Consider the following 72,089-nt stretch of genomic DNA (forward strand, 5'->3'; position numbering starts at 1 on the left):
GAAACTTGATCAACTTCATTATATTACAGTAAGTCATGTTAAGTTTCTAATGGAATGTGATGATACACAGTACCGTCATCATGTGCCATGTTACACGGCTCTTATATTCTATCTAATCCCCAAACGTATTAGGAACATATCATCTTGATAGTTCTATCTCTCCAGGATATTCTGGTAAGGTGACAAATCAAAATCGTGCCATTAACCGCAGCAAATAGAAGAGAGTATTAACTGTGGATTTATAGTGAAATATCCGACAGAGAAATCGAAACAGTTGGCCGCATTAAATCAAAGAAGATCCTAATCGCCGAAGATCTTATTATGTAAGATTTTCTTTAAATCCCTTAAATTCTGAAAATCAATTCTAACCACGTCATCGGTTAAAACAATTCCATATTCACTCATTTCATTCTTTTGGGATAGCTTCATTCGTGCGATTCACATGATCGAATCCTTTTTATCCATAGCTTCCAATAATGATAAAACTCTATTATTATCTCATATTCGTCATAAAAACATTCCTATTGTTATTTATGACAACCTCTACCAAATTTCGGGGACGAAATTTCTTTAACGAGTGGGTACTGTAACGACCCGGAAATTTCGACCAAATTTAAACCTTAAACTTTATATGTTTCCGACACGATAAGCAAAATCTGTAATGTTGAGTCTAAAAAAAAAAATTTAAAATATATATTCGAATAATCAGATATCCTTCGGCCGTTCTCGACGATTCACGAACAATTGTTTGTAAATAAATAGGCATACCTATACTTTGAAGTTATAAAATATAATATAAATATTAGAATTTAAAAATATAAAGATAAGATATAAAATAATTTAATATAATTTAAAAGGATGCTATATATGAGTATTATAATGTTGTATTAAGTATTCAATAAAAGTTATTATATAACATACAGTTATATTACATAATCAATAACATGTAATTCTATTATATTAAATTTGATTATAAAATGGTGTTATTAATATTATTACTTTAAATATATAATTGTTGTATTGTTACTAATATTATTACTATCATTACTAATACTAGAATTATTATAATTAGTATTATTATTATTATTATTAGTATTATTATTGTATTTCTAATATATAAAGATGAAATTGGATATATATATATATATATATATATATATATATATATATATATATATATATATATATATATATAATTTTGTTATATTTGTTATTATAAATAAAATTCTGTTTACTCTTTGACAAATATGACATACATGTGTATATGCATCGACCTTTATCCATCATTATCAACCACTCAGTATCCTAAAGTTATTTACTACTGCTCATGATTAACTTTGGCATTGAATTTTTAGCACCATCGAATCTTTACATGTGATAAAAGTTTTACTATAACTTAATTAATTGATATAAGATACTGTACGTTTTGTTTGTTTCCACCATTAAACTCGTTTATATACACATGAGTCCTAACATATATCCATCCATCACCAAATGCAACCAACAAATTCACAATTTATATGCTCATACTGGTTGTCTTCTGATTACCCTTCGGTCGACACCCACTACCTGCAAAACTAAACGAAACCATCACCAAACCATTTCAGGCTGTTGCTACTTCTCTTTATCTGTTTCCTCGCTGTAAATCACCAACAAACGCCATGGTATGCTTCTGTTTCTGCCCGTTTGTTTCCTGCTGCTGTGACAGCCTTCACCGCCACCACAACACCCTCAACAGCTGAATATCTCCTAAGTTGCTGCTACTGTATCAAACATAACCCAAAAATCCAAAACACCCACACCTATATTTTTTTTTTTGTTCAATTAAACTCGCTCAAGAATCCCGATATAGACACATCATTAAATCATCTACGCTGCTTATATGTTTGTCTGTTTTGGTAGAGTAAAACGCAAACCCAAATCAGCCCAACAACAGAAAAATCTACTGCCATGTTAATTCTGTTTCAGTTATGAACCTTTGAAACCTACCCACAATATCTCTCATCTTCTTCCTCTTTTCGGTTCACAGATACTAACCACACCAATTTACGAGCCATTATCATTATTTGCAGCTGCTATTCGATGTCTGTTTATAGCCGAGAACAACAACACCATTTATCATCTTCATCAAATCCACCACTACCTCTCTTTTGTTCTTCTTTCTTGCTAGTTCTATTTCCTACTCGATAGACATCTTAAAACTACCATTAAGAAAACCCTATCTTTCTGTTTGAAGCTGCTATATCCTTTATTCTATTCGGCCAACAGAAAAAGAAATAGAAAAGTCGACACCCTAATTGGAAGGATGATGACAAATAAAATAATAAAGAGCTGTAAAGGGATGAGCTGTAAAGATGAAACTAGGCGTGTATGTTTTGTCTCTGCTCGAACTATCTTTTTTTTATCTGTCGGCTGTGAACTCCCTTTTATGAACCGAAACCCTTGATGGGCTTTAACTTGAAAACACTAATATGATTTTTGGTTTGGGCCGTGTGTGTTTGTTTGGTTTCTTGGGCCGTGACCTTGTTGGACTAAGTATTGGATCGGGTTCTAGTTAGTTTTTCACTTGGGCAGAATCATAATTAGAAACTGATATGATTGTGATTAAGTCATGTGGACGAGGTTGTGAACAAGTTAATGTTGATTAGATGATAACATGATGAAGGAGACTAACTAATATTAGATAATTCGATGAGGAAGATGAAACCGTGACAAGATGTAATCGTGATTATGATTATAGAGGATGATATAGATAATTGATGATGTTAATGAAAATGATGATGACAAATGTGAAATCATTATGAGAAAGAAGATGAGTACAGAAATAATGTAAAAATTAACTTAAGGTATAAAATATAACAGAGAGGTAATGAACGAATGGTTAAAGGTGTTTATTGGTGAACGGGAGTTCGTGGGTTCGAGTCCGTGCTAGGGCAGTTAAATCTCTTTTTAAAGCTTATCCTTGTGAGGTAGTTTTCTTCTTCTTAATATTATTATTATTAGAAATATCATTAGAAATATTATTCGCAGTATCACTATTATTAATATTATAATTTTATTAAAATTATCAATTTATATAAAAATTATCAATTCAAGTATTATTATTATTATCATTAATGTTAGTATTATTAACATTTTATAATTATTATTATTATTATTATTATTATTATTATTTTTATTAAATTTATCATTATTATTATTATCAATACTGTAGTATTACTATAACTAACATTTTAACAAAGAAATAATATTTTTATAAAAATATATTTAATACATAAAACATAACCTATATTGATATTTTTATATTAAGTATTTAAATTAATTATAGTTAATTAATTAATGAAACACATAATTCAATAACATTATAAATATATCACTAATAATAATATATATAATTTGTTCGACTAAAATATGTGTGTTAATATATATATATAATTGATATAGGTTCGTGAATCCGAGGCCAACCCTATAGTTGATCAAAGATGTTATATGTATTTTTACTACAAAATACATTAGGTGAGTATATAGTCCCACTTTTAAACTCTAAATATTTCTGGATGAGAATACATGTATTTTATGTTTTACATTATGGACACAAGTAACTGAAAAATATATTCTACGTTGAGTTGTACCACTGGCATACTTCCCTGTAGCTTGGTAACTAATATTTACAGCGGTATTGTAAACGCGAATCCTGTTGATAGATCTATCGGGCCTGACAACCCCAACCGGACTGGACGACCAGTATTCAACGGTTGCACAGTACTTCGTTTCGTGACTACACTTGGTACAGTGTAGTAAGATTTCATATTAAAGGGAATATGCGACGTGATTAATTGTTAAGTATGGTTACCAAGTGCTCAACCACTTAGAATATTTTTATTAAAATGTTTACATATGAAATCTTGTGGTCCATAGTTATAACGCTGCTAGCATCAAACCTATATATCTCACCAACTTTATGTTGACTTTTTAAAGCATGTTTATTCTCAGGTACGAATTAAGTCTTCCGCTGTGCATTAGCTCATACTAAGGACCTTACTTGGAGTCGATCATCGCAATGGAACCAAATGTTGAAGATTTCGTCTAGATGAATAAGGACGGGTTTTTACAATTGAGCTCATTTAAAACCATGAGCGTTTATGCTGCAATATTAGGCAGACAAAACAGAGAGGAGTTCATGAAAATCATAGTCATGAAATTTGATAGAGATCGTCATTCTTTATAACAAGAATGATGAATTAGAGTTTTATCGACATTAAATAATATGGATAAAGTAATTCGATTATAGAAAGAGTATAAACGAAGCTATCGTAAAAGAGTAAATGAGAAAATTAAATGTTCGCCTTAACTTTTGACGTAGTTACGATTGATTTCCGGATTTCAAGGAATTAAAGAAATCTTCGAAATCTTTATAAGATTTGATTTTCCGGTAATTACGGAAATTAGGATTTTCTTTAATTAAATGCGGTGAATTGCCTCGATTGCTGTGTCTGGAATTTTTGCTATAAATTAGCTTCTTCCGTTTCATTATCTTCACCACTTATATACTTTCTTTCTCAATTCATACTTCCAAAAGTTTTGTTAATATGCTCAATCTAGTTCTTGTCTTTGACATTATATTGGTTATCGCCACAATCATCCTTCTTTTCCAACTCCCACCAGAGGAGTCTGTTTACTTCTACTATGCTCTAGGATTTATTGTGTTTTTAGTTCTCCCGTGTCTTTATATTGCTATACGCATTGATATACACGGTTTGTAATTTCAGTGTTGTTATCGGGATTTATATTTTCCCTTATATGTCGAAGCTTCATGCTTTTATAAAGCAAGTAACGGTCCAGAATTCGTAGGTATGAAGTTTCGAATGATCATGATATTCAAAGCAGAAGGAAAGGTAATAGCACGATTTGATTTGTCATATTACCAGAATATCCGGAAAAGACCGAATTATCAAGAAAAATATTTTCTTGATATGTTTAGAGTTTAAATAGATAAGAGTCGTGTAACATGGCAAATGATGATTATAAAGTCTATGAATCATCATCTTCCATTAAAAATTTAGCATGACTTACTGTAATATAATCACGTTGGCCTGACGTCATTATATTATACTAACTCATGCTTCAATTCCCAACACTACTTCAAATCATTCATAATTTAAACTTGAACTTTACAGAATATAGAAACTAAAACACTTTCCTTTATGATGTGATAAAGATATCGCAAAGAGATAATTAATTGCTGACAAGAATCGTTATAAAGATATCTTCAGAAATATAGAGGATATTTATAACGAAAGATACAGTGATATCTCAGAATTTCTTAGTTCCAATGACGAGGAAAATTCTTTTGTTTCCTCTGCATTTAGTGCTACCATATCTTAATCATTGGTTATCAATCCGAGATGGTTTCAAGAAATTTTATTTTTTAGATGATTAAACGCTGATTGTAATCGTCAACGGATCTAATGGTTAACGAATAGGCGTTGTTGATGATAATTTCGGTGGTTTGATGTGATAATTCATCATAGAATATGAATGAATATAATTCATGAATGTAGTGATCTTTAGGAAGATAACACCTGCTAAAGCTTTACTTGAATTCTGGTATGTTAATTTCAGAATGTGTAATTAAATTTGTATGAAAATGATTGTGTATCACAGTGAAGGCAGTGAGTATAATTAATGATTTATGAATCGAAATTGAAGAATGTACAATGTATTTATGTGAGATGTAAATATTTCTCGGGTATTACCTACCCGTTAAAATATTTTCACAATTAACAGTTTTTACAATCTTTATGAAGATATACGTTCATATATGTATTCTTCAGATATAATCATGGATTTAATGAGTTATTATATATTAAACTCATTTGATTTGCGGTTTGGAACGAGAGTAAATAATCTCCAAAATCTTAGAGATTTCATAATTGTTGCGAAATATTTCGCTAATGAAGTTATGAATCAGTACATTCATCGTTATACTTGATTTATTATGAAATGGAGTTTATTATGCTGAAGCAGTGATTAACAATTGTTAAGTCATTAGCGAAGGGTGTACATCATAGCATATTAGTGATATGAATTAACCAAGTAGTACATACTAGTTGAGATTCTCACGTAATTGCTTAGTACGACAAGATTTATTATTGTTCCAAATCATATATATATAAGGTATACATATATAATTCTTCACGAAGAATGAGTCAATACATCTTAACTCTTTATTGCTAATATTCCTTGGTATCTATGGGGCGTATCATGTTGATGTTTGAGGTACTGAGTGTGTTGTTGAAGCGGGGGATGCGAATGTTGTTGTTGATGAAGCTGATGCTGTTAGTGGTGATGTTGATGGTACTGATGGTACTGGTGGTGATGCTGGTTATGCTGCTGGTGCTGCTGCAGGTTTTCGTAGGTTTCGCACCAGATTTTCCAGAGCCACTACTCGAGCGCGAAGCTCGTTGACTTCTTCTATTATTCTGGGATGATTGGTGGTTGGAACAAGGGGGTGAATAAGATCTAGAATCTTCGATATTATATATTCGTGACGGGATACCCTGGAAAGAAGAGAGAAAATGGTGTTTCGGACTGGTTCGCCGGTAAGCGCTTTAGGTTCTTCGCCAAGAGGTGAATTCGGTTGGTGGAAGGGATCACCTTCTTCTTGTCTCCATTGATTGAGTCGGCTATGAACCCATCCCTAATTCATCCAGAATAGATGATGGCTGATTGGTTCGTTTGTTCCGGTTACGCTGCCGTGGGAGCTTGAAGAGTTTGAGAAATTCATATTATATGTTTGGAATAGGGTTTGATATGAAATGGGTATTGGAATGATATATTCGTCTCCTTGAATACGTATTTATAGCAAAAAGATTTTCGTAATTTACGGAGGAAATTTAGGATAAGTGGTAGACAAAGTTTATAGACATGATAATATATGATAAGATATGATGTGACATCCATTTATGTAATAATGGTGGTATGACGTGTTGAGATTTGCAACCAAATATTGATTAAAGAATTTCAATTCGTATACTGTGATAACCCAATAATATTTTCCGGTTCGCAAACCGATGCATAAAGGCATAAGATACGTGAGTGTTTGAAGTAGTAGCAGGAGCTTGTGGACGAACCGTTATCTTCAATAACATATAGAAGTTTGATAAACTTGATAGGTCATAAGTTTGAAAAAAAAAATAAGTGGAATAAAGATGAATATGATATAAACGAAACACTTTATTTTATTAAGAACAAGGCTTTAAACAAGCCTTCTTATTACACGATTCGGGGATAGAAATAGTTTAAGGCCTAGCCTTTGCATAGATAGAAAATAACTAGGAAATATTAAGATTGAAGTAGTCTTCATATTTCTTCTTCTCATCCTCAACCTCCTTCATAAACTTCTCAAACTTGTCGTTCTTCTCCTTTTGTTCCTCATAAAGATACTCGATGTTATCATAAAGATTGGAAACATCATTGTTGATTACATGGTACTTGTGGTCCCTCATAGAAAGTTGATTATTCACGCGGTTTTCCTCCATATTCAATCTAAAGTCAACATCTTCTCTTAGGTAGGAGAGATATTGCTTCCCCCATCGGGCATTTCTTGTAAGGGTGCAAACCAAAGTCCACATCGGTCATGGGATAAAACAAATGTATGTATATAATCTCTTTCTTTAGCTCAGCATTTTCCTCCATGAGCTTCTTGATCGCTAGGTCTTTTTCCTTCATTTGAGCATCGATCCTTGCAATATGGCAAATAAGGTCATCGGTAGTTTTTCGCAGATTCATGAGCTCGTACTTGGCATCAACTTCATCGTAGGAAGGAGATCGGGATCTTTTCTTTGACGGCCCAGTTTCTTCAAGACATTTCCTCTTGTCTTTATTCCTTGGGGTTGGATAGTATTCAGGAGACCCATGTAACTTTAGAGTAGTATTTGGGCAATAATTTGGTGAGGGAGGACCACCAAAGTCATAAGGTGGACTTTGGACTGGTCTTTCTGTGGAAGACCTTTCAGTATCTTTTTCGGTTGGCTTGAAAAGATTTATTTTGGTCGTTTGATGATAATTAGACATCCTAACATTAGGAAGGATATTTTGATTAGAATCTTTAAGCATAATCGTTAAGATTATGGGGCAATCCTAAGTGCTTTAATTCTAAGGCAGGAAAGGTTATAGTTTCCTAGATTGCTAAGGCACCCTAGCTAACAAGTAAGGCACACATAAAAATGCGATCCTGGTTCTCTATAATAGCCTGGTTATGCTCTGATACCAATCTGTAACGTCCTCCCAATAGGGTCTGGAAGGAACGTCACTAATATCAAAACATACCAACATATTATAATAAATGAGAACAATACTAAATGATGAATTTAACTTTAATGAGTACGCAGCGGAAAATGAAATATCATTACAATGACAGGAATAACAATATCGTAAATGTTCACATGCAGAAGTAATAAATGCGATATCTCTTGATCCTATGTTCAAGTAGCATCACATAAGCAGTAAGTATAAGAGCTTGAATCAAACAGCACCTGAGACAAAACATGCTAAAGTGTCAACCAAAAAGGCTGAGTGAAGTTCATAGGTTTAACAAAAAGTTTGTCGTTGTTTTAGACCACAAGATTTAGTTTGTAAAGTTGATCTCCCGCAGGATCAAAAAGTTATGCCAATGCGTGATATTTAGACTAAAGGTTCAAGTTTGCCCCATGACAAGTTGTGTCTGTCCTTGTCGGTTTAATTTCATTATTAAATAATACAATGACTTGGTCAAATGTATCGGGGACATTACTCCCGATAGGCCTACCCCCAATAATTAAGCATGCCGCAGCAATTAAAAATATCACTGTAGGGACTTAGTCGGACATAGCCGGGTATAGCATAGTTTAACAGTTTGGTACTTGTGTCTAAAGTGTAAAAAGTAAAAACAGCATGTGTCTCATCCCAAGTAAAAGTAAGTAAGTTTGCTAGCAATTAAAGAGGGGCTATGAATTCACCTTAGTAAGTAGAGAGAGAGTTATTCCTCGGAATAAAGAGTTGAACGAGTGAGCAGGAAAATCAACCTATTGACATTTAAGAGTAGTTAAGTGTTTTGCCCATGTTTAAGTTTAAGTATGTGTTTAAGTATAGTTTGTTTTACTAAGTTTCTATTCCTAGTAAGTTACTATTTTTATAAAGTTTCCATTTTTAGAAAGTTTCTTATTTTATTAAGTTTCTATGACTAGAGAGTTTCTACTTTTATCAGTGTTTTCCATTTTAGGATACTTGTCGTATTAGATAAGCTTCCAATCACCCCTTTCCCTTCGAATGGCTAATTTAGATCTAGGGGCTTGAGCCATAGGACCCTTTAAATCGGAAATCCAAACCCTCTGCCTAGAATCTCATAGAAACCATTCGTCAAGAAAGTTCGAAGATCTATACATCTCTAATACATATCCCAAAATGTTTTTATGTTACAATATAAGTAGTAGGTTATAGGTGCTAGTAATAGTAATAGTGTATACATGTTATTTATTTTATTTTTAATTGCATATAATTTATAACATTATTTACATATTTCGGTAAAAATAATAACCGAAGTAAAAAGTAAAAAGTAAAAAGTGAAAAGTAAAAAAATAAAAAGTAAGAAAAGAATACTTACTAGTAGTAATTCTTCAAAGAGAGAATGAGAGAAATTTTGGTGTGAGTTTGAATGAGAAATGAGGGGTATTTATACTTGAAAAAATTAGGTAAAAAGAACAAAATAATTAAAAGAAAAAGAAATATTTAATTCTTAATGGGATTTTAAAATTAAAAAGTATTAAATTTTAGGTCATGGGATAATGCACAAAATAAAATAATAAAAGTAGTTTTTCTATTAAAATTTTTAATTAAAAAGTAATTTATTTATTTATTTTTTATTTATTTTAAGGATTTTTTTTATGTAAATAAACAAATTTATTTAATGTTTTTCTAATAATATTTGTCAATAATATTTTATTTTTATTTTTTTTATTTTTGTTTTAATTAATTAATAAATACAAATTTTGCATAAAAATAATAAATAATTCGGTATTTTGTATTTTTAATAATAATTATGATTTTAATTATTAAACTATAGTTTTAGTAAGTTTGTAAATATTATTACATTTATATATAATTGGATTTATTATATAGTTAAATATATAATACATTAACTAAATAATAAAAGTGATACAAAGTTTATATACTTAGTTAAATTATGTCAAATTATATAAATTAATAATATATTATTTATTTAAGCGTACATTGTTGACTAAAAATTACTATTCGGTCAATATTTAATTGTATATAACAACCCTTAATACATATAGTCAGACATATAACCCTAGGGTTAATTCAGTAATTTAGAAGTCGAAAAGTGAGGGTTGTTACAACAAGGCTCGTCGGTTTATTCGAAGATTGATTTACGTTCTGGGTATCATCAAATGCGGGTGAAGGAAGATGATATTCTGAAGACTGCTTTTAGAACACGATATGGTCATTATGAGTTTATGGTTATGCCGTTTGGGTTAACTAACGAACCAGCTGTGTTTATGAACCTCATGAACCGAGTGTGTTGGCCATACCTCGACAAGTTTGTCATTGTTTTCATCGATGACATACTTATTTACTCAAAGAATGATCAAGAGCATGAAGAACATTTGAGAAAAGTGCTAGAGTTGTTGAGGAAGGAAAAATTGTACGCTAAGTTTTCAAAGTGTGCATTTTGGTTGGAAGAAGTTCAATTCCTCGGGCATGTAGTGAACAAGGAAGGCATTCAGGTTGATCCGGCAAAGATTGAAACCGTTAAAAACTGGGAAACCGCAAAAACTCCGAAGCATATACGCCAATTTTTAGGATTGGCTGGTTACTACAGAAGATTCATCCAAGATTTTTCCAAAATAGCAAAACCCTTGACTGCATTAACGCATAAAGGGAAGAAATTTGAATGGAAGGATGAACAAAATAAAGAATTTCAGTTATTGAAGAAAAAGCTAACTACGGCACCTATATTGTCATTGCCTGAAGGGAATGATGATTTTTTGATTTATTGTGACGCATCAAAGTAAGGTCTCGGTTGTGTATTAATGTAACGAATGAAGGTAATTGCTTATGCGTCTAGACAATTGAAGATTCACGAGCAAAATTCTACGACTCATGATTTGGAATTGGGTGTTGTTATTTTTGCATTAAAGAATTGGAGACACTACTTGTATGGGGTCAAAAGTATTATATATACCGATCACAAAAGTCTCAAACATATATTTGATCAGAAACAACTGAACATGAGGCAGCGCAGGTGAATTGAATTGTTGAATGATTACGACTTTGAGATTCGTTACCACCCAGGGAAGGCGAATGTGGTAGCCGATGCTTTGAGTAGAAAGGACAGGGAACCTATCCGAGTAAAAGCTATGAATATAATTATTCATACTAACCTTACTACTCAAGTAAAAGAGGCACAACAGGAGGTTATAAAAGGGGGAAATTTGAAGAATGAAATACCCAAAGGATCGGAGAAACATCTTAATATTCGGGAAGATGGAACTTGGTATAGAGATGAAAGAATTTGGGTACCAAAGTTTGGAAATGTGAGAGAAATGGTACTTGGGGAAGCACATAAAACTAGATATTCAATACATCCCGGAGCGGGGAAGATGTACAAAGATCTCAAGAAACACTTTTGGTGGCCGGGTATGAAAGTCGATATTGCAACATACGTAGGAGAATGTTTGACTTGTTCTAAAGTCAAAGCTGAACATCAGAAACCATCAGGTCTACTTCAACAACCAGAAATCCTAGAATGGAAATGAGAAAACATTACCATGGATTTCATCACTAAATTGCCAAGGACTGCAAGAGGTTATGATACTATTTGGGTAATAGTCGATCACCAAATCAGCACACTTTCTGCCAATGAGAGAAGATGACAAAATGGAGAAGTTAGCGTGATTATAATTGAAGGAAGTTGTTTCCAGACATGGAATACCAATCTCTATTATCTCTGATAGGGATGACAGATTTGTTTCAAGGTTTTGGCAGACATTACAGCAAGCGTTGGGAAATCGTCTAGACATGAGTACTGCCTATCATCCACAAACTGATAGGCAGAGTGAAAGGACGATACAAACACTTGAAGACATGCTACGAGTATGTGTTATTGATTTTGGAAACAATTGGGATCGACATCTACTGTGACGATCGCTCCAAATCCATATGGACAATACGTCATTCATTGATTTCATTGCGAGGTATTTGACCTCTATATGATACGTTTTGTAAACATTGCATTCTTTTGAAAAGGCACACCATAAATGAATATTTAAATCAAAGGTTTTCAACATCTGATGATTTCTACATATAGACAATCACTGTAAATAATAGTTTATAATAGTACTTCCGTTGACAGTACAGTCAAAATAAGATACATGGTGATGATTTGGTGAATGCAACGTTTCCTTGAAAAATATGCCATGTATGACTCCATGCACATAGCTTGTCTAACATATAAGCAAACAGCGGAAGACTTCTAGAAACCTGAGAATAAACATGCTTCAAGTGTCAACACAAAGGTTGGTGAGTTCATAGTTTTAATATTACACATAATCCGTATATCAATGTGGATTACAAAAGTTCAGTTGTTTTATTCAAAACGTTTATCAATAGGTTTTACATAAAAGGTGGATCACAAGATTTCAGTTGTTTCATCCGAAACGTTTATCAATCGGTTCTACAAAATTGAGCACCCTGGTAACTAAACTTTAACGTTTATATAATTTGTACCCTTTGTATAATCATCTTAATAATACACGCAAACCAACGTGTACGCTTCTCAAATAGCATACGTCCGTTAAAAGGCTAGCGCTCTAGCTCGGACGGGGATATCAAGCCCTATGGATCCATATACTACTACTCGCGCCCACCAGTTCTTATAACCGGCAGTTACTAGTTACCAAAGCTAAGGGATTTTCGGTTCAAACTCAGTGTAGAATTTAGTATGTACTTGTATCCATTGCGTTTAAAATAAAGTGCATATATTCTCAGCCCAAAAATATAGATTGCAAAAGCAATTAAAAAGGAAGCATATGAAACTCACATATATAAATATTGTATATCGGTTAATAAAACATTTGCATGTATTCTCAGCCCAAAAATGTAGAGAGTAAAAGGGATCTTATGAAACTCACAGTTAAATATTGATATACAATATTGTAGGAAAGCACGTAGACGCATCGGAGATGATAAACACGAGGTTTGATTCACAAAAAAAAAATACCCCCGAACATTACCCATAACCTCCTTGGCAATAACCCATAATTTCCTTAGCTCTAGCTTGCTCGAAAACTCATTTTGAAAATTACTTGGACAGCACTCCGTCGTAATATTTTTTGTACATTATTATTTTTGTATCGCAAAAATAATAACACTAATAATAATAAAAAAATAATAAGATTAATAATAATCTTATTAATAATAATAATAATAATAATAATAAATAATAAATAATATTACGGAGTATATATATATTTGTGTATGTGTGTGATTTAAATCGAGCGAAAACACTGAAATTTATAGATGTGGCCTGAAATCTGGAGTCATGCGACTCGCATGGAAATGGCCTTCTGGCCATGCGACTCGCATGAGGACCAGGGACAGCTCACATTGTTTTGGCCTCTAGTTTATCGACATATTTTAATATAATATTTATAATATATAATAATTTATATAATTAATTATATATTATATTAAATTCACGTGCATAGTTGATTTGTAATTTTAGTTTCGATAAGTCGTACGTCATCACTCGACTTATGTCCCGGTTCCGGTTTTTCGAACGTCCTATCGTATACTGAGAAAACTTGTACTTTACGTTTCGTGAATCGTACCTTTGTCAAAATATAGTCTTAAATCATCCATAAACTATACCACTCAAGGTATAACTTATACATTTAAGTGTTTTGGTCATTTACTTCATATCAAAAATGGTTTACTGTAGCAATTCACTGTAGCAAAGTCAATTTCACTGTAGCAAATAGTGATTTTCGAAAACACTGTAGCATTTTGGGTACTGTAGCAATTTGAAAATACTGTAGCAAATTAGTGTTTTACTGGTTCATCTTAAATGCTTTAGTTAACTTATCTAAATATCAATCGAATTAATAAACGAATGTTACTATCGTTTACTAAATAACTTGAAATTATATATATGTATATATCTTTTTAATATATAAATCAGTTTTTAAATACACATTGAAAGTTATATATAATTAAATTTTAATAATAAATATTTCAACTTATCATATATATTCAAATAGATATTTAAACCAATAAGTTTAATGTACGGTATCAAACAATTAATACATTGTTACCTTTTCAAGTTATAGTATATATGTATCTATTTACATATAATTGTTCGCGAATCGTCGAAAACAACCGAAGGGTATTTAAATATATAAAAGTAGTTCAAAAATTTTGAGATTCAGTTTTACAGACTTTGCTTATCGTGTCGGAAATGTTAATCATACAAAGATTAAGTTTAAATTTAGTCGAAATTTCTGGGTCATCACATCTACCGTTAGCAGAATTTTCCTACAACAACAGTTACCATTCGAGTATTGAGATGGCGCCGTTTGAAGCACTTTATGGTAGAAAGTGTAGATCTCTGATTTTTTGGAGTGAAGTGGGGGATAGACAAATTACGGGTCCAGAAATTATTCAAGAAACGACCGAGAAAATCATTCAAATTCAACAACGGTTGAAAACCACACAAAATCGACAAAAGAGCTACGCGGACATTAGAAGAAAAGATTTAGAATTTGAAATTGGTGACATGGTCATGCTTAAGGTATCACCTTGGAAAGGTGTTGTTCGTTTTGGAAAACAGGGAAAACTAAACCCGAGATACATTGGGCCATTCAAGATTATTGATCGTGTCGGACCGGTAGCTTATCGACTTGATTTACCACAACAATTAGCTGGCGTACATAATACTTTTCACGTCTCGAATCTGAAGAAATGCGTAGCTAAAGAAGATCTCACAATTCCATTAGACGAAATTAAAATCAACGAAAAACTACAATTCGTAGAAGAACCCGTCGAGATAATGGATCGTGAGGTTAAAAGACTCAAGAAAAATAGGATACCGATTGTTAAAATTCGATGGAATGCTCGTAGAGGACCCGAGTTCACCTGGGAGCGTGAAGATCAGATGAAGAAGAAATACCCGCACCTATTTCCAGAAGATGCGTCAACACCTCCAACTGCTTAAAAATTTCGGGACGAAATTTATTTAACGGGTAGGTACTGTAGTGACCCGAACTTTTCCATGTTATATATTAAATGAAAACTATATTTCCATGATTAAATGTTTCCAACATGTTAAGCAATCAAACTTGTTAAGATTGATTAATTGAAATAAGTTTATGTAGACATTGGACCACCCAAGTTGACCGGCGATTCACGAACGTTAAAAACTTGTAACAACTATATGATATATATATATATATATATATATATATATATATATATATATATATATATATATATATATATATATATATATAGTTAACATGAGATTTTGATAAGTAAATATCTTACGAAGTATATTAACAATGAGTTATATACATAAAAACGAGACTAGTGAATTCAGAAACTCTAAACGATATATATAACGATTATCGTTATAACAACGTCTTACTAAATACATATGAATCATATTAAGATATTGATACACTATGTTTAACATAATAAAATGATAAATAAATATATCATTAAGTGTGTTAATATGTAAGACCCAAATATTTATTATACATAATGTATTTATGGTGTAAGATGCGTGTATGAAGGGTACGTGTTGCTTGCTCGAACGCCGAAGGAAACTGGACGTTGTCTGAAGTGACAAGGTGTGTACGTATCTTTTCAACCCCAAATAAATTGGTGTTGATGTTTCAAAGCCTTACCATTGGAAAGGAAATCTTATTACGTTTCCAACGATATTTTATTCATCGAAAACGGAGCTACGGTTAAAAATTTATGGCCAAAACAAGTTTCTGAAAACTGACCTGTAGGTTGGAGCGGCGCTCCACCTTTCGGAGCGGCGCGCCGAACCCGTCTGATGCAATTTTCAGCCTTTTTTAAAGGTTTAAATGAAGGGTACTTTGGTCTTTTCACTTGGGGTCGGTTTGGGGTCATCAAAGCTGATCTAGAACTCCATTGGAGCTCATTTCTCACCCACACAAACACTCTCATCCACATATAGAGAGAGAGGAAGAGTTCTAGAGTGAGAGAGCTTGAATTGGAGAAGAAGGAGCTTGAATTGATCAAAGTCTCGGGTTTTAAAGTTGTTCACCTCGTTCCTAGCTACATTTTAGTTGTTGTGGTAAGTTCTAACTCCGAATTTCATTGTTTGATTTGATATTCAAAGTTAGGGTTTGAACTTAAATTGTTAAGAAACCCATTTAAACTCATGAAGTGAGTTTAGTGATGCTAGTAATCGGGTTTATTGTTAGTGTTGGTGGATTTCGGGTTGGTGAACAAATTGGCCTTGATTAGGACTTGTAATTGGTTTTAATCACTAGGTTTAGTGATTATGGAAGTGTTGGAACACTTTTAGGTATGTTTGGTTGACTAATTTTGACTAGAGTCAAAATTAGGGTTTGGTGATGATTATGACCCAATTGTTGATTTAATAAGGTTTATAAACTTAAAATGGATTAAGTTGAAGTATAAAACCGGGTTAAATATGTTTTGGTGTCAAAACTTGTAATTGGTGAGATTTTGACTTTATGGGTCAAAATTAGGGTTTATGGGCGATTTTGAGAACGATAGGTGTTTAACACTTGTGTTCGGGTTTAATTGGCATATTAGGACCATTCTCACATGTGTTAGTGATAATTAGTTAGTTTGGGCACAGTTGTGCTTGAAAGTGCATTTGGGTCGAAATTGCACTAAGTGTTGTTTTGGGTTGGTTTGTAAATCCACTCTAAGTGTGTTGATGTATTTGTGAAAATGGAATAGGTACTTTCCATTGACGAGTTGCGGATTATTCGGTGGCATTCTTCAAGGCGACAAGGTGAGTGTTAATATCCTATATGCATATGTATGTGTAGGATGGGTGCGGGTCTGGTGAAGTGGTTCTAGATTATAGAGCTCACTTCACATATAGGTGGATTTGATGGAATTGTGTATAGGTTCAATTAGCACGGTTGTGCATTTTGGTTGACCACCTTTGGCGAGGTGCACACTTTGTGTGTACGTTATCACATGGGCGTGTGATGTGGATTATATAACCCCAATGGCGAAGGGTTAATATTGTGAGTGGAGTAATTATACATGTATGTATATGGTATATTTATTTGTAAGCTATGGTGTGACCTACGGAGCCGGGAATGCCATAGTGTGTGTGTGAATGTGCTATGATGTGAACCATGGTGCCGGTAGCATCATAGTGCATGTTTGAGATGTGAACCATAGAGCCGGTAGCATCGGAGTGTGAACCACGGAGCCGGTAGCACTATAAAATGAGGTGTGAACCACGGAGCCGGTAGCACCAAAGTGTGAACCACGGAGCCGGTAGCACTATAAAAGAGTATGACTCAAATGCGTAGTGACGTGAACCACGGAGCCGGTAGCGTCATAGCATTGCGTACGGTGTGAACCACGGAGCTGGTAGCACTATGACGCGTTTGTGGTTAACCATATAGTTGTTTATGTATATGTTGTGATGTATCGTATTATGTTGTTGGATATTGTTAGCATGTTAAATATTGAATACGTATAATGTTGTATTGTTGTGATGTAGCTAACCCTCCGGGTGTAGCTTATTGGCATTGTTCACATCGTTGCTGGTGAACTTATATTTTATTGATATATCTTTAGCTCGTTGCTTAGTGATCTTACGGTATGCTTAGACTAGCTTGCCTTTATGCTTGGATGCTCCGGTATGCGGTATTTGGTTTTGTGTGGCGTGTCCATTTTATGCATACATATGTATGTAGTATATTCTCACTCACTAAGCGTTAGCTTACCCTCTCGTTGTTTACCTTTTTATAGATTTGCATGGATTCGGTGGCTTGGGTAAGTGTGAGACTAGTGGACTCGCGTAGTTGCTTTAGAAGGCTTGCTTTTGGATTGATTAGGATTGGGCAGCGTATCCCCAATCGCCATGCTCGGCTTTATTTTGTGTTAAAAGTCGTGTGGTCGAAAACTTGAAATTGGTACTTAAAGGGTAATTTGGGCATATGTGGGCCCGGTGTCGTAAAACCCTTTTTATTAATGGAACGTGTTAGTTTTATCTATTACAATATGTTGTGAAAACCGTTTAGTCTAAATGTGTCGGGAAGTGGTCAAACATTTTCGCATTTGGGACTTTTTGGGACAGCAGCCTGTCTAGGCCCTTTTGCGCGCCGCGCGGGGTCATGGCGCGCCGCGCCATGTGCTGCACAAAGAAATTTTTTTTTTATTCCACGTAATTGGTTGGTTAACGGGTTGGGTTGTTACAAGTGGTATCAGAGCATGGTCTAAGGGATTTAGGTGACTTGAGATAGGTACCTAGACTTAGACTTTTGTGTGTGCTTAATTTGTTGCGGGACTTATAGGATTACGGGTTGGAATAGGTTATAGTTAGTGCCTTGTTTGTAGGTGGACTAACGTTTATATTAGTAATGTGGATATTATTAATATACTTTTGTGTTGTGATAATAATTCTCGCGTGTGTTTATATCGCGTAGAATTTTGTTTGTGTTTGTTTATATCATCAAGCGAGGCGGTCGTTGTACTAACAAGTTGATACGGCGTGTATGCGTAATAAGGACTTGCAAACCTTATTACGGGTGCAAATCATGTCTAACAAGTGATGTACGACGAGTGTTTAGCAAGATGGGACGGTGTTGTGCGTGTGGTCTATACGTTCGTGATCTAATCGTTTGCATCCCTTAGAATGAAAACGGAAAATGGATGCGGAACGAGTGAGCCTATTCACGAAGGGAAGGATGATTTAACGTTAAAGATTGAGGCCGTGTTTGAGCAATATGTCTCAGTTTTCACCGGCAAAGTTAGGGAAGTAACTAAGGAGTTGGTCGAAGGACAAATGACGGAAATGGTCCGAGACCAAGTGACTAAAGTTGTAAAGGAAGAGTTTGAAAAGAGGTTTCCCAAACCTCGAGGTAGTGATGATGAAGATGTACATGCAAGGTTAGGATTACATGGTGCTCATGGTAAGAGGGCACGAAGTACGCTTGAAGGCGTCGGGAATGTGAAGAAGAAGAGTAAGAAGGGTTACAAGCTCACGTGCTTTAAGTGTGGGGAACGGGGTCATTTGGCACAAAATTGTACGGTAGTGCCTTTAGGCTCAATCAGGTGTTTCATTTGTCGGATGGAGGGACACTGAAAGTCAGAGTGTTCCGAATCGCATGACGATCGGGTTAGGAGGTTAGAGCGCGAATACATGATGGGTAGTTGTGATGACCCTGTCCTTATCCACCTGGACGAAGTCATCAACATTTGGTCCCATTGCGATGATCGACTCCAATTAATGTCCTTTAAATGAGCAAATGCACAGCGAAAGACTTATTTCGTACCTGAGAATAAACATGCTTAAAAGTGTCAACCAAAAGGTTGGTGAGTTCATAGGTTTATCTTAATAATCAGTTCAATATATTAATAGACCACAAGATTTCGGTTTATAAATGTATGTACACTCGCAAGTGTATAAAAGTATTCTATAAATTGTAGGCACCCGATAACAAGCCTTAACGTTCATGTTTTACCCTCTGAAGTACACCAGATCAGGTGTGTTTAAAATAACCTCGAAGTACTAAAGCATCCCATAGTCTGGATGGGGTTTGTCAGGCCCAATAGATCTATCTTTAGGATTCGTGCCTACCGTACATAGACAAGTAGTTTAATGTTACCAAGCTAAGGGTATATTTCTGATTTAAACTCACATAGAATTAGTTTTAGTACTTGTGCCTATTTCGTAAAACATTTATAAAACAGCGCATGTATTCTCAGTCCCAAAAATGTAAAGAGTAAAAGGGAATCAAATGAACTCACTCATATAATTATTGTAAAACAGTTAATAAAGCATTTGCATGTATTCTCAGCCAAAAAATGTAAAGAGTAAAAGGGAGCAAATGAAACTCACGCATATAAATATTGTAAAACAGTTAATAAAGTATTTGCATGTATTCTCAGCCCAAAAATGTAATGAGTAAAAAGGGAGCAAATGAAACTCACCATACTGTATTTTGTAGTAAAAATACATATGATGTCATTTAACAAGTGTAGGGTTAACCTCGGATTCACGAACCTATATCAGTTATGTATATTAATACATATAATAACAATTAAACAAGTTTTTATACATATAATAAATAATGTATTACTTATTTAACTTATCAATATATTCGTTGTTTCAAATGTTATATATTTAGATATATGTTATATTAATTTTTAACTTATATATTTGTTTTTAATATTTGAAGTAATTAATTAATATATATTATTAATGTAAATTAAAAAGGTAAATCATTAATATTAATATGTTAAATTTTTGTTAAAATAATTTCAATAGTATTAATAAAAATTATAAAGATAAATATAATGATATTAGTATTAATATTAATAATTTCAATAAGGATTATAGTGCTAATATGAATGATAATAGTTTTTGATAATAATATAATTTTAGTAATAATGATAATTTTAACAATAATGATAAAAAAAAAAAATTAATGAAAATGATAATAATAACTATAAGAATAGTAGTTTTACTAATGTTAATAATAATACAAATTTTAATATTGATAATACTAATAACGATAATGATACCAATAATAGTAATGATAAAATAATAATAATAATTTTAATAATAACAACAACAACTAATAATAATAATAATAATAAAAAATAATAATAATGAAAAAAAAAATGAAAATATAAATGTGTATACCCTTTTAGAAGCTTTTCTAAAATAATTTGCCCATGACGGGGCTCGATCCCGTGACCTCTCCTTTGACCCACAATACTCTTAACCACTCTTCTGTTTCCTGCTTTTCTTAAATAGCCCGTCACCCATTTATACTTATTATGTTATCAGCTGGCCCAACAGATTAAATATGGCGGCCCAATTATGTAAGTCCACTACCTTAGAATCTAAATGGCCCAATCCGCAGTTTAATAGCCCCATTAGCTAAACCCATCTATTTGCATTCCATAATCAAACGTTTGGCCCAATCTCCATCGAAATAAATAAGAGTTTCGGTACCCTGACACTTTTACAATGATTTAATGGCCGACACAAACAAAAAAAAAATTTATGTGCAGCTGTAATTGTGGCATCATCGTGATCTCAAAACCCACTTGCATCGTATACTTACTTTTCTTTTATCACCGTCATTATCATATCAAATATCATCATCATCATTATTTAGTTCGCTTATCTTCTTCTTCGTTTCAATCAGACATAAACAGGATCATAAACACAGCAGTGGCAAACGAAATAGATAGTAGAAAATGAATGAAACAAAAACAAAACAAATAGCGGTTGTGGCAGCAGGTTTCGAGGGTTTTGGTTTTGAGCCTTCGACAACAGGAACAGGAGGTGTGTAGCAGCAATCGTAATAGTAACAAGTCATTCGATTGCATTTATATATGGTTTCTGTGATAGGTTTCAAACTGAACAACAGGAGTTTATGGTGTGGTTTTGGAAACAGGAATACAAGTAGCTGTAAGATGGGTATCCGTTTAGAAAATCAGAAGTGGCGACAAGAAAACTGAATACCATGATCGAGTATAGCTGCAATTTGTGGTTGTTGTGGTTTCACGATTAAGAGAGATAGAGAGAGAGAGAGAGAGAGAGAGATAAATGGTAGAGAGAGAGGGAAAAGAGAGATGGTGGTCTTCGTGGGTTTAAATGGAGATTTGTTGATCGAATGACCAAGGAACCGAAACTGTAGTAGCAGCGAAGGAACAGTGAGGTTGGTGGGTTTTGGTGATGTCATTCGAACGAGAAGAAGAAACAACAAGTAAGAAGCGTAGTAGCAGCATAAGGTTGATGGTTGGTGATTGGAGGTTGTTTGGGTTGTATCGAAACAGTTGAAACAATCAAGTTGTAGGTTCGAAATAAAATGGTTCTAATAAGTGCATTCGTGTGATGTTGTGTTAATGCTCGAATCATAAAGCAGGAGCTCTTCAACTTGGCTCGTTGTTGGCGACGAACCAAACCAGAAATAGTAACTCATAGTGATCGGATGGTGATAGTTTGGTGTGTTGGGTTGTTGGTGCTAAGTAGAAGTAAAAGTTGAATCGGCAGCAGGTTTTTGCGATGGTTTCGAACAACAAGACAAGAGACCGTAGTAGTTTTTGATGGTTTTTCTTAGGTCTACTTGGGTTCTTGGTGAGAAACGGAATAGAAAAGGAGTAAGTTAGATAGCAGTAGTAGATAATTGAATGTGTTGGATTGAATGTCTAAAGTGATACTAAGATCCTTAAATGAAGGTATGACATGGCCCTATCCGAGTTCGAGTTATTGAAAACGGATATGGTAAGATCCATATTGAAGATTTGGTACGTGATATAGAGTTTATTAAAGTTAGACCCTTAAGGAAATAAATTGTGATAAGAGACTTGATTTGATAGAAAATGGATGGATATATTCTTGTTGAATAAAATAAGAAGTTCCAGTGAATATGAATGATGCATGTGTGTTTGTATATACAAGTGGAGAGCAATACACTTTGATTGATTTCCTTCATTCACGGAGAAAGCAATAATCATAATAATTTAATAATAAATATCTATGTCAATTGAATCCTAACATACAATCATACTTAATATACAATCATAGCACAGTAATAATTTACATCTCGTGACAAATTTTTAGATGTATACTACCGACACTATATTTGGGATATTATATCATGTCCCATTGTAAATTAGTGGCGGATAAAAATCTTCGGAAAAATCCCAGATTTTTATATCGTTTATCTTTATTTATTTCAGTCATTTTGGTATAAAATTTGATCGATAATTTATTAAATAAAATTTACATCAACTGTCTCTCTCAATTCTGGGTAAAATATAAAAAGTGTTAAAATTAAATAATTACATCCTAAGTATACTTTTAATAAGCCTATAACTTATATAACTCATTTTCGGGTCACCTTTTATTTTAAAATTACGTAAGTTCGAATTTAACTTGTTTAATATCAATCAGAACATCAAACGAGTATTACAAAAATTTATTTTTAATATATACATCTATTTATATATTGATATGTTTTAAATAATTATTATAATATCATATTTTTATTTTATTACATTTTAATAACAACCACATATAATACTTCAAATTATATTTCGAATTATTATTTATATATCCATACACACATATATATTTATAATTAATGGTTCATGAATCGTCGATAATAGTCAAAGGTCAACTGAATATATGAACACTTCAAAATTTTTGAGACTCAACCTAACAGATTTCTCTTATTGTGTCAAGAATATTAAATCGAATCGAGAGTTTCGTCTAAAATTAGGCGGAATTTTCCGGGTCGTGACAGTACCTACTCGTTAAATAAATTTCGTCCCGAAATTTGAGTGAGGTCATCATGGCTAACAATAAAAATGTTTTTATGACGCATATGAGTTGATAAATAGAGTTTTATCATCATTGAGTGACATAGATAAACAATTCGATTACTCGAAGAGTAAGAGTGAATCTGTCACAAAAGAGTGAAATGAGGAAATTAAAGATTTGTCTTAACTTTCGACGTAGTCACGGTAGAGTTCTGGAATTCAAGGAATTTAAGAAAATCTTCTAATCAGAAAGAAAATGTAATTGCACGATTTATTAGCAAACTGTTGGAATTACGGAAGAACAGAAATATCAAGGAAATATTTCCATGATATGCTTAGAGATTAAAGATTAAGTAGAATGAAAGAGTCGTGTAACATGGTACATGATGAGGATAAGATCTGTGAATTATCATCACGTTTCATTAGAAATATTGCATGACTTACTGTAATATAACCACGTTGGCCCGGCATCATTATATTCTACTAACTCATGCTTCAATTCCCAACACTTCTTCACAATTCATTCATAATTTATACTTAGATTTTTACAGTAGTTTCCAATATAATGGAATACAGAAAACACGAAGAGGTAGATAATTTCAAACAGGAATATCTCAGAAATATCGAAGATATTTATGATGATATTTTGGAATTTCTAAGTTCGAAAGATGATGATGAAAAATTTTCCGCAAGATTTTAACGTGGGTACGGAGCAAGATATTCTCTAAAATTTCGTTGGATCTAGATTTATCTGGGTTCTAAGAATTTATGGTTTGGTCCTTGTATTTTTCCTCGGTCTTCTTCATGGTTAGCTCAATCAGTTTTTCAGTACCAAAGGTTCCATCGAGCGTTCCTAACACTTCCTTCTTTATCATCAACTTTTGGCCATTAAGACCATCTACAATATGCTGCTTCGTTAGCATTTTCAAAGTTAATGGATCTGGGTCATCGGTTATCAAACCGAGGTGGTTTCAGGAGAATTGTGTTTTTTTTAGATGATTAAACGCTTATGGTAGTATGGTGGAATATAAAAGGTTCTCTGGTAACAATAAATAAGCACGTATATATTCCGAGGTTATAATAAGGTTGTTTTGAACGAGAAGTCGAAATCAACTTGCTGGAGCTGTGACAAAATTGGCTAATTTGGAAAGGAATTGCAAAAAAATTATTTTGGGTAATAATAATGCTAAAGGAATTAGCACAGCTACGTGTTAAACGATTACTCAGTTTCCGAGAGTTTTTCAGGTGCATAACTATATGCATCAATCTTTTCTTCCGTAGATGAAGTGCGGCTGGTTCATCCCCTCGATCGAAGTGTTTTCAAGAATCATGAAAGATTTGAACACAGATTGGAATCGTCAAGATTCAAATGAGGTTTAAGATAAAATCAAGTGGAAAACTTGAAGAATTGTTTAGTTTCATATGTTATAATCAATATTTTAATTCATTTTAATTGTCCAAAGTTAGCAGTCCAATAGTCCAATTGTCCAATAGTCCAATATATTCATATATAATTCAATATATAATATTCAAATTAATTAATACGTATCGTGACCCGTGTACCGGTCTCAGTATTGATCACAACTCAAACCATATATATATTTTGGAATCAACCTCAACCCTGTATAGCCAACTCCAACATTCACATATAGAGTGTCTATGGTTGTTCCGAAATATATATATAGATGGGTCGATATGATAGGTCGAAACCTTGTATACGTGTCCCATTATTTAAAGTGCGTAAAATAAATACAGAAATTAAATGACGATAAATAAAATTGCGAGAATGTAAATTGCGAGAATGTAAATTGCGATAATTAAATTGCGATAAATAAAATGTAACCAGTTAGCTAGGAACAGTTAGCGTGGATTCTTAACAATATTTCAATTAGTTAGTTCGTTTGTTTCTAACAAATTTTACTTTGTCCGATGTTTTCTTCATTATGCCAATTGTTGGATTCTGATAGGTCAAAATCCAAATATGAAATTGAACGAAAATGGATTCTGTGATGAATGGATACGTATATCTGTGGATATAAGTAGAATAGTGACTGACTATTGAATCCGAGTCGAAGAATGTACAGTGCAACTTATTAATGTGAAATCTAAATATTCCTCGGGTATTACCTACCCGTTAAAATATTTTCACCATTAACAGTTTGTACAAACGAATTTTTAATTACAATCTTTATGAAAATATACTTGCATATATATTTTCTTCAGATGTAATCATGGATTTAATGAGTTAATATAATATTAATCTCATTTGATTTACTATTAGAACAAGAATATATAATCTCTAAAACATTAGAGATTACATAATCGTCATGTAGAACAAAGGTAATTGATATAGAACGATATGTAGAACAGAGATCATATTTGAAGTACGGATGGTGATATTGAGGTGTGTGATGTTGAGGCTGGTGTTATTAGTGATACTGGTGCCGATGCTGGTGGTACTGCTGGTGCCGGTGATGTTGCTGAAGCTATTAGGTTTTGCACCATATTTTTCAAAGCTACAACTCACGCGCGAAGTTCGTTGACTTCATCTATTATTCCGGGATGAGTGTCGGTTGGAACGAGGGGATAAATAAGATTTAGAATTTTAGATAGAAGATAATCGTGACGAGCTATCCTGGAGATGAGGCTAAAATGGTGTTTCGGATAGGCTCATCGGTAAGTGATTCAGGTTCTTCGCCGAGGTAAATTCGGTTGGTGGAAGGGATTGCCTTCTTCGCGTCTCCATTGATTAAGTCGACTACGAACCCATCAGATGAATTGGGGATGACTGACTGGTTGATTTCTTTCTGGTGACGCTGATAAGTGAAACTCCATATCGGAATAGCTGTCGGAATCCGAGGAATTCGAACTGGTTGAGGAATTCATCTCGTACGATCAGATGAAGGATTTTTCGATAAGAAATAGATTATAAGATGTAGATTAGTATCCTGCAATACATAATTTACATATGCATAAATAATACTAAAATCTCATAAGTTACGGATGAATCTACGGAAGCTGTCAGACAAAAGTAACAATAACAGTTACGCTAAGATATGAATTAGCAGATACGCTAAGATATGAATTTTTGTCTATACACTATTCATGCAATCAATGCAGTAAGATGTGTCTAGACTAAGAATGATAAGCAGGCAATTTCCTAAGGATGATAAGCAGATGATTTTCGACTAGAAATGATAAGCAAAACTTTTGACATGCAGACACGGTCGAAGTTCAGGCTCACTAATGCATCTAAACAACTATCCATTAGACACACTAATGCAAGACCTGGTTCACTAAGACCACCGCTCTGATACCACCTATGACCAGTGGGGACGCATCCCACCCAGTGCCTTCCCAGCTAACCTCCTGGTGACCACTGAGCGTACCTCAGACACTGATTTTACGGCCCGCCTCTCGGCAACGTACAGCCAACCCTAATAGGGACCGTGAGGAGTAAGAGCCAATGCTTCGTCACAGGTAACACTGTGAGAACCCCCTCTACGATTAACCCTCAAATAAACGGCATTAAACCAGCTCTGATACCACCTGTGATGACCCTGTCATTATCCACCTGGACGAAGTCATCAACATTTGGTCCCATTGCGATGATCGACTCCAATTAATGTCCTTTAAATGAGCAAATGCACAGCGAAAGACTTATTTCGTACCTGAGAATAAACATGCTTAAAAGTGTCAACCAAAAGGTTGGTGAGTTCATAGGTTTATCTTAACAATCAGTTCAATATATTAATAGACCACAAGATTTCGGTTTATAAATGTATGTACACTCGCAAGTGTATAAAAGTATTCTATAAATTGTAGGCACCTGGTAACAAGCCTTAACATTCATGTTTTACCCTCTGAAGTACACCAGATCAGGTGTGTTTAAAATAACCTCGAAGTACTAAAGCATCCCATAGTCTGGATGAGGTTTGTCAGGCCCAATAGATCTATCTTTAGGATTCGTGCCTACCGTACATAGACAAGTAGTTTAATGTTACCAAGCTAAGGGTATATTTCTGATTTAAACCCACATAGAATTAGTTTTAGTACTTGTGCCTATTTCGTAAAACATTTATAAAACAGCGCATGTATTCTCAGTCCCAAAAATGTAAAGAGTAAAATGGAATCAAATGAACTCACTCATATAATTATTGTAAAACAGTTAATAAAGCATTTGCATGTATTCTCAGCCAAAAAATGTAAAGAGTAAAAGGGAGCAAATGAAACTCACGCATATAAATATTGTAAAACAGTTAATAAAGTATTTGCATGTATTCTCAGCCCAAAAATGTAATGAGTAAAAAGGGAGCAAATGAAACTCACCATACTGTATTTTGTAGTAAAAATACATATGACGTCATTTAACAAGTGTAGGGTTGACCTCGGATTCACGAACCTATATCAGTTATGTATATTAATACATATAATAACAATTAAACAAGTTTTTATACATATAATAAATAATGTATTACTTATTTAACTTATCAATATATTCGTTGTTTCAAATGTTATATATTTAGATATATGTTATATTAATTTTTAACTTATATATTTGTTTTTAATATTTGAAGTAATTAATTAATATATATTATTAATGTAAATTAAAAAGGTAAATCATTAATATTAATATGTTAAATTTTTGTTAAAATAATTTCAATAGTATTAATAATAATTATAAAGATAAAGATAATGATATTAGTATTAATATTAATAATTTCAATAAGGATTATAGTGCTAATATGAATGATAATAGTTTTTGATAATAATATAATTTTAGTAATAATGATAATTTTAACAATAATGATAAAAAAAAAATTTAATGAAAATGATAATAATAACTATAAGAATAGTAGTTTTACTAATGTTAATAATAATACAAATTTTAATATTGATAATACTAATAACGATAATGATACCAATAATAGTAATGATAAAATAATAATAATAATTTTAATAATAACAACAACAACTAATAATAATAATAAAAAAAAATAATAATGAAAAAAAAATGAAAATATAAATGTGTATACCCTTTTAGAAGCTTTTCTAAAATAATTTGCCCATGACGGGGCTCGATCCCGTGACCTCTCCTTTGACCCACAATACTCTTAACCACTCTTCTGTTTCCTGCTTTTCTTAAATAGCCCGTCACCCATTTATACTTATTATGTTATCAGCTGGCCCAACAGATTAAATATGGCGGCCCAATTATGTAAGTCCACTACCTTAGAATCTAAATGGCCCAATCCGCAGTTTAATAGCCCCATTAGCTAAACCCATGTATTTGCATTCCATAATCAAACGTTTGGCCCAATCTCCATCGAAATAAATAAGAGTTTCGGTACCCTGACACTTTTACAATGATTTAATGGCCGACACAAACAAAAAAAAAATTTATGTGCAGCTGTAATTGTGGCATCATCGTGATCTCAAAACCCACTTGCATCGTATACTTACTTTTCTTTTATCACCGTCATTATCATATCAAATATCATCATCATCATTATTTAGTTCGCTTATCTTCTTCTTCGTTTCAATCAGACACAAACAGGATCATAAACACAGCAGTGGCAAATGAAATAGATAGTAGAAAACGAATGAAACAAAAACAAAAAAAATAGCGGTTGTGGCAGCAGGTTTCGAGGGTTTTGGTTTTGAGCCTTCGACAACAGGAACAGGAGGTGTGTAGCAGCAATCGTAATAGTAACAGGTCATTCGATTGCATTTATATATGGTTTCTGTGATAGGTTTCAAACTGAACAACAGGAGTTTATGGTGTGGTTTTGGAAACAGGAATACAAGTAGCTGTAAGATGGGTATCCGTTTAGAAAATCAGAAGTGGCGACAAGAAAACTGAATACCATGATCGAGAATAGCTTCAATTTGTGGTTGTTGTGGTTTCACGATTAAGAGAGATAGAGAGAGAGATATAAATGGTAGAGAGAGAGGGAAAAGAGAGATGGTGGTCTTCGTGGGTTTAAATGGCGATTTGTTAATCGAATGACCAAGGAACAAGGAACCGAAACTGTAGTAGCAGCGAAGGAACAGTGAGGTTGGTGGGTTTTGGTGATGTCATTCGAACGAGAAGAAGAAACAACAAGTAAGAAGCGTAGTAGCAGCATAAGGTTGACGGTTGGTGATTGGAGGTTGTTTGGGTTGTATCGAAACAGTTGAAACAATCAAGTTGTAGTTTCAAAATAAAATGGTTCTAATAAGTGCATTCGTGTGATGTTGTGTTAATGCTCGAATCATAAAGCAGGAGCTCTTCAACTTGGCTCGTAGTTGGCGACGAACCAAACCAGAAATAGTAACTCATAGTGATCGGATGGTGATAGTTTGGTGTGTTGGGTTGTTGGTGCTAAGTAGAAGTAAAAGTTGAATCGGCAGCAGGTTTTTGCGATGGTTTCGAACAACAAGACAAGAGACCGTAGTAGTTTTTGATGGTTTTTCTTAGATCTACTTGGGTTCTTGGTGAGAAACGGAATAGAAAAGGAGTAAGTTAGATAGCAGTAGTAGATAATTGAATGTGTTGGATTGAATGTCTAAAGTGATACTAAGATCCTTAAATAAAGGTATGACATGGTCCTATCCGGGTTCGAGTTATTGAAAACGGATATGGTAAGATCCATATTGAAGATTTGGTACGTGATATAGAGTTTATTAAAGTTAGACCCTTAAGGAAATAAATTGTGATAAGAGACTTGATTTGATAGAAAATGGATGGATATATTCTTGTTGAATAAAATAAGAAGTTCCAGTGAATATGAATGATGCATGTGTGTTTGTATATACAAGTGGAGAGCAATACACTTTGATTGATTTCCTTCATTCACGGAGAAAGCAATAATCATAATAATTTAATAATAAATATCTATGTCAATTGAATCCTAACATACAATCATACTTAATATACAATCATAGCACAGTAATAATTTACATCTCGTGACAAATTTTTAGATGTATACTACCGACACTATATTTGGGATATTATATCATGTCCCATTGTAAATTAGTGGCGGATAAAAATCTTCGGAAAAATCCCAGATTTTTATATCGTTTATCTTTATTTATTTCAGTCATTTTGGTATAAAATTTGATCGATAATTTATTAAATAAAATTTACATCAACTGTCTCTCTCAATTCTGGGTAAAATATAAAAAGTGTTAAAATTAAATAATTACATCCTAAGTATACTTTTAATAAGCCTATAACTTATATAACTCATTTTCGGGTCACCTTTTATTTTAAAATTACGTAAGTTCGAATTTAACTTGTTTAATATCAATCAGAACATCAAACGAGTATTACAAAAATTTATTTTTAATATATACATCTATTTATATATTGATATGTTTTAAATAATTATTATAATATCATATTTTTATTTTATTACATTTTAATAACAACCACATATAATACTTCAAATTATATTTCGAATTATTATTTATATATCCATACAAACATATATATTTATAATTAATGGTTCGTGAATCGTCGATAATAGTCAAAGGTCAACTGAATATATGAACACTTCAAAATTTTTGAGACTCAACCTAACAGATTTCTCTTATTGTGTCAAGAATATTAAATCGAATCGAGAGTTTCGTCTAAAATTAGGCGGAATTTTCCGGGTTGTGACAGTAGTGGAGCACGGAAGCCCAACAGCGCTACATCAGGTACCTTTAGTACGAAATTATATGTTGTTCGTTTGTAATAACATGCGGTATGTGCGTAAGTCTTAGCTAAACTTTATTCTCCGTTGGAGATAATTCGTAGCAAGCGGGCGGTTTACGTTTATGGTTCCGGTTTGCTCTCAGTAGAGTGTATAAGTGGAGTGTTGTGCCTTGATCCTATGGTGCGAATCCTTTGGTGCTTAAGCATTTTGGTTGGTATCGGGTCGTTAAGCTCGTTTGAGTGAGACTCTTAAAGTCTCAATGGTGTTGTGCATGTTACTGATATGGGTGACGTTCCTAATGGAAGTACCCTATGGTGACGTTTGATTGTCGGGCGAAGGGCGTAAGACTTGGTGCAACCAAGCATTCCTTAGTATTTGGGAAATGTTTCTACCAAACCATGGAAATGGGTTTTGGTGTTCGGTCATTAAGCGCGTGTTCGCTTTCGCGTTGAAGTTGATGAACCATGAGGTTCGTCGGGTGGATTGAAATTCTTGAAATCGAGTGTTGATCTCGATGTATATTGGTAAAGGAGTCTATGTGACACGACATTAGGTGCCTTTTTATACCTACTACCGTGGTGTTCGACTCCGATTGTGTTGCGGTTACATTGTACTTAGGGTACCGAAGTGAAACCCTTAGTTACATGAGTGATCAGGTGAAATTCAAAAAACTAAAGCAATTGGATGATTGCGAGTGTATAGTTCGTGTAAATTGTGGTACACTTTTTGTTCGAAGTGTTTAAGGATAGGTTAGGATCCTTGGTATGCTCAAAATTGAAGCAAGACGTGGTGATGGGCCGTGTGAACCCAATTATTGGTAAAGTCTGCCTTTGGTAGCATTGTGCGGGTGTACGAGATGCGGTTATGGAACGTAGTTCCAAGTGGGGGAGTTACACTCCCGCACGCGGAGGTATTAGTGTGAGATTTCGGACAATGCTTTTGGTAGATCCGAAATTTGTGTCGGGACCTAGATTTGGTCGATTTGTGATAGAGTACAATTTCGGATAAATTGTACTTATGATTTTGGATTTGAAATATCACCAAGGTAGTAATGTTGTAAATCTCGTTGAGAGATAATGGACGGGTATGGTGAGCAAGGTGAAATCCCTCGGTTAAGGGATGTGCGTATCGGATCCTCTTTTAGAGAATTTTTGTTTTGTGCCTATGTTTGATATAGACGGTTCTTGCTCGATTGTGTGAATGGTTAGTGGTATCCGTTAGGATTCACTATGGCGTAGCAGAGCGCAATGTTACGCTACTCGTTGTTCGAGGCCAAAAGGGATCGTGGATTGGTGGAGCATGACCTTCGGGGTCCTCTGACTTCATCATGAGATCGTTGATTGGTGAAGCATGACCTTCGGGGTCCGCTGACTTCATCATGAGATCGTTGATTGGTGAAGCATGACCTTCGGGGTCCGCTGACTTCATCATGGGTGTAGTGTTATATCGGTGAAGCATGACCATTGACGGGGTCTGCTAACTTCATCCGGTGTTGAGTGATCTATCGGTTGTTTTATACATCGATGGTGGGGTCGTAAGGACCGTGTGGTGTGATCTATCGGCTGTTTTATTCACCGATGGTGGGATCGTGAGGACCAGGTTGTGTGATTAGTAGGGCGATAGCCGTGTTTCGCTCACATGTTGTTACGGGTATGACAATAGTCGATTTTGTGCACCTTAGGTTTAGCGTTTCCATAGTCGTTTTGGGCGCTTTTGGTTTTAGCCGTTGCTTATGATGTTAGGATAGTGGCGTATTGGTTGTATTGCGCACTACAAAGGATGTTTAGTGGTAAGTGTAATCCGTAAGGATTCATGTGGTTCGATCTTCAACGTTCGGATCGTTGACTTTAGGTTGAGGCTTGGTCATTTATAGCGTTGTCCTTGGTAAAGGTATGCTAAGGAATTGATATCTTGGTACGAGATTGGTTGAGTTTTTCCCGATATGGGAAAAAGAGCAGGTTTTAGTGCTCGGATAGTGGTTTTGATAAATCGCGGGTGACGATTTTAGTTGTTAAAGGTGATTCATTGGGAAGAATTGTCTAGGAAAGTTCGGATTTGAACTTAGGATTGAGGGCCGTTGAGAAGTTCCGGATTGGTTAAGTGGAGAAGATCACGAGGACGTGATCGAGTTTAAGTGGGGGAGAGTTGTAAGACCCAAATATTTATTGTACATAATGTATTTATGGTGTACGATGCGTGTATGAAGGCTACGTGTTGCTTGCTCGAACGCCGAAGGAAACTGGACGTTGTCTGAAGTGACAAGGTGTGTACGTATCTTTTCAACCCCAAATAAAGTTTGTGTTGATGTTTCAAAGCCTTACCATTGGAAAGGAAATCTTATTACGTTTCCAACGATATTTGATTCATCGAAAACGGAGCTACGGTCAAAAAGTTATGGCCAAAATAAGTTTCTGAAAACTGACCTGTAGGTTGGAGCGGCGCGGCGCGCCGAACCCGTCTGATGCAATTTTCAGCCTTTTTTAAAGGTTTAAATGAAGGGTACTTTGGTCTTTTCACTTGGGGTCGGTTTGGGGTCATCAAAGCTGATCTAGAACTCCATTAGAGCTCATTTCTCACCCACACAAACACTCTCATCCACATATACAGAGAGAGGAAGAGTTCTAGAGTGAGAGATCTTGAATTGGAGAAGAAGGAGCTTGAATTGATCAAAGTCTCGGGTTTTAAAGTTGTTCACCTCGTTTCTAGCTACGTTTTGATTGTTGTGGTAAGTTCTAACTCCGAATTTCATTGTTTGATTTGATATTCAAAGTTAGGATTTGAACTTAAATTGTTAGGAAACCCATTTAAACTCATGAAGTGAGTTTAGTGATGCTAGTAATCGGGTTTATTGTTAGTGTTGGTGGATTTCGGGTTGGTGAACAAATTGGCCTTGATTAGGACTTGTAATTGGGTTTAATCACTAGGTTTAGTGATTATGGAAGTGTTGGAACACTTTTAGGTGTGTTTGGTTGACTAATTTTGACTAGAGTCAAAATTAGGGTTTAGTGATGATTATGACCCAATTGTCGATTTAATAAGGTTTATAAACTTAAAATGGATTAAGTTGAAGTATAAAATCGGGTTAAATATGTTTTGGTGTCAAAACTTGTAATTGGTGAGATTTTGACTTTATGGGTCAAAATTAGGGTTTATGGGCGATTTTGAAAACGATAGGTGTTTAACACTTGTGTTCGGGTTTAATTGGCATATTAGGACCATTCTCACTTGTGTTAGTGATAATTGGTTAGTTTGGGAATGGTTGTGCTTGGAAGTGCATTTGGGTCGAAATTGCACTAAGTGTTGTTTTGGGTTGGTTTGTAAATCCACTCTAAGTGTGTTGATGTATTTGTGAAAATGGAATAGGTACTTTCCATTGACGAGTTGCAGATTATTCGGTGGCATTCTTCAAGGCGACAAGGTAAGTGTTAATATCCTATATGCATATGTATGTGTAGGATGGGTGCGGGTCGGGTGAAGTGGTTCTCGGTTATAGAGATCACTTCACATATAGGTGGATTTGATGGACTTGTGTATAGGTCCAATTGGCATGGTTGTGCGTTTTGGTTGACCACCTTTGGCCAGGTGCACACTTTGTGTGTACGTTATCACATGGGCGTGTGATGTGGATTATATAACCCCAATGGCGAAGGGTTAATATTGTGAGTGGAGTAATTATACATGTATGTATATGGTATATTTATTTGTAAGCTATGGTGTGACCCACGGAGCCGGGAATGCCATAGTGTGTGTGTGTGTGTGTGTGAATGTGCTATGATGTGAACCACGGTGCCGGTAGCATCATAGTGCATGTTTGAGATGTGAACCATGGAGCCGGTAGCATCGGAGTGTGAACCACGGAGCCGGTAGCACTATAAAATGAGGTGTGAACCACGGAGCCGGTAGCACCAAAGTGTGAACCACGGAGCCGGTAGCACTATAAAAGAGTATGACTCAAATGCGTAGTGATGTGAACCACAGAGCCGGTAGCGTCATAGCATTGCGTACGGTACACGGAGCCGGTAGCACCATGACGCGTTTATGGTTAACCATATAGTTGTTTATGTATATGTTGTGATGTATCGTATTATGTTGTTAGATATTGTTAGCATGTTAAATATTGAATACGTATAATGTTGTATTGTCGTGATGTAGCTAACCCTCCGGGTGTAGCTTATTGGCATTGTTCACATCGTTGCTGGTGAACTTATATTTTGTTGATATATCTTTAGCTCGTTGCTTAGTGATCTTACGGTATGCTTAGACTAGCTTGCCTTTATGCTTGGATGCTCCGGTATGCGGTATTTGGTTTTGTGTAGCGTGTTCATTTTATGCATATATATGTTTGTAGTATATTCTCACTCACTAAGCGTTAGCTTACCCTCTCGTTGTTTACCTTTTTATAGATTTGCATGGATTCGGTGGCTCGGGTAAGCGTGGGACTAGTGGACTCGCGTAGTTGCTTTAGAAGGCTTGCTTTTGGATTGATTAGGATTGGGTAGCGTATCCCCAATCGCCATGCTCGGCTTTATTTTGTGTTAAAAGGCGTGTGGTCGAAAACTTGAAATTGGTACTTAAAGGGTAATTTGGGCATATGTGGGCCCGGTGTCGTAAAACCCTTTTTATTAATGGAACGTGTTAGTTTTATCTATTACAATATGTTGTGAAAACCGTTTAGTCTAAATGTGTCGGGAAGTGGTCAAACATTTTCGCATTTGGGACTTTTTGGGACAACAGCCTGTCCAGGCCCTTTTGCGCGCCGCGCGGGGTCATGGCGCGCCGCGCCATGTGCTGCACAAAGAAATTTTTTTTATTCCGCGTAATTGGTTGGTTAACGGGTTGGGTTGTTACATAATAATGAACTACATATGTAAAACAAGACTATTAAATTAAGAGTTTCGAAACGAGTTATAAATGTAATGATTATCGTTGTAACGACGTTTTAATTGTATTATGATATATTCATACACCATATTATCATGATAATATGATAATCTAACATCTCATTAGATATAATAAACAATGGATTAACAACATTAAAGGAGATCGTTAACTTAAAGGTTTCAAAACAACACTTACATGTAACGACTAACGGTGACTTAACGACTCAGTTAAAATGTATATACATGTAGTGTATTAAGATGTATTAATACACTTTTGGAAGACTTAAAGACACATATCAAAGTACTTCTACTTAACAAAAATGCTTACAATTACATTCTCGTTCATTTTTATCAACAATTCTACTCGTATGCACCCGTATTCGTACTCGTACAATACACAGCTTCTAGATGTATTTACTATTGGTATATACAATCCAATGATCAGCTCTTAGCAGCCCTTGTGAGTCACCAACACATGTGGGAAACATCATTTGACAACTAGCATGACTAATGAGCAAGGAAACAAAACAAGAACTCCTTTTAACCCCACTCACCACTCACCATTCACTTCATTTCATTTCCAATTCTCTTTCTAATTCTCTCTCAACACACACACACACACACACACACACACACTTATGAACGAATTTTTCCAGTAACTAATCATCATCTTCATCAAAAATTACTTCAAGAATCAAGCTATAATCATCATAGGAAGAACACTTCAAGAACACTTCGAAAATCCTTTCAAGTTTACTAGTTTACTTCCAATCTTATTAATCCATTTCAAGTGATCATCCAACCTCAAGAAATCTTTGTTATTTACAGTAGGTTATCATTCTAGTTCAAAGTAATATTCATATTCAAACTTTGATTCGATTTTCATAACTTTAACTATCTTAATTCGAGTAGAAATCTTACTTGAACTTGTTTTCGTGTCATGATTCTACTTCAAGAACTTCCAAGCCATTAAAGATCCATTCAAGCTCAATATTATTTCTTGTCATTTCCAGTAGGTTTACCTACTATACTTGAGGTAGTAATGATGTTCATAACACCATTCAATTCATATATATATATAGTTATATATTCGAAGATTTAAACTTGTAATCACTAGAACATAGTTAAGTTAATTCTAAACTTGTTCGCAAATAAAGTTAAACCTTCTAACTTAACTTTTAAAATCAGTTAAACACATGTTCTATATCTATATGATATACTAACTTAATGATTTAAAACCTGAAAACACAAAGAACACCTTAAAACCAGACATACGCCGTTGTAGTAAAACCGGGGGCTGTTTTGGTTTGGATAATTAAAACCTATGATAAACTTTGATTTAAAAGCTATACTTCTGGAAAAATGATTTTTCTTATGAACATGAAACTATATCCAAAATCATGGTTAAACTCAAAGTGGAAGTATGTTTTTCAAAATGGTCATCAAGACGTCGTTCTTTCGACTGAAATGACTACTCTTACAAAAATGACTTGTAACTTGTATTTCCGACTATAAACTTATTCTTTTATGTTTAGTTTCATAAAATTTAGTTCATTATGAAACCATAGCAACTTGAATCACTCAAAACATATTTAAAACGAAGAAGTAATGGGTAAAATAAAATTGGATAGTTTTTGCTTGTTGTAGCTACGTGAAACTTGTAACAAACTTATACAAATCATAACTTAACCAACTTATATTGTATTATACATGTATTCTAATATATATTATGTAATCTTGGGATACCATAGACACGTATACAATGTTTTGACATATCATATCGACCCATCTGTATAATATATTTTGGAACAACCATAGACACTCTATATGCAGTAATGTTTGAGTTAGCTATACAGGGTTGAGGTTGATTCCAAAATAATATATATAGTTTGAGTTGTGATCTAGCCTGAGGCTTGTATACACTGGGTCATGGATTGATCCAAGATAATTTATATTGATTTATTTATGTACATTTAACTGTGGACAACTAGTTGTAGGTTATCAACGAGGATTGCTGACTTAACAAACTCAAATCATTAAGACGTAATAAAAAATGTTGTAAATATACTTTGATCATACTTTGATATATATGTACATATTTGTATAGGTTCGTGAATCGACTCGTGGCCAAGTCTTATTTCCGACGAAGGGAAAAATCTGTAAAAGTGAGTTATAGTCCCACTTTTAAAATCTAATATTTTTGGGATGAGAATACATGCAGTTTTTTTAAAATATTTTACAAAATAAACACAAGTACGTGAAACTACTTTCTATGGTTGAATGATCGAAGCCGAATATGCCCCTTTTTACTTGGTAGCCTAAGAATTAGTAAATCGATCTACTAATTGACGCGAATCCTAAAGATAGATCTATTGGGCCTAACAAACCCCATCCAAAGTACCGGATGCTTTAGTACTTCGAATTCGTTATTATCATGTCCGAAGGGCGTCCCGGAATGATGGGGATATTCTTATATGCATCTTGTTAATGTCGGTTACCAGGTGTTCACCATATGAATGATTTTTATCTCTATGTATGGGATGTGTATTGAAATATGAAAGCTTGTGGTCTATTAGTACGATTTGATATATATAGGTTAAACCTATAACTCACCAACATTTTTGTTGACGTTTAAAGCATGTTTATTCTCAGGTGATTATTAAGAAGCTTCCGCTGTGGCATACTAAATTAAGGACAGGATTTGGAGTCCATGCTTGTATGATATTTGTTTAAAAACTGCATTCGGAGATTTATATCGATGTGTAATAGTATTGTAAACCATTATGTAATGGTCGTGTGTAAAACGTTATCTTTTAGATTATCATTACTTGATAATCTACGTTATGGTTTGTTTTTTTAAAATCGAATGCAGTCTTTGAAAAACGTCTCATATAGAGGTCAAAACCTCGCAACGAAATCGATTAATATGGAACGTTTATAATCAATATGAACGGGACATTTCAGCCGATGGCATTCAAGCCACCCTCGGCCGCCTTCATTTCTCTTTCATCAAACCGTGCTGCAGTATATCATCCGTATAACATTTGGAGGGCGAAACAAATGGGGTCAATTCAAAAGAAAGTAGCCGTTGCTACCCCCAACGGCATTATTCTTTTTTAATTAAACAACTCTATATAAACACCCACTATATTTTAACAAATAAATATACAAACACTCTTTTACTTCCAACTAAAACACTTATTCTTTCAACATTACTCATCTCAAACCGATTTCCAACTCTAAGAAAATGCCTAAAAAATCATCCAAATCATCCAAGAAAAATCAAAATTTAACGTCCGAGCCGATCAACACACAACAAAGTAATGATTTTTTCCAAACGTTACTTGAATCGCAAATGTATAACTCACCTTCCAGGTCGTCTTCTAACCCGAATCAAGGATTGGGGTTCGCGTCTTATGCTTCACCTTCACCCGCTTTTGTTTCTACACCTCAATATTCCAACTACCGTCCTCAACAACAATTTCCTAACATCCAACAATTTGTTCCTCAACAACAAGTCATTCGACAACCTTTTTTCAAGATAATCAAATCCGAGTTCCTACACAAATTCCTTCCGAAAATGAATCCGAAGAAGAACAAATCGAAGAGGTTCAAGAAACTCAACCCGATGAATTTGAAGTTAGTCAAAACCAAGAACGTGTTGAAAGAAACCGTAAAGGAAAAGGAAAGAAAGTAATTTGCAAAAAAAGTCCGTGGTCGGACAACGAAAGTAGGATTTTGGCAACGGTGTGGATGCAAGTTTCGGAAAATATGGTAGTGGGAACTAATCAAACAAAAGACTCATTTTGGGGGACGATCCAAAGAGTTTACAACGAGCAAGTTCGGGAACAACGTCGAATGGATCAAATTACGGGAAAATGGAGCAAAATGGCGAAAGATGTCAAGTTATATATCGGAATTTACTCGAAGCTTGAAATTTTATGGCAAAGTGGGCAAAACGAAGCCGATATCATGTCACATGCTCGACGTGCGTTTAAGGAACAAGTGGGTTGTAACTTCTTATACGAGGATGCGTGGAAAGTTCTCAAAGATTGTCCGAAATTTTTAACATACGAAGGAGTTGTGAAAAAAAAAGAATATTCCAATGGAGTTACCGAGTGATGGAGCCGTGAATGAAAGTGGTCCGAGTGGTGGAGCCGCGGGTCCGAGTGGTGGAGCCGCGAATCAAAGTGCTCCGAATTTCCATGAAGAACCTTTACGTCGTCCGCCGGGTCGTGCAAGTTCCAAGACTCATAGGAGTTCGGGTTCATCCGATGCGACCTCACGTTTGTCGTTCGAGGAAGCCCGCCAAACGTTAATCGAAACCACAAATGCTACAAGGTTGACCATGGAAAAAATATACATTGAAACCGAGAGGCGTACCATGTTGGATAGTTTAACGTTTCTTACCTTGTGCACCCGACATGACTCCCGAACAACACGCGTTGGTGATGAGAGCCAAAAATAAGATCCAAAAAATTTATCAAAACGCGTTTCAATCCGATGACGAAGACGACGAGTAGTGTTTTATTTGTTTAATTATATGTTCTTGTATTGTATTTTAATTTATGTCTTTTTTGTTTTAAAATAATGTAACCGTAACTTTTTAATATAATAAAATGTGTTGTTCAAAAAAATATAATTGAAATAATAATAATAAAAATAATATTAATAATAATAATATTAATAGTAATAAATATTAATAAAAAAATGTGGGGCCATGTGATAGGGAGGGAGGATGTCATGGTTGGTAGTGGTGTGTGATGGAGAGAAAGTGAAAAATAAATGGAGAGAGAAAGCTAATGTGGCTGTGTGTCCTGGGGAGGAAGTACGTCATGGTTGGGAGTGGTTTGATACGGATAGTGAAATTAACCATGTGATTGTCAAGAAAATAATCACAAAACGGGCATGATCAATGGCAAACTATTTGGTGCAAAAAAATTAACTTACATAGAGGAGTTGCAAAATTTCGATTATATAATGCAAGGCATGGCGGATGACGAGCTCATCGTCTCCTCTTCTGAAGTATGAGGCTTGCGTCATGGAATACCCGGGGCCTCGGTACCAAATCGAGAGGTGGTATGGCCGGTAAACTTGTCAATCTCTTTCAAGTCCAATTTTTAGATATACAATAAACTATGGTGCAAGGGGTTTCTCAACCTATTCTTAATGAGGTATGAAAACATTTTGCTTTTGATTCAGTTCAAGTGTATGCCTCGGGAAGATCGGGAGGCATGGTTTCAATGTGGAGAACCGATATTTTAAAAGACGAATTTCCATCTCTATTTCTTATTTGTCTCAATCATTCCATCACGGTTAAACAATGTCGTTGGCCTCGTGAAGTCGAGTGTGAACAAACGGGTTGGAATTGTCACCTTGCAATGCTCTCTTACAAGGTATGAAATGGTTAAACTGGACATGCGCATAATCAGGTTAATATATACAATTATTTGCATATAGTACTCTGTATAAAAGCTTTTATTATATGACCTAGCTTATGTTATTACTTAACGTCTTGCGTTTTAGAAATGATGGAATGGAGAATTGTTATAGTATTTTGGTAAGGATTGATGAACAAAATTCAACGGATGCATTTCTTAAGCATTTCAATGGACGGCGTTTTTCATCTCTCGAGGTTCATTAGCCTTAATTTGTTTAAGCATTACGTGTTATACATGTGTTTGTAAATTGTTTCAGTTGAATTAGCATAAAGTTTTTCTCTAACTTTGATAAAGATATAAATTTATGTCTAGTAATTGAGGTTGCAGGAGATTGTGAGAAAACGCCGTTCGTCACCGGAATTTGAAGGCTAGGCTTTCCGTCTTACTATCATACCAAAATAAAATTTGCGGCTGTTTATTTTTATGAATTTTCATATTATCAAATATCAATCATAGGTAGAGACTAAAATCAAGTGATCAGAAGGTTTTGTTATGTCTGGATGTTAGGGATGAAGGTCGACCCAAAGATCAGGAGGTGTATTGCTGAAATTATAGAAAGGGTTAAAGAAAGGGTATATTAGTCATTTTATGTAAAATGGTGTAAATGGATCAAAATATGATGTGTGATCATCATCTCAAAAAGTTATCTTTAATAAAATACCTTTTGCTTTATACCGTATGATTTATGATTTATTTATTTATTTATTTGCTTAAATTTTTGTCCCAAAAAAAAAACTATAAGAAGACTTCTATAACATGTAAACTAAAGACATACGGAGTAAAGACAAAATTGCATGGGGGTCCCTGTGGTTTGTTCGATACAACAAGTAGATTCAAAAGAATTTTTTCATCTTGGAGAGTCACTATGGTTTGCAGATGTTTCACGGGGGTCCAACACCATAACGTCTGTCAAATTTTAACATTTTGGGGCCTCACATGACCTGCACATGAGGGTATTATTGTCTTTTAATTTAAACAAGAGGGGTTATTATCGCTGCGTCGGCATAGTCGAAACGGGAGATGACCGCAACGGGTGGTTTAGTCCCCCTCGGGTGATCACAATCGCTGTTCAAAATAAAAATAAAAATACACATTAAAATCTAAAACGATTAAATGAATGCAGAGTTCTGATTCTAGCCAAATGTTGTCTGGGTGAATCCCTGTATGGCTGTATGGGATGGTCTAGATAGACCAAGAGATGTAGAGACGGTTATATGATTATGAGTATACCTATACCTATTTTGTGAATAGGTTGATTACTTGGATTGCTTGGATAGTGGTGGATTGGCTTGTTAGGTGTCGTTTGTTTTTTATATTGAAGACCTTATTACATCTTATGTCTGCGGCGGGTAAATGTTTTTATTGAAGACGATTTGTTTTTTTTCGAAGACACAAGACAAAATAAGACATTTAAACATCTACAAATTTGAAGCTTTAGAATACAGCTTCTAATTTCTGGAGACATTTTTATCTCTTATATTATTATTGTGTAACTAGTTAGCTACCAGCCTTATTATCATCTCTTCCAAATGTTCCCACCGACTTACTCACTTCCGGCGGCGACACCACCTTCGGGCGCACTAAATTGATAAAAATTTATTTCGTACAGTTCCTTTTCAATTTATTTTAAGTATGCTACAGGGTATGAAACGGATGAAGGATTGGGATTGAGATACATAACGAGATAGAAGCAAAATTATAGAGAAGGGATATATTTTTTAATTCGTACAGTTCCTTTCTGCAGCGGATTCAATATGGTGCGGCGCACCTTAACACTAATACACACACCATAATTTGCCAAAACCTTCTAATGTTAATTTTGACATTTTACATTGTAAGGGGCGGCGCTTTAGCCTCTTAGAGCGGCGCACCATTTCACTGCATGGTGTGGCGCACCAGTCAGTAGGTGGGGCGCACCCTAAGCCTGGACAACCACTTTTGCATGTTTTCCAACAAAATAACACCCAAAACCAAACTATCTCTTTAGCTCTTTGATGTACGTGTACTCTATACTCTCAAAATCCATTCTAGAGTATTAGAGATAGTTTCACTTTCAACCTAGTAAATCCAATACACTAAAAAGATTCTGTGACGACCCGGAAAAATTTCGACTAATTTTAAATCAAACTCTCGATACGATATTATATTTTTGACACGATGAGCAAAGTCTGCTAGGTTGAATCTCAAAAATTTTGAACTGTTTACATGAATTCATTTAACCTTTGACTGTTCCCAACGACTCACGATACGATTGCTTGTAAATGGATATGCATATATATTTGTATATAATAATATGAAATAGTATATATTGTAATTGTTATAATTAATTTTGTAAAAATAATAATAATATATAAAAAGTATCTATATATAAATAAAGTATATATAATATATATATTTTGTAATTTCGAAGCTATTTAGGAAACGCTCAATTTTCATTCGATTAATAGTAAGTGAGTTAAAAAGGAATTTATGTGATTTTAAAATAAACGGTGATAGAAAAATGAGTTTTACAAATTACAGGCTTATTAATAATACATTTAGAAGTTTTTAGATAAATTTTAGAACTTTTTATATTTTACTTGGGGTTGGGAGTGAATAATTAATGTAATTTTTATTTAATAGTTAATGACCAAATTTTATACCATAATGATCAAAATAAATAAATATAATTAATTTAAAAATATGGAATTTTTCTGAACACTTTTATCCGCCACTGATTAACAACGAAGCACGACACACCACTCGGCTAAAAGTGTCGGCGGATGATATCCAAATTAAAGCCTATTATACTATTGTACATATTTTAAGATACTGTTGTACATATTTTAAGATCTTAGATATTTTTAATTTACTATTCTGGTTTCTTTCAAATTGATAATATAAAATATAAAATATATATGAAAATGAATGATACATGCATTTAACTTATTTTGGTCGACAATATTACCCAGCACATCACTTTATGTATCATTTCTACTGTGCTTAATTGCTTTAACCTTCACCATTTCACACATTTATTTCCTTGTTTCTTCTTCTTCTTCAATCCTACAACAACCATTAATTGAAGCCGATGTTGTCACTCGATTCATGGTTCTGTTTTGGCCGGCTGTTAGGAACTAACAAAGACAACCGGAACCACCATCTCCTAACTCTCTCTCTCTCTCTCTCTCTCTCTCTCTCTATATATATATATATATATATATATATATATATATATATATATATATATATATATATATATATAGCATACAGATATAGATATAGAAACCCATCACCACCCTACACAATCGAACTCCATCAACACCTTCATCGTCTTCTTCTTCAACACCAAACCACCACCACCCGTGTTAATTAACTACCGTTTAATTCAATCACCATCACCACTCAATACATCGACCTGCAAGTATTTCGGTTGTGAACCGCAACAACCGGAGCTCACCACCACTATTTTTAACCATCTCTGATCAACCTTAGGATGCCACCATCAAAGACCCAGACACCCATCGTCTTTGCTCGATGATCAATTAACTCAAAACTAAAACCCACCATCACCATCCTCTAGCCACCATACTCCATCTTTCACCACCACTACACCCCACAACCGGCAACCCTTGTTCACCATAAACCGCCGGTTCCCCATTTGAATCATCAACGAGCCACCACTTCTATCAACCTTGTTGCTGCAACTTTAAGTCACCAAAACCGTCACCACCACTTTAAATTATCAACCCTCTTCAACCATACAAACCGCCACATATTGAAATGTCCCGTTCTTATTGATTAAAAACGTTCCATATTAATTGATTTCGTTGCGAGGTTTTGACCTCTATATGAGACGTTTTTCAAAGACTGCATTCATTTTAAAACAAACCATAACCTTTATTTCATCAATAAAGGTTTAAAAAGCTTTACGTAGATTATCAAATAATGATAATCTAAAATATCCTGTTTACACACGACCATTACATAATGGTTTACAATACAAATATGTTACAACAAAATAAGTTTCTTGAATGCAGTTTTTACACAATATCATACAAGCATGGACTCCAAATCTCGTCCTTATTTAAGTATGCGACAGCGGAAGCTCTTAATAATCACCTGAGAATAAACATGCTTTAAACGTCAACAAAAATGTTGGTGAGTTATAGGTTTAACCTATATATATCAAATCATAATAATAGACCACAAGATTTCATATTTCAATACACATCCCATACATAGAGATAAAAATCATTCATATGGTGAACACCTGGTAACCGACATTAACAAGATGCATATATAAGAATATCCCCATCATTCCGGGACACCCTTCGGATATGATATAAATTTCGAAGTACTAAAGCATCCGGTACTTTGGATGGGGTTTGTTAGGCCCAATAGATCTATCTTTAGGATTCGCGTCAATTAGGGTGTTTGTTCCCTAATTCTTAGATTACCAGACTTAATAAAAAGGGGCATATTCGATTTCGATAATTCAACCATAGAATGTAGTTTCACGTACTTGTGTCTATTTTGTAAATCATTTATAAAACCTGCATGTATTCTCATCCCAAAAATATTAGATTTTAAAAGTGGGACTATAACTCACTTTCACAGATTTTTACTTCGTCGGGAAGTAAGACTTGGCCACTGGTTGATTCACGAACCTATAACAATATATACATATATATCAAAGTATGTTCAAAATATATTTACAACACTTTTAATATATTTTGATGTTTTAAGTTTATTAAGTCAGCTGTCCTCGTTAGTAACCTACAACTAGTTGTCCACAGTTAGATGTACAGAAATAAATCGATAAATATTATCTTGAATCAATCCACGACCCAGTGTATACGTATCTCAGTATTGATCACAACTCAAACTATATATATTTTGGAATCAACCTCAACCCTGTATAGCTAACTCCAACATTCACATATAGAGTGTCTATGGTTGTTCCGAAATATATATAGATGTGTCGACATGATAGGTCGAAACATTGTATACGTGTCTATGGTATCTCAAGATTACATAATATACAATACAAGTTGATTAAGTTATGGTTGGAATAGATTTATTACCAATTTTCACGTAGCTAAAATGAGAAAAATTATCCAATCTTGTTTTACCCATAACTTCTTCATTTTAAATCCGTTTTGAGTGAATCAAATTGCTATGGTTTCATATTGAACTCTATTTTATGAATCTAAACAGAAAAAGTATAGGTTTATAGTCGGAAAAATAAGTTACAAGTCGTTTTTGTAAAGGTAGTCATTTCAGTCGAAAGAACGACGTCTAGATGACCATTTTAGAAAACATACTTCCACTTTGAGTTTAACCATAATTTTTGGATATAGTTTCATGTTCATAATAAAAATCATTTTCTCAGAATAACAACTTTTAAATCAAAGTTTATCATAGTTTTTAATTAACTAACCCAAAACAGCCCGCGGTGTTACTACGACGGCGTAAATCCGGTTTTACGGTGTTTTTCGTGTTTCCAGGTTTTAAATCATTAAGTTAGCATATCATATAGATATAGAACATGTGTTTAGTTGATTTTAAAAGTCAAGTTAGAAGGATTAACTTTTGTTTGCGAACAAGTTTAGAATTAACTAAACTATGTTCTAGTGATTACGAGTTTAAACCTTCGAATAAGATAGTTCTATATATATGAATCGAATGATGTTATGAACATAATTACTACCTCAATTTTAGTAGGTAAACCTACTGGAAGTGACAAGAAATGATCTAGCTTCAAAGGATCTTGGATGGCTTGAAATTTCTTGAAGTAGGATCATGACACAAAAACAAATTCAAGTAAGATTTTTACTCGAATTAAGATAGTTTATAGTTATAGAAATTGAATCAAAGTTTGAATATGAATATTACCTTGAATAAGAAAGATAACCTACTGTATATAACAAAGGTTTCTTGATCTTAGATGATTACTTGGAATGGATTAGAAAGCTTGGAAGTAAATTAGTAAACTTGAAGGGATTTTTGAAGTGTTCTTGAAGTGTTCTTCCTATGATGATTATAGCTTGATTCTTGAAGTGATTTTTAATGAAGATGATGATTAAATACTGGAAAAATACGTTCATAATAGTGTGTGTGTGTTGAGAGAGAATTAGAAAGAGAATTGGAAGTGAAATGGAGTGAATGATGAGTGGTAATTGGTGAGTGGTGAGTGGGGTTAAAAGGAGTTCTAGTTAGTTGACTAGCTCATGGTAGAAGTTAAAATTGATTAGTCATACATGATATAATCAAGAGTGGAATCCCATACTAGTTCCTATTGGTATATACCCATAGTAAGTACGTTTTGAAGCTGTGTATAATACGGGTAAGAATACGACTAGAATTCTTGATGAAAGAAAAGAATGGGAAAGTAACTGTAACCATTTTCGTTAAGTATGAGTGTTTTGATATATGTCTTGAAGTCTTCCAAAAGTATTTTAATACATCTAAATACACTACATGTATATACATTTTAACTGAGTCGTTAAGTCATCGTTAGTCGTTACATGTAAGTGTTGTTTTGAAACCTTTAAGTTAACGATCTCAATTAATGTTGTTAACCCATTGTTTATTATATCTAATGAGATGTTAAATTATTATATTATCATGATATTATGATATATTAATATATCTTAATATGATATATATACATTTAAATGTCGTTACAACGATAATCGTTACATATATGTCTCGTTTCGAAATCCTTAAGTTAGTAGTCTTGTTTATATGTATATAACTCATTGTTAATATACTTATGGAGATACTTATTTATCATAATCTCATGTTAACCATATGTATATCCATATATATATCGTCATGTCATTTTTACAAGTTTTAACGTTCGTGAATCGCCGGTCAACTTGGGTGGTCAATTGTCTATATGAAACATATTTCAATTAATCAAGTCTTAACAAGTTTGATTGCTTAACATGTTGGAAACATTTAATCATGTAAATATCAATCTCAATTAATATATATAAACATGGAAAAGTTCGGGTCACTACACATATCACCTTAGAACCACCCAAAACTATCGTTGATCTACTTTTCGCTGCTACTATTTGTTTTACTTCCTTTGTATGCTGCAATTAACCAAGAACAAACACAAAACAAACACCTCGTATACTACTACTATTGTACGATTCTTGTAATGATAAACGATGGTGATGCTGACAGATAACCGAATGATGAATAACTGATACGGAATAATGGATAAGGATGTTATCGGGTTAGCGGGACGTCGCGGGTTCAAACCCAGACTTGGGCATTTTTTTAAGGGCTACTTCATTGAGGTAGTTTACTTATTACTCATTTTTAATATTAATATTATTGTTATTATTAGTTATTATTGTTATTAGGTTATTACTAATAAGAAGAACATAATTATTAGTATTGTTAATACAATTATTATTATTACCATTATTGTTAGTATTAGTAATATCATTATTATTATTATTATATTTATCATTTCTATTAAAATTATTTTCCTCAGCATTAAAATGATTAATAAAATTATTGTTATTATTATTACTAACATTAATATTAGAATTAACATTATTATTATCATTTAGGTTATTATTATTAGTATCATTATTGAAATTATTATTAATACCATTTATATTAAAAATTATCATTATCAAAAGTATCATTTTTATTATCACTATTATTGTTATTATTACAAATAAATATTATTTTATAAAAATACATTACAAATATATTAATATTATATTTTACTAAAAAAATTTTATGACATTAAGTAAGCTATATATAAAATATATTAATTAATATAAATATATATATTCTTATCATATATAAACCTTGAATTAAATTTCTATTTGTAATATATTATGATAAATGATAAATATTATATTATTAAACTACTTTAATATGTATTTACTATATTAATATTAATAAATATAATATAGAAATAAATATTAACTACCTAAAATACATAGGATAAATATAACTTAATTAGTAATATGATATGTTAATTATTAATATATCAACTCGTTAGTTGTTATTATATGTTTTAATATATATAACTGATATAGGTTCGTGAATCCGAGGCCAACCTTGCACTTGTTCAGTGCCGTCATATGCATAATTGCTACGAAATACAGTATCGTGAGTTTCATTTGCTCCATTTTTAATTGCTTTTGCAATATATATTTTTAGGCTGAGAATACATGCGCTGCTTTTATGTTTGACGAAATAGACATAAGTGCTTAAAATATATTCTACATTGAGTTGTACCACCTTGCATATCTTCCCTAATAGCTTGGTAACTAATATTTACATGTTGGAAGAATATGTAAGCGCGAATCCTATTGAGAGATCTATCGGGTTTGACCACCCCAACCGGGCTAGTTGCTCTAGTATCGTAAACGGTTGCATAGTACTTCGTTTTTATTACACTCGGTACAGTGTAAGGAGATTTCATAATAAAGGGAATAGTTAAGTATGGTTACCAAAGAGCTCAACAACTTATAGAATATTTTTATACACTTGCGAGTGTACATATATTCATGAAACTGAAATCTTGTGGTCTATTAAAATATTGAAATGATTGTTATGATAAACTTATGAACTCACCAACCTTTTGGTTGACTCTTTTAAGCATGTTTATTCTCAGGTATTAAAGAAAACTTCCGCTGTGCATTTGCTCATTTTAAAGATATTACTTGAATTCATTCATGGCATATTTAGGTCAGTACCTCGCAATGGGACCAGATGTTGATGACTTCGTCCAGGTGGATTAGGACGGGTTTTGACAGATTCATTGAATCACACTAAAATCACCAACATTTTCGTCCTGTGATCGTGTTGTGAGTTCTTGGGTCTTATTCGGTTTGTTGTTTTGTCGAACTCGTACGTTATTTTCGGTTGTATGTTTCTAAGGATTTACTCCCTCCGTCATATATTAATAGTCCCCGACAAAAAATACATAGTTTAAGAAAACTCATCATAACAATGTACTTTTTCTTTAATTTATAGTTTACCGATTATTTTTTCTCATTTTGTTTTGTCGTGTATGCAAAAAGTAAGGGTATTACAAAACTTTACATTATTATTCGTATCTATTTATATAAACAATAACAACAATAAAACATAATTCTACAAAAGTCCAGTATGAGGTAGGTAATATGTAGACAATCATTCCCTTATCTATTTATATTATTAGTGGACTATTAATTTAGAATACATGCCAAAATGAAATAGTGGACTACAATATGGGAAGGAGGGATATCAAACTTTTCAGTTTTATAAGATTTAAGTTTTTGTCCGAGAAAAAAAACTAGAATGTATAACATGAAAACTAAAGACATAAAGCTAGAGATACCACCCGTGGCCGACGAGCACGGACCCTTAATATTCGCGACCCGCCTGCCCTAATTATTTCTTTACCCGGGGTACCCGTTTACTCGTCAACGAGTAATTTCTTTTGCATGTACATGCAACCCGCAGGTAAACCCGTCAATAATTATGAAAATATATAAAAATAAATTATATATTATATAATTAAGTTATGTGCTCGGGTAAACGAGTATACTTGTGGGTAGCTCATACGGGCATTACAGATTAACGGGTCGGGTTTTACACGTGACGGGTTTTACACGTGACGGGTATGAGATACCCGCGACCCACTAATATGTACAAAATTGCGGGTACATTTTTTTATAAATATTCGCCCACGGGTACATTTTTTGTGCCCATTACCATCCCTATAAAAAACAACACTAAAACCTGGAATTCAAGCCTTCAACATTCTCTCTCTCTCTCTCTCTCTCCCTCTCTCTCTCTTCATTTTTTCGCATGCCCTAAGCCATGAAATTTAAATTGTTGGTTCCCCTTAGTTTTTTTTAGCTTTTCCGGCCACCATAATCTTTCCGGTGGTCCGACTTCATCCTTTTAGCAGTTCTTCTTCTTCATATTTCGTTTTCTTCCGCCCTCTCCTTCCTCCTCCATTTTTCGGAGATTTGGCCATGTTTTTTGGTGTATGAATTTTTCCAGTGTTGGCCCACCGGCGGCGAGTACTTTTGTACTCAGTGGGTTGTTGGCTCTAGTATGGTGTGGTTCAGCTTACTTCATCACATATCTAGTTGGAAGTATTCTTCACCGTTTTCCGGTCAACTGATCTTGTCTCGTTCCGGTCAGCTGACCATGTCTTGTGATGCCCCGTACAAAACCATCGTGTACGAATCATCAACAGGATCATTACAAGGTCAAATACTATATGCGGTTTCAAAACAAGTTTGCATTCATGATAAAAGGTGACGTTTTAACCAACGTCAAATGTTTAACGTCCGAAAGTATGCTTCTACGAATAGCAAGCAATAATAGTACGTGACCCGTAGGTCGTTACAAATACATCGTTCAAAAGTAATAAAGTCTGAATGCAAGATAAAATGTTTCATGCGATGACATCTCTAATAAGCGCAACGGGAGTCTACAAGGCATGACTAGTACAACAGCGGAAGCAAGCAAACCTTAAGCACCTAAGAAAAACATGCTTAAAAACGTCAACACAAAGGTTGGTGAACTATAGTTTAAGTATAACAGTAATGTAAGGTAGGCCACGAGATTTCAGTGCTTCAACAGCGTTTCAAGACAGTATGAAAAGTATATGTATAACCGTGGGCACTTGGTAACTAACTTAACGTTTATCACCCCCTAAAAGTATACTTGGCGAGTGCGTATGTTTACGAAGTATTAAACAACCATTAAACGCTAGCGCTACTAGCCCGAGTGGGATGTCAAACCCTATGGATCCATATCTAAGATTCGCGTTCACCGGTTCAAAGACCAATGACTAAACGTTACCGAGCTAAGGGGAAAGTTTATGCCGTTGTATAACCCACACATATATAAAGTTTAAGTACTCATGCCTAGTATGTAAAACGTAAAATGTGCATGTATTCTCAGTCCCAAAATAGTTAAAGAAAAAAGGGATGCTATAACTCACAGTGGAAAGTAGTAAAAGTCGATACTCGGGAATAGTAAGCAAGTAGTTTGGTCCGGAAGGTCCTCAACCTAAGTCAAAAGTTACTAAGTCAGTAAATCGTTCCAAAGGTTTAAAAGTATGTAAATTAGGTCTTAAGTACCATCATCATTCATCATTAAACAAAAAGTGTAAAGTAAGTTTTAAGTCGAGACTAGGGTTTAAAACAAAGGCTGATTCGTTCAGTCGCCACGACCTCTATACAAACTGAAATGGGGTGAGACCAGTGGCCATGGCTCTGTATATGAGTCCCCTAGGTACTGACCAATTTACAGAACCAAACTCTTCTTTGTTTGACTGTGGTGACGGTTTAAGTGCGAGTAGGTCAGAAATTTCAGCACAGCGTTAATAGGGTGTAGTGACTTTCGGGAGGCCATAGATCCTAAACCGTAACTCGGATTAAGACAAGGTCTAAACGGAAAATAATCTACACAAACCGAACTAACTGAAAATCAGTTTTACAGTAGCCCAGGTTTAAGGGACCCATCCTAATCCATCCGGACGAAGTCCATATCGATTATAAACGATTCACAACAGTTGATTACATCGCGAGGTACTTGACCTCTATATGATACATTTTACAAACATTGCATTCGTTTTGAAAAGACAATCTTTCATTACATCTGAAGTTGACAGACATGCATACCATTTCATAATATATCCAACTATAATTGACTTAATAATGATCTTGATAAACTCAACGACTCGAATGCAACGTTTTTTGAAATATGTCATGAATGACTCCAAGTAATATCTTTAAAATGATCAAATGCACAGCGGAAGATTTCTTTCGTACCTGAGAATAAACATGCTTTCAAGTGTCAACCAAAAGGTTGATGAGTTCATTAGTTTAGCATAAATAATCATTTTATAATTTTAATAGACCACAAGATTTCATATTTCTATTTCTCATAATCATACGTCCCATGCATAGAGACAAAAAATATCATTCATATGGATTGAACACCTGGTAACCGACATTCACAATATGTATATAAGAATATCCCCATCATTCCGGGATCCTCCTTCGGACATGATATAAATTTCGAAGTACTAAAGCATCCGGTACTTTGGATTGGGCTTGTTGGGCCCGATAGATCTATCTTTAGAGTTCGCGTCAATTAGGGTGTCTGTTCCCTAATTCTTAGATTACCAGACTTAATAAAAAGGGGGCATATTCGATTTCGATAATTCAACCATATAATGTAGTTTCGATTACTTGTGTCTATTTCGTAAAACAGTTATAAAAGCAGCGCATGTATTCTCAGTCCCAAAAATATATATTGCAAAAGCATTTAAAAAGAGAGTAATGAAACTCACACATATAAGTATTGTAAAACAGTTAATAAAGCATTTGCATGTATTCTCAGCCCAAAAACGTAAAGAATAAAAAGGGCAAATGAAACTCACGCATATAAGTATTGTAAAACAGTTAATAAAGCATTTGCATGTATTCTCAGCCCAAAAACGTAAAGAATAAAAAGGGCAAATGAAACTCACCTAATGTATTTTGTAGTAAAAATACATATGACGACATTAGACAACTGAACAATGCAGGGTTGACCTCGGATTCACGGACCTATATCATTTGTATATATATTAAAATATATAATCGTATTCGAACAAGTTTATATATTATAACTTGAATTATATATTATACTTATTTAGTTTGTGTATATATTTAAAATGTTTAATATCTATATATTTGGTTATATTAATATATTTCTATTTATATATATGGTTAGTATTATATGAAAATATTCTTAATTCAATATATATATAAGTATTTATACAAATAATGTTATTATATTTTGTATGTGATATATAACTATTAATATGATTATAATATATGTATTAAGTATATTTTAGGTACAAAATATTTATTTATAACGAAAACGATAGTTTTGATAATAATAATTTACTAATTATAATAACTTTCTTAATATTGATAATACTAATATTAATAACGATATTGTTAAAATATGTTTATAATAATAATAGTAAAACTAATAATTACGAAAAGTGATATTTATACCAATATTAGTGAGAGTAATGATAACTTGTATTGTTTTATAACAACAATAATAATAATCCTAAACATATTCATAATAATAATAATAGTACTAGAAATGGTACAATTACTAATATTTACAAAAATAATAATAAGTTGCATTATTTTTGTCACTAATTAATGTTTGTAATGATAATTTTATTATGTTCCTAATAATGATAATAATAATAATAATAATAATAATAATCCTAATACTTAATAATAATAATAATAATACTAAGTAATTATAATAACTTTAGTAAAGATAACAATTTTAACAATAATAATTAGTACTAACAATAACAATAACAATAACAATAACAATAACAATAACAATAATAATAATAACAATAACAATAACAATAATAATAATAACAATAACAATAATAATAATAATAATAATAATAATATAATAATAATAATAATAATAATAATAATAATAATAATAATAATAATAATAATAATAATAATAATAATAATAATAATAATAATAATACTAATATAAAAGTGTATACCCTTGGAGAGTTCTCTAAAAAGAATTGTCCCATTGGAGACTCGAACCCATGACCTCTCGAACACCCGAACCCCCTCTAAACCGTCCATTCCAATCTGTCTTTCTGTTTTTAACTCTCACTTTAATTTTATTAAACTGTATCTTCTTCTATCTTACTTCTTCTTCTTCCTCACTGAATAATTCGACCACATTCCATAATTTAAATAAGACAACGAGTTTAAAACATGACTTAGTAAATGACATTGAAATGGAACGATCAGTTGTTGATTGATTTGGATAAAAAAAATTAAAAGAAAAAAATTTATCTATGTATCTGTTCGTCGCTGCAAAACATAAAAAAAAAAATTTTTGATTTCGTAATTAGGAATGTTTTAGGTAGTGATTGCAACATGAAAAAAATCCTAAATCGTTCCTATAACCTTTCTAAATCATCAATTGCTTCAAAAAAACTCAAGAACGAATTCGAATTTAATAAAGAACAGATTGTTGACTTTTTAAAAACGAAACTTTGACCTCGAAATTCTTAGTCAATAAAACGAATTGGGACTCAAGATTTTACAGAAAGTTTTCACAAGAGATTCCTAATAAGACTACGTTTAAGGATTTTGAAATTTCATTCAATTTCGAATTAAGAACCAAAATATGAATGTACAGAGCAGTCACCATGTGTTCTTGGGGATTTTTATTGATTTCAATTGAAATAAAGCTGTGAGGGGTAGTGATAATTGATAGTTGATAATGTATATCAATTCGTTTCATTAAACAACAGTAATTGATCTTGTTTTGTAGCAAAAATCATTGATAGAAAGAATCATTCATACAGCAAAATAAATAATAAAAAAATAACAAGTGGAGTATGATTCTCAATCAGAGTTTGTTTGATTCATGGATTGATATCGACGGGAATATATTACATACATGAAAACAAAATTTTATACAGTTGATAGGAATGTGAACTGGATTTGATTCCCCTAAATATTAATACATATATAACTATATTTATATAAACTTATACTGTATTTATATATATATATATATATATATATATATATATATATATATATATATATATATATATATATATATATATATATATATATATATATATATATATATATGTTTATCTGTATGTGTACTGAATATATATATATACGCATAGTATCTGATATATGTATATGTATATATATCTAATTATAAGTATATACGTATTTGATTAATAATATTCATTCTAATATTAAGTATATTAATAGAATTAATAATAATGATAATGGTAATAAGGTTGATATATTATTAATACTAATAAAAAATACTAATAACAATAATAATAGAAATGATCCATTCTAATAATAAAAATAATTAATAATAACAATATTAATATTAATCATAACAAATGTAATTTTAATTTTACTAATAGTTATAATAATAATGATATTAACAATATTTGTAATAATAATAATAATAAGTAATAATCATAAATCAAATGTACCAAATTTCATATATATATATATATATATATATATATATATATATATATATATATATATATATATATATATATATATATATATATATATAATAATAATGGTATAGATATATTAATATAATAATAAAAGTAATAATAATATTATACAAATATATTTTCAACTTGTAATTACATTTAATATATTGATGTTACAGTTTATTAATCATACCATAGTTACTAATTATATGATATGTAATTGAATATTTATACTCTATACACATGTTATAATATACATAAAAATCAAATATATTTATATAACTTCTTTTTAAATTACAACATAATTATTTTATTACTTATCTTACCTATTCAATTCAAATGCTTAAATCCTATTTCATTATTTTTAATTATCATATATACTTACAGTTAGATATATGTATATATATTTAATTACATATATATTTACAAATAATTGTTCGTGAATCATCGGGATTAGTCAAAGGTCAAATGTATACATGAACACAGTTCAAAGTTTTTGAGACTCAACATTACAGACTTTGCTTATCGTGTCGGAAACATATAAAGATTAAAGTTTAAATTTGGTCGAAAATTCCCGGGTCATCACAGTACCTACCCGTTAAAGAAATTTCGTCCCGAAATTTGAGTGAGGTGGTCATGGCTAACAATAAAAATGTTTTCATGACGAATATGAGTTGATAAATTGAGTTTTCATCATTATAGAATAATACAGATAAAATAATTCGATTATTCGAAGAGCACGAATGAAACTATCATGAGAGAGGTCCCAACGGGCATCGTCCACCTTCGCCCAAAAACTTGCCCAAATTTTTAGCCGTTAGTAAAATAAATAAAAAATTCCAACGGCTATCCCAACAGTCACTTTTACACTATAAAAACACCAACCATATACTTCATTTTATACACTCAAACATATCTTTCTTTTATATTTCCACCTTTCTCAAAATCAAAATCAAACACTCCCAAACTGCAAAATGTTAACACTTCCCCTAATGATTGTTTCATTCGATGTTCATTACGGAGGTGATTTTCGTAATCAAATGAAGGAATATAAGTGGGGTGACAGTATTTCATTTGAAGATATCAACATTCGTGATGTTGGTTTACAAGACTTGCTATCTGTTCTGAAGGAAAAAGTTCCGTGTGAATTCACGTCGGTGTTCTTTTATAAAGACGATTATGATGCGGATTGTAGGGCAAGTTTTCTGTGTACCGATGATCAATGGTACTTTATAAAAGATACCATTGAAGATCGCGATAAACGCATTTCTTTGTATGCGGTTCTTGAAGATGAAGAGACGTTGGGTTATCGTTACCTCGATGAATCAGCTGAAGCAGTAGTTGAGGCATCAAGAGAAATATCGATGTCTCCAGAGTACCTCACGGATGGTGAAATGACTGGTGAACGCTACTTTGCAGATGACAATTGACGACGATGAGTAGTTTGATTGTAATCTTTTAATTTTTAATTGTCGTGATGTTTTAATTTTTAATTATTGTACTTTCAATGTTGTTGTCGAGTTTTATATCTTCCTTTATGTTTCGGAGCTCTTCGTCTTTTTAATCTCCTCTCGATCTCTAGTAAAACTAGTAATGGTCTAGAATTTGTAAGTATGGAGTTTCGAATGAATTTAATGTTATAATCAAGAAAGAACGTAATATCACGATTTGACTCGTCAAATTACCAGAATCATTGAGAATAGAGCTATCAAGAATATACTTTATTGATATATTCAGAAATTAATTAGAATGAAAGAGTTATGTAACATGACACATGATGGTGGTATGATCTACTGTGAACCATCATGTCCCATTAGAACTCAGCATGACTTACTGTAATATAATCACGTTGATCAAGTGTCATTATATTATACTAAATCATGCATCAGTTCCCAACATTACTTCAATAACATTCATATTTTAAGCTCGAAAGTTTACAGAATATAGAAACTAACAGTTTCTATATGATGTAACACTGATAGCACGAAGAGATAAATGATTTCAGATAGTATTAGTTATAAAAATATATTCAGGAATATCGAGGATATTTATAATGAAAGATACGATAATATCTTTGAATATCTAAGATCAGAGGATGATGGAGACTATTGTCCGCAAGGGTTTAGAGTAATGAGCAAAATATTGGCTAAAGACTTCAGCAGACATTGAATCATTTAGATTCTTTGAAGTCAAACTTATTCATTGAATCATTTATAGTTTCACATAATCCGCTTTTCGGTACTAAATTTTCTATTGAATATTTCCAACATAATGATACACAGGAAGCACGAGGAGGTATATAATTTCGAATGAGAATATTTATGAAAATATCCTCAGAAATATCGAAGATATTGATGATGATATTTTGGAATTTCTAAGTTCGATGGTTGATGGAGAAAGATTTTCCACAAGATTTTAACATGACTTCGGAGCAAGATATTCTCTAAAGATTTCAACGGATCCAGAATTATCTGGATTCTTTGAATATAGGGTATGGTCCTTGTATTTGTCCTTGGTCTCCTTCATGGGTAGCTCAATCTATTTTTCAATACCCAATTTTCTATCGAGCGTTCCTAACACTCATTTCTTTATCATCAAACTTTTGGTTGTTTAGACCATCTACCATTTTTCTGTTTCCTCTGCATTTAATGCTATGATATCTGAATCATCGGTTATTAATCCGAGGTGGTTTCAGGAAAATTGTGTTTTTAGATGATTAAACGCTGGTGGTAATATGGTGGAATATGAAAGGTTCCCTGGTAACAATAAAAGAGCACGCGTATATATCAATTTTATAATAAGGTTGTTTCGTACGAAAAGTCGAAGTTGTCTTGCTGGAGCTGTGACAAAACTGGCTATCTCGAACAGCAGATGCAAAGTTATTTTTGGTAATAATAACGCTAAATGAATTAGCACAGCTACGTGTTAAACGTTTACTCAGGTTCTGAGTATTTTCAGGTGCATAACTATATGCATAAATCTTTTCTCCCCTAAATGAAGTGCGGTTGGTTCATCCTATCGATTGAGGTGTTTTCAAGAATCATGAAAGGTTTGAACGCAGATTGTAATCGTCAAGATACAAATGAGGTTTAAGATGAAATCAAGTGGCAACTTGAAGAAATGTTTAGTTTCATATGTTATATTCAATATTTTAATTCATTTTACTTGTCCAATGTTATTAGTCCACAGTCGATAGTCCACAGTTGACAGTCCAATAATTCATATATAATTTAATATATAATATTCGAATTAATTAATACGTATCGTGACCCGTATACATGTCTCAGACTCGATCACAACTCAAATTATATATATTATTGTAGAATCAACCTCAACCCTGTATAGAGAACTCGTTCATTACTGCATATAGAGTGTCTATGGTTATTCCAAATAATATATATAAATGCGTCGATATGATATGTCAAAACCTTGTATACATGTCCCGATATTTAAAGTGCATAAAAATAAATAACAGAAATTTAAATGACGAATAATAAAGTGCGTAAAGTAAATAACAGAAATTAAATGACGATAAATAAAATTGCGAGAATATAAATTGCGATAAATAAACTACGATAAATAAATTGCGATAATTAAATGGTAATACGGAATTAACAGTTAGCTAGGAACAGTTAGCTAGGATTCTCAATAGAATTTCATATTGTTAATTAATCTGTTTCTAATCAATTTTTTTTATTGTGTCCATTATTTCTTCGTTATGCCACTTGATGGATTCTGATAGATCAAAATCCAAATATGTAATTGGATGAATATGGTTATTCTGTGGTGAACGGATTTGTATATCGGTGGATGTAAGTAGGATAGTATATGACTTGTTGAAACAGATTCGAAGAACGTACAATGTAACTTATTAATGTGAAATTTAAATAGTCCTCGGGTATTACCTACCCGTTAAAATATTTTCACCATTAACAGTTTGTACAAGAGAATTTTTAATTACAATCTATGTGAAAACATATATACATATATATTTTCTTCAGATGTATTCATGGATTTAATGAGTTAATATGATATTAAACTCATTTGCTTTTCGGTTGGAATTAGAATAAATAATCTCTGAAACTTTAGAGATTACATATTCGCCATGTCGAACGAAGATAAATGAGGTAGAACGATATGTAGAACGAAGATCATACTCAAAGTACATATGATGATATTGAAACATGGATTGTTGATGGTACTGGTGCTGTTATTGATTGTACTGTTGGTGCCGGTGATGTTACTGAAGCTGGTACATTTTGCACCATATTCTCCGAATTGATTATTCTAGCGCGAAGTTCGTTGACTTATTACTCCAGGATGATTGTCGATCGTAACGAGCGGATGAATAAGGTTCAGAATTGTGGATAGAATATGATCTTGTCGAGTTACCCTGGAAATGAGACTGAAAATTGTGATGACCCGGGAATTTCCGACCAAATTTAAACATAATCTTATATGATTCGACTCGATAAGCAAAGTCTATTAAACCGAGTCTCATTATGTTTGAACTATTTCATGATAACATTTGACCTTTAACTATTTCCGACGATTCACGAACCTTTAATTGTAACTAAGAATGTAAATATAAATAATTATATATAAAACTAATTATATTAGTATTAATGAACTATTAAGTAATTTTGTTATTATAAAAGATAACATTTAATAACTAAAGATTTTCATTTTGAATATATATAGTATATTGTATATAAATGATTCAAACATATTTTACCAACGTTATCAAAATATTAAATGTACAATGTTATACTTTGTAGTTAATTGTTTAATATACATAATTAATCATCTACTCAACATTTAAAACATGATTTTATATATATGGTAGTATACATATATACATAAATATAACTATATATATATATGATTTTATACATAATTATTATATTATGTATATGTAGAAATTTATAATATATCTATGATGAAATAATGTACTATTTTAATAAATATATATAATACTTACATATATAAAAAATTTATATTTTTCATAATTACATACATAAGTATAATATAATTAGTATGTAAATAAATATTATAATATATTTATATTAAAATGCATAAATATATAATATTCAGTATATGTTACAATACATATTACATAATTATTAAATATTACATAATAATAGATGATATTAATAAATTAAATTTAAATACAAATATAGTTGTTGTAGTAATGTTATTTGTATCGTCAAATATCAATATTTGTATTCATAATTACACTTTATATCATATAAAGATGAAATTGGATGTATAAATTAGATTATTATTACTAATATTATTATTATCGATAAAATATTAATATTATCATAATTAGTATGGTATTATTATTATTATTATTATATTATTATTATCATTTTTACAATTATTATTATCATTAATATTATATTTATCATTATTATTAATTTTATTAATATTATTAGATATTAATAGTATTGTTATTATATATTATTATTATTAATTAAAAAAAAACAGTAGGGATCTATATTATACGCGTGACCTCTGTATCCTTTATCTCTATTATTATTATTTTTTTTGTTTCTTTCCTGCTCCCAACTCGTGAACCTGTGTTGACATTTTCTCCATTTTTTATCAACCGATCTCTATTATTACAACATGATTATGTATAATTGCAAATCAAATAAAAAGGAAATCCAATGGGATTAAAGAGCACAGCGATATTTTTTTTTCTTCTTCTCTGCACGCTCCAATTTTTTTTTCTCTTAATTCAATTTCGAATAAAGTTTCAAAATCTAAAAATGCAGAAAGGTTAGAAATCTTTCTTTGAATCTATCTGCAAAATCTCAACTCTCAAATCTTTATATCGATCTTGAATTTTGAAGTCAAAGTTTAGTTTAAAAAAAGTCAACAATTGTTCTTGAGACAAATTCACGTTCGTGTATATGTTTCTGATCAAATTGACGATTCCAGTAGTTTTTATACATGTTTAGAAAACTATTTCGTGTTATAAACATTATCTATAATGTTATCTATTACGAAATCAATTTTTTTTGTTTTGTTCCAAGAACCGACGCAGCAGTAGGCCTTTAGTATTTTTTTTTTTTTTTTTTAGAACCCAAATTATTATTTTTTCTGTAATGTTTTGAAGCTTTAAAGGGAACCCCGATTTTTTTTTTTTTTTTTGGTTATTGATGTTTTGTTGAATCCATGAGACTTGTGGAGAAGAAGAGGAATAGAAGAAAAACAGTTTATATATAAAATTTAAATTCGATATTAGTACAGAGAATCAGAATTGGTGGGATGGTCGAGAGTGTTTGCGTGTGAGCTTGTGGTCACGAGATCGAGTCCAGAGGACGGTAGTTTTTTTTTTTTTTTTTTTGAAACTCTTTTCATGTGAGGTAGTTTTCTTTTCTAATTTTATTATTGCTATTATATATTAATTATTATTAGTATTATTATTATTATTATTGTGATTGTTTTGATTGTTATTGTTATTGTTATTATTAGTATCATACTTGTTATCATATTTAAAAGTATTATAGACATTACTATTATTATTATGATAGGTATTAATAATATTATTATTAGTAATAAACTTATCATTTTAGTATTTTATCATCATTAGGATTATGATTATGATTATCATTATTATTATTATGAAGGAAATAAAAATATATTATTATCATCAATATTAGAATTTGTACCGGTTTATAAATAATAGTATCATCAGTACATTTACAATTAATAATATCATATTTATCAGTATCATCATTAATATTTACTAGTATTATTATGATTATCATTTATCATTTTATAAATATTAGAACCCTTATTATTAACATAAGTATGGTATTAGTATTAATATTATTTTAGAGTTATTATTATTAGTATCATTAACAGTTATCATTTTCATTTTTTTTACTATTAGTATTATCATTATTAATAAAATTATTATTATTATTAGTAAATCATTATTATCTAAATTATTATTTTAACAAATAAATCTTTTGTACACTATATATATACTTATGGTATATACTAGGATTGTATTAATAATTCACATAACAAACTAATAAAATTTCATAAATACAATACTAACCACAAATATATGTATATAAATATATTAATGTCACTATTTATATAAACGTAAATCATTATAGATATATATACATAAAATAGATATATATATATATATATATATATATATATATATATATATATATAAAATATAACTTAAAATATAATATAAGTATACGTTTTAAAATAAAGGTTAGAATAAATTCTACAAAACTATAATATATAAATAATACATATTAATAAATGAAATTTTGTAACTTACATTATACGTATTAATATATACACAATTGATATAGGTTCGTGAATCCGAGGCCAACCCTGCATTGTTCAATGACGTCATATGTATTTTTACTACAAAATACAGTATCGTGAGTTTCATTTGCCTTTTTACCCTTTATATTTTTGGGCTGAGAATACATGCGCAACTTTTATAACTGTTTTACGAAATTGACACAAGTACGTGAAACTACATTCTATGGTTGGATTATCGAAGTCGAATATGCCCCTTTTTATTAAGTCTGGTAATCTAAGAATTAGGGAACAGACACCCTAATTGACGCGAATCCTAAAGATAGATCTATCGGGCCCAACAAGCCCCATCTAAAGTACCGGATGTTTTAGTACTTCGAAATTTATATCATGTCCAAAGGAGGATCCCGGAATGATGGGGATATTCTTATATATGCATATTGTTAATGTCGGTTACCAGGTGTTCAATCCATATGAATGATATTTTTGTCTCTATGCATGGGACGTATGTTTATGAGAAATGGAAATCTGAAATATTGTGGTCTATTAAAATGATGGAAATGATTGTTTAAGTTAAACTAATGAACTCACCAACCTTTTGGTTGACACTTTAAAGCATGTTTATTCTCAGGTACGAAAGAAATCTTCCGCTGTGTATTTGCTCATTTTATAGATATTACTTGGAGTCATTCATGGCATATTTCAAAAGACGTTGCATTCGAGTCGTCGAGTTCATCAAGATTATTATCAAGTCGATTATAGTTGGATATATTATGAAATGGTATGCATGCCTGTCAACTTTCGATGTAATGAAAGTTTGTCTTTTCAAAAACGAATGCAATGGTTGTAAAATGTATCATATAGAGGTCAAGTACCTCGCGATGTAATCAACTGTTGTGAATCGTTTATAATCGATATGGACTTCGTCCGGATGGATTAGGACGGGTCTTCACAGTTGGTATCAGAGCGGTGGTCTTAGCGAACCAAGTCTTGCATTAGTGAGTCTAACTGATAGTCGTTAGAATGCATTAATGAGTCTGGACTTCGACCGTGTTTGCATGTCAAAAGTTTTGCTTATCATTTAGTATCGAAAAATTATTTGCTTATCATCCTTAAAGTCTAAGACACGTCTTACTGCCTTTATTGCATAGACAGTGTATAGTTAAATTCATATCTTAGCGTATCTGTTATTGTTACCTTTGCCTGACAGCTTCCGTAGATTCCTCCGTAGCTTATGGGATTTTAGTATTATATATGCATATGTAAATTATGTATTGCAGGGTACTAATCTACATCCTATAATCTATTTCTTATCGAAAATCCTTCATCTGATCGTACGAGATGAATCCCTCAACCAGTTCGAGTCCATCAGATTTCGATAGCTATTTCGATAGTTATTCCGACAGCTATTTCGATATGGATTTCCACTCGAGCTCCGAAAGCAGAGTAACCGGAATGAATCGATCAATTAGCCATCATCTATTCTGAATGAATTAGAGATGGGTTCGTAGTCGACTTAATCAATGGAAAAGCGAAGAAGGCGATCATTTCCACTAACCAAATTCACCTCTTGACAATGAACCTAAAACGTTTACCGGCGAACCTGTTCGAGACACCATTTTCTCTCTCATTTCCAAAGTATCTCATCACGATCATATACTATCTCAGATTCTAAACCTCATTCATCCGCTCGTCCGAACCGACAATCATCCCGGTGTAATAGAAGAAGTTAACGAACTTCGCGCATAAGTTGTAGTCTTGGAAAATATGGTGCAAAACGTACCAGCTTCATCCAAATCACCGGCACCAACAGTACCACCAACAACCCAAATTTCAATATCACATGCCTCAACATCTCAATCTATACCTCGAGTATAATCATCATTCTACATGACATTCTACATCAGTTATCTTCGTTCGACATGGTGATTATGTAATCTCTAATGTTTTAGAGATTATTTATTCTAGTTCCAACTGAAAACTAAATGAGTTTAATATCATGTTAACTCATTAAATTCATGATTACATTTGAAGAAAATATATATGTATATATGTTTTCATAAAGATTGTAATTAAAAATTCTTTTGTACAAACTGTTAATAATAAAAATATTTTAACGGGTAGGTAATACCCGAGGAATATTTAAATTTCACATTAATAAGTTACACTGTATATTCTTCGAATCTGATTCAACAGTTATTCACTATCCTATTTACAACCACCGGGATACTTATCCATTCACCAAAGAATAACTATTTTCATTCAAATTCAATTTCATATTTGAATTTTGACCTATCAGAATCCAACAAGTGGCATAATGAAGAAATAATGGACACAATAAAAATTGATTAGAAATAGACTAATTAACAATATTAAATTTTATTAAGAAACCACGCTAACAAAATCCTAGCTAACTGTTCCTAGCTAACTGTTAATTCCGTATTACATTTTATTTATCGCAATTTATTTATCGCAATTTATATTCTCGCAATTTTATTTATTGTCATTTAATTTCTGTTATTTACTTTACGCACTTTATTTATCGTCATTTAATTTCTGTTATTTATTTTACGCACTTTAAATATCGGGACACGTATACAAGGTTTTGACATATCATATCGACACATCTATATATATTATTTGGAATCACCATAGACACTCTATATGCAGTAATGATCGAGTTCTCTATACAGGGTTGAGGTTGATTCTATAATAATATATATACTTTGAGTTGTGATCGAGTCTGAGACATGTACACGGGTCACGATACGTATTAATTAATTCAAATATTATATATTAAACTATATATGAATGATTGCACTGTCAACTGTGGACTATCGACTGTGGACTAATAACATTGGACAATTAAAATGAATTAAAATATTGAATATAACATATGAAACTAAACAATTCTTCAAGTTTGCCACTTGATTTCGTCTTAAACCTCATTTGTATCTTCACGATTACATTCTGCGTTCAAACCTTTCATGATTCTTGAAAACACCTCAATCGATAGGATGAATCAACCGCACTTCATCTACGGAAGGAAAGATTTATGCATATAGTTATGCACCTGAGAAACTCTCGGCAATTGAGTAAAAGTTCAACACGTAGCCGCGTCAGATCCTTTGGCATTTATTAACAAAAACAACTTTGCGATCCCTTTTCAAAATTAGCCAATTTTGTCACAGCTCCAACAAGTCAACTTCGACTTTTCGTACGAAACAACCTTATTATAACGTTTATATATACGCGTGCTCTTTTATTGTTACCAGGTAACCTTTCATATTCCATCATATTACCATCAGCGTTTAATCATCTAAAAACACAATTCTCCTGAAACCACCTCGGATTAATAACCGATGATTCAGATATCATAGCATTAAATGCAGAGGAAACAGAAAAATGGTAGATGGTCTAAACGGACAAAAGTTTGATGATAAAGAAAGGAGTGTTAGGAACGCTCGATAGAAAATTGAGTATTGAAAAACATATTGAGTTACCCATGAAGGAGACCAAGGACAAATACAAGGACCAAATCCTATATTCAAAGGATTCAGGTAATTCTGGATCCGTTGAAATCTTTAGAGAATATCTTGCTCCGAAGTCATGTTAAAATCTTGCGGAAAATCTTTCTCCATCAACCGTCGAACTTAGAAATTCCAAAATATCATCATCAATATCTTTGATATTTCTGAGGATATTTTCATAAATATTCTCGTCCGAAATTATATACCTCTTCGTGCTTCCTGTGTATCAATATATTGGAAACATTCAATAGAAAATATAGTACCGAAAAGCAGATTATGCGAAACTATGAAGAAAGCCGTGGATAAATCACAAAGAATAAGTTTGACTTCAAAGAATCCAAATAATTCAATGTCTGCTAAAGTCTATAGTGAATAACTTGCTCCTTACTCTAAACCCTTGCAGACAATAGTTTCTATCATCCTCTGATCTTAGATATTCTGAGATATTATCGTACCTTTCATTATAAATATCCTCCATATTTCTGGAGATATTTTTATAACTATTCTTATCTGAAATCATTAATCTTTTCGTGCTATCAGTATTACATCATATAGAAACTATAGTTTCTATATTCTGTAAATTTTCAAGCTTAAAATATGAATGTTATTGTAGTAATGATGGGAACTGATGCATGAGTTAGTATAATATAATGACACTTGATCAACGTGATTATATTACAGTAAGTCATGCTGAGTTTCTAAATGAAACGTGATGATTCACAGATCATAACGTCATCATGTGCCATGTTACATAACTCTTTCATCCTACTTAACTCCGTAACAAATCAAGAAAATGTATTCTTGATGGTTCTATCTTCCGTGATGTTGATAAATTTGAAAATCAAATCGTGCTATCACGTTCCTTCATGCTTAGAACATTATAATCATTCGAAACTCTATATCTATAAATTCTGGACCATTATTCGCTTGACTTGAAGTCGGGAAGAGAAAACAAAAGCATAGAGCTTTGAAATATAAGGGAGAATATAAAGTCCGATAACAACACATAAATTACAAACCGTGTATATCAATGTTTATCGCAACATAAAGACACGGGAGAATTAAAAACATTATAATCCCGAGGGCGAAGTAGAAGAAAGCAGATTCCTCTGGTGGAAGTTGGAAAAGGAGAATGATTGTTGCGATAGTAAGGATGAGGACAAGGATCAGAACTGGATTAATCATTTTCAGAATCTTTTGGATGTATGAACTAAGAAAGAAAGTATAAGAATGGTGAGAATAATGGAATGGAAGAGCTTAATTTATACTGGAAATATCAGACGTAGTAATCGGGGCAGATCACCGTATTTAATTAAAGAGATCTTAATTTCCATAAATCCCGAAGAATCAGATTTTATAGATCTTCAAGATTTTCTTTAAATCCCTTAAATTCCGGAATTCAACCAAGGCAATGTCAAAAGTTAAGACGCGCCTTATTTTCTAAATTCAAACCTGACTACGTCAAAAGTTAAAAACAAATCTTTGTTTCTCATTTCATCCTTTTGTGAATAGCTTCATTCGCACTCTTCGAATAATCGAATTATTTTTATCCATATTACTCAATGATGATAAAACTCAAGTTATCAACTCATATTCGTCAGGAAAACATATTTATTGTTAGCTATGACGACCTCACTCAAATTTCGGGACGAAATTTCTTTAACGGGTAGGTACTGTGATGACCCGGGAATTTCCGACCAAATTTAAACATAATCTTATATGATTCGACTCGATAAGCAAAGTCTATTAAACCGAGTCTCATTATGTTTGAACTATTTCATGATAACATTTGACCTTTAACTATTTCCGACGATTCACGAACCTTTAATTGTAACTAAGAATGTAAATATAAATAATTATATATAAAACTAATTATATTAGTATTAATGAACTATTAAGTAATTTTGTTATTATAAAAGATAACATTTAATAACTAAAGATTTTCATTTTGAATATATATAGTATATTGTATATAAATGATTCAAACATATTTTACCAACGTTATCAAAATATTAAATGTACAATGTTATACTTTGTAGTTAATTGTTTAATATACATAATTAATCATCTACTCAACATTTAAAACATGATTTTATATATATGGTAGTATACATATATACATAAATATAACTATATATATATGATTTTATACATAATTATTATATTATGTATATGTAGAAATTTATAATATATCTATGATGAAATAATGTACTATTTTAATAAATATATATAATACTTACATATATAAAAAATTTATATTTTTCATAATTACATACATAAGTATAATATAATTAGTATGTAAATAAATATTATAATATATTTATATTAAAATGCATAAATATATAATATTCAGTATATGTTACAATACATATTACATAATTATTAAATATTACATAATAATAGATGATATTAATAAATTAAATTTAAATACAAATATAGTTGTTGTAGTAATGTTATTTGTATCGTCAAATATCAATATTTGTATTCATAATTACACTTTTTATCATATAAAGATGAAATTGGATGTATAAATTAGATTATTATTACTAATATTATTATTATCGATAAAATATTAATATTATCATAATTAGTATGGTATTATTATTATTATTATTATATTATTATTATCATTTTTACAATTATTATTATCATTAATATTATATTTATCATTATTATTAATTTTATTAATATTATTAGATATTAATAGTATTGTTATTATATATTATTATTATTAATTAAAAAAAAACAGTAGGGATCTATATTATACGCGTGACCTCTGTATCCTTTATCTCTATTATTATTATTTTTTTTGTTTCTTTCCTGCTCCCAACTCGTGAACCTGTGTTGACATTTTCTCCATTTTTTATCAACCGATCTCTATTATTACAACATGATTATGTATAATTGCAAATCAAATAAAAAGGAAATCCAATGGGATTAAAGAGCACAGCGATATTTTTTTTTTCTTCTTCTCTGCACGCTCCAATTTTTTTTTCTCTTAATTCAATTTCGAATAAAGTTTCAAAATCTAAAAATGCAGAAAGGTTAGAAATCTTTCTTTGAATCTATCTGCAAAATCTCAACTCTCAAATCTTTATATCGATCTTGAATTTTGAAGTCAAAGTTTAGTTTAAAAAAAGTCAACAATTGTTCTTGAGACAAATTCGCGTTCGTGTATATGTTTCTGATCAAATTGACGATTCCAGTAGTTTTTATACATGTTTAGAAAACTATTTCGTGTTATAAACATTATCTATAATGTTATCTATTACGAAATCAATTTTTTTTTGTTTTGTTCCAAGAACCGACGCAGCAGTAGGCCTTTAGTATTTTTTTTTTTTTTTTTTAGAACCCAAATTATTATTTTTTCTGTAATGTTTTGAAGCTTTAAAGGGAACCCCGATTTTTTTTTTTTTTTTGGTTATTGATGTTTTGTTGAATCCATGAGACTTGTGGAGAAGAAGAGGAATAGAAGAAAAACAGTTTATATATAAAATTTAAATTCGATATTAGTACAGAGAATCAGAATTGGTGGGATGGTCGAGAGTGTTTGCGTGTGAGCATGTGGTCATGAGATCGAGTCCAGAGGACGGTAGTTTTTTTTTTTTTTTTGAAACTCTTTTCATGTGAGGTAGTTTTCTTTTCTAATTTTATTATTGCTATTATATATTAATTATTATTATTATTATTGTGATTGTTTTGATTGTTATTGTTATTGTTATTATTAGTATCATACTTGTTATCATATTTAAAAGTATTATAGACATTACTATTATTATTATGATAGGTATTAATAATATTATTATTAGTAATAAACTTATCATTTTAGTATTTTATCATCATTAGGATTATGATTATGATTATCATTATTATTATTATGAAGGAAATAAAAATATATTATTATCATCAATATTAGAATTTGTACCGGTTTATAAATAATAGTATCATCAGTACATTTACAATTAATAATATCATATTTATCAGTATCATCATTAATATTTACTAGTATTATTATGATTATCATTTATCATTTTATAAATATTAGAACCCTTATTATTAACATAAGTATGGTATTAGTATTAATATTATTTTAGAGTTATTATTATTAGTATCATTAACAGTTATCATTTTCATTTTTTTTACTATTAGTATTATCATTATTAATAAAATTATTATTATTATTAGTAAATCATTATTATCTAAATTATTATTTTAACAAATAAATCTTTTGTACACTATATATATACTTATGGTATATACTAGGATTGTATTAATAATTCACATAACAAACTAATAAAATTTCATAAATACAATACTAACCACAAATATATGTATATAAATATATTAATGTCACTATTTATATAAACGTAAATCATTATAGATATATATACATAAAATAGATATATATATATATATATATATATATATATATATATATATATATATATATATATATATATATATATATATAATATAACTTAAAATATAATATAAGTATACGTTTTAAAATAAAGGTTAGAATAAATTCTACAAAACTATAATATATAAATAATACATATTAATAAATGAAATTTTGTAACTTACATTATACGTATTAATATATA

This window comes from Rutidosis leptorrhynchoides, chromosome 7 (genome assembly GCF_046630445.1).
Source record: "Rutidosis leptorrhynchoides isolate AG116_Rl617_1_P2 chromosome 7, CSIRO_AGI_Rlap_v1, whole genome shotgun sequence".
NCBI classification, from domain to species: Eukaryota; Viridiplantae; Streptophyta; class Magnoliopsida; order Asterales; family Asteraceae; genus Rutidosis; species Rutidosis leptorrhynchoides.